The following is a 72,089-nucleotide window of genomic DNA, read 5'->3' as shown; positions in this document are numbered from 1 at the left end:
GTCAAAAAGTAAATTGAGCTGAACAAGTTTTAGGTAAGTCGCACGTTGCGGCGACAAAATTTGGAAAAAAAAAAAAAAAAAAACTCTTTGTGGGTCGAACCCACCACCTTCAACTAACAATGATTCACCCCAAACGACTAAGCAATTAGTGTAGTTGTTATAGAATTAGAATCACACGTATTCATGTACTTAAAAAGACGTTTTTAATTTAAAAAATAACATGGGCACTCGGGAAAACATACATTGGTATTATATTTATATTTATTTTTAAAATTTAACTATTAATTTAAGACATCTCAAAATGAAATAGTGAACTATTAATACAAGATGGGAAAGTATATCGTAGCTTCTTAACTCATCATTTTGAGGTCTTTTTTAACTTATGATTTCATTCAATTAGTAAAATTCACTATTGGGCTGAAAAATTTAAAGGAGATGATAAAAAGAAAGTAGGAGGTGTGAAAATTTTAAAAGGAATGATGGTTTTATTTGTTATTTTGGGGTGAAACAAATTGAGTCAAAAAGTAAATTGAGCTGAACAACTTTTAGGTTAGCTGTATGTTGTGACGATAAAATTTGAATTTTTTTTTTTTTTTTGTTTTTTCTGTGTGGATAGAGTTAAAGGAGAAATAAATATAAGGGTAAAATTGGAAAGTAAACAGACTGTACAGTATTTTTATGACATTTCTTTAAGCTATATGTTTTTTGTCTGTGGATTATTAGTATGTGACAGAAGAAGTATTTGATTTCAAAGTATTGATACGTTTTTTCGTTTCGTTTTCGTAGTGTCTTAGTTAAGTTTTATAGATGTATTTTTTCTTTCGTAGTTTCGCGAGTTGTATGTGCTCGTGTTACAAGGGGTTTAGTATGGTGGTCGTGTTATAGTTATTATTCGTGGTCATTCGGTGTCACTTTTTGTGCTAGCTTATGGCTAGTAATTTTTGCTTATTAATACAATTACTTGCTTTTCAAAAAAAATAAATAATAATAAATAAAAAGATAATTAATTTCAAAGTTAAGAAAAAAAGTAAACTCATGACTACTCCGTATTAAATTAAAGCCAATGGAGTATTAGTTTAAAAGAAAAGTAACAAAAATAGTGGTAGTTTTCATCAAAGAATAGTACAATTTAACATTGTAGGTGTTAGTGTTTTGGTAATAACCTAACTTCTCATAAAAAAAAAGTTAGGGATTTGATTCCAGCAAATTATAAAAAATTTCTTTCAAATTATCCTTTTATTTCTTGGTGAATTCCGACATCGCGTTGGGACCCATCAGCAACTCATAATCGGTATTAAGAAAACATTGTATGTGTCTTATATTTGTGTTCTCTTATTAGGTGTTGAATAGGGATGGCAATGGATCTAAAAAAATCCGAGATTTGCGGGTATCCGCACTCGTGATGGGTGGATAAAATTAAAAAATTTTACCCGCGGGTGGGAGATGGATATAAACGTGTACCCGCTTACGGATCGCGGGTGGGTGATGGATGTAATAGATCCGTTGCGGGTAAAATCCGATCCGAAAATTCTTAATACCCGTTTGAATAATCCGCGGATATACCCGTTCTAAATGTGAAAAACGCCACCTTGAATAAATGGACAATAGGTAATAATTTACTCCGTATAAGTTTTTACATTCCTCATATCATTGTGGTATCGAACTTTTTAGTAACTAGAGCATCCACAACTACACATCACATGTATTATATAATCAAAACATGTTGTTGATTGTTTCGTATATTAGACTATCTTAATAAATCTAATTTTTACCTATCACTTTATAAATTATTCAACCTACTATATGATTAGTTTTAGCTACTAAATTTTGATTTTTACTATTAAACATTGTAGCTTCACATTTATTAGCAAAAAAAGTATAATTAATATATGTTTTCTTATTGTATTATATCATAAACACGGGTATATGATTGAATGATGTTTTTCATGTCACTTTAAATTGCGTAATCATATTTATATTTGTTTTTTGAATACTTTAATTTACATATATACTTCATGAATAAGATCCGTGGGTAAACCCGCGACCCGCGAATATCCGTGGGTACGAGCATGGATCTAAAAGTAAATCTGTTAACCAAGATCCACGAGCTAATGGATCCTCAAAAAATCCACGGGTGCGGGTGATGGATGTAGTGGATCCGCGCCCACGACCCGCGGGTGCCATCCCTAGTGTTGAATTCAATTTTCTTCGTGAAATATTCTTTGATTTTTTCACGAATTTTCTTGTACATTACAATGTCAATTTCGTACTTAAATACGCTACACATTCGTGATAAATTAGGGCATATAATAACAAAAAACCCACAAAACGGAATTACATTACATCGTGACTAAAAACCGTACAAACTATCACCCTTAAGGCCCAAGCAACTCAAAACACTGAAATTACGAAAATACACCCAAGTACCCAACCGTCTTAAATATTTGCACTATCTACCCTAATCCCACCGCTTGTATTTTAATAGAACCTGAAATTCATTTTCACGTGGTCTCTAGAAATTTCATATCAATCGGAAAAAATGGTGGAAGCTGACGAAGATACGGCGGCGGCGACGAAGACATCTAGTGTATTTCCTGTCGTTCTGTTCGACGGCGATCGTGAGATGAACGTCGGAAACTTGATGATATATCAAGATCTTACGTTTAAGGAATTTCAAATGAAATTGGGTCAATTATTAGGTATTTCGTATAATAATTTGACAAACTTACTTAGTTGATAATAAGAAATCGAAGAGATAATTACATGAAAATGATTTTATCAAATTCTAATTCAATATACGGATTTGATCCTGTATCTCCGTTAAATATGAATATGAGCATGAGTATGAATTTACCGGCAATTGATGAAGTGTATAGTAAGGTTAGGGTGTCGAGTAAGGTGAATAGGAATCGAGTGCTGTGTGATCTATGTACAGTAGCGGAAAAACAGGGGAAGAAAGCTGAGTTTCATCATTGTGTTTATGATGAGGTGATTGTAGGTTATTTCCTGTCACCGGCGGGACCGATTGTTCGTCAACGTTGAATTAGATGTTTCTCTAATGTTCGTTTTTTTTCTTTTTCTTTTCACTATTCAAATTGATAAATTCACTAAGATGGTTCTATTGTACGAGTACAATATTTGATAATGCATATATATTATTTGGAATTGGAATTATCAATTTGGTGAAAATATCTAACATCCGTGCAAAAAAGGAGGATTTTTTATTTTATTTATTTAGTAATTTTTTTTTTTTTTTGACAAAATAACGATAACAATAATAACAGATCCGAAGATCAACAAGTACAATCAATACAATGAAATTCAAAACGAGTCTTACCAAACTAAACCACCTAAACTAACGACCTCACCAACATGGTGAAAACTCGCTAACACTAGCTAGTAAATAAAAGCAATGAAAGACGATAAAATATGGACTCAAAAGTACCGACGACACTAAGGCACGACCAACCAAACTAACATCAAACGATGGTCACCGGAAGAACACTGATCAACACCGCAACAGACCAGCTAAAACAAAAAAACATACGAATAAAACCGCCATCCTCCACCGCAACCTGCCGAAAAAGTTACCGGATAAAAAATCTGGTGACTATCCAAAAGAGTTCCACGACCACACCCAAGGCAAGAGAACGTCACCAAGAGGTTTGATCAGAAAAAGACCAAACATAGAACCGACAGTACCTACGACTAAAAAGGTCGGCCGGAAAAAATCGAAAATTACAACCCACCTCGCACCCACAAGCCCGGAGTCAGGAAACAAAAACACCGGCAGCGAACTACCCTCCGAGCCAGAGTGAAATGTCCCGTTCATATAGATTATAAACGTTCCATATTAATTGATTTCGTCGCGAGGTTTTGACCTCTATATGAGACGTTTTTCAAAGACTGCATTCATTATTAAAACAACCATAACTTCTATTTTATCGATAAAGGTTTAAAAAAAAACATTACGTAGATTATCAAATAATAATAATCTAAAATATACCGTTTACACACGACCACTACCTAATGGTTTACAATAAAAATATATTACATCGAAATAAATTTCTTGAATGCAGTTTTTACACAATATCATACAAGCATGGACTCCAAATCCTGTCCTTATTTTAGTATGCAACATCGGAAGCTCTTAATAATCACCTGAGAATAAACATACTTAAAACGTCAACAAAAATGTTGGTGAGTTATAGGTTTAACCTATATATTATCAAATCATAATAATAGACCACAAGATTTCATTTTTATAACACATCTCATATCAGGCATTTCGCAAACTGCATAGAGATAAAAATCATTCATATGGTGAACACCTGGTAACCGACATTAACAAGATGCATATAGAATATCCCAATCATTCCGGGACACCCATCGGACATGATAAACTCGAAGTACTAAAGCATTCCAAATTCCAGAATAGGGGTTGTTAGTTCCCGTAGATCTACCTTTAGGATTCGCGTCAATTAGGGGCCAGTTCCCTAATTCTTAGGCTAACAAGCTAAAAGAGGCATATTCGGTTTAATAATTCAACCATAGAATGTAGTTTCGATTACTTGTGTCTATTGCGTAAAACATTTATAAAACTCTGGCATGTATTCTCATCCCAAAAATATCAGATTTTAAAAGTGGGACTATAACTCACTTTCACAGATTTTTACTTCGTCGGGAAGTAAGACTTGGCCACTGGTCGATTCACGAACCTATAACAAATATGTACTGTGATGACCCGGAAATTTCTGATCAAATTTAAACTTAATCTTTGTATGATTAACATTTCTGACGCGATAAGCAAAGTCTGTAAAACTGAATCTAAAAATTTTTGAACTACTTTCATATATTCAAATACCTTTCGATTGTTTTCGATGATTCGCGAACAATTATATGTAAATAGATACATATATACTATAACTTGAAAAGGTAACAATGTATTAATTGTTTGATACCGTACATTAAACTTATTGGTTTAAATATCTATTTGAATATATATGATAAGTTGAAATATTTATTATTAAAATTTATTTATAAATAACTTCCAATGTGTATTTAAAAACTGATTTATGTATATTAAAAAGATATATACATATATATAATTTCAAGTTATTTAGTAAACGATAGTAACATTCGTTTATTGATTCGTTTGATATTTAGATAAGTTAACTAAAGCATTTAAGATGAACCAGTAAAACACTAATTTGCTACAGTATTTTCAAATTGCTACAGTACCCAAAATGCTACAGTGTTTTCGAAAATCACTATTTGCTACATTGAATTGCTACAGTAAAAATTGCCATTGCTACAGTAAAACACTATTTCAAAATGTAAATGTTTATAATATATATATTAACAAATAGCGAGACGATGATTTATAAAAGTAAATGACCAAAACACTCAAATGTATAAGTTATACCTCGAGTGGTATAGTTTATGGATGATTTAAGACTATATTTTGACAAAGGTACGATTCACGAAACGTAAAGTACAAGTTTTCTCAGTATACGAAAGGACGTTCGAAAAACCGGAACCGGGACATAAGTCGAGTGACGACGTACGACTTATTGGAACGAAAATTACAAGTCAACTATGCACGTGAATTTAATATAATATATAATTAATTATATAAATTATATATATTATATATAAATATAATATTATGTCGACAAAGATAAAAACAAACGAACCAGGCTGGTGACAGTTGGCCATGCGATCGCATGGCCGTATGCCTATGAAACCATGCGATCGCATGGTGGGTGATGGTGGCTCAAATCTATAAATTCGCCCGATTTTGTTTCAGTTCTTCATTTTCTTTTATATTTATCTCTGTATTATTATTATTATTATTATTATTATTATTATTATTATTATTATTATTATTATTATTGTAACAGACTGAAACTCGGGCTAGTTGTAAGTTGCCTATTTTGCCCTTAGGGTTTGTGCTTAGTCTTAAGTGCTTTTATTTTAATTAATTTATTAGTATTTTATTATAATTGTGTTGTGACCAGTTTGTGACAAAGGTCCCAGAACAGGTTGGTTTATTTAATTTGGACTCCGTTAGGACCGCCTAAGGAGATACGAAAGGTTATCAGATAAGATAACTGGTAAATACCCGTGTGTTGTGGGGTATGGGTTTTAATACCCACTTAAGAGTGTAAACTGCTTCTATTTTCTCATTTCTAGACTTTTCTCAAACAAGTACGTACCAAACTTATCTCATCTCAAACCCTAATTGATCTAAGTCTTAAATTGGATTATGAGGCTTTAAGGATTGATTCATATCATCCTTGTGATCATTTATTCAGGTTTGTTAGCTTAAATTTGTGCTTTAATTCATAGAAATTGGGTTTTGGGTGTAAATGGGTTTTTGATGAATTTTGAGCTTGAATCTTCATATTATGTGTTTGTATGTGTTGATTGATGTTAGAAATAGGTTGTATATATGTTTAGTAGCTTCCATGTGCTTAAAAACGGATCAAAAACACTCAAAAATCGAGTTTTGGGCGAAAAATGCTCAAAATCAGCGTAAGAAGTTCGAAACCCAGTTGCTACAGTATTTTGCTACAGTACCCGAACTGCTACAGTGTCACTATTTGCTACAGTACCGAGTTGGTACAGTGCTCGAGTTGCTACAGTGTCACAATTTGCTACAGTACCGAGTTGCTACAGTGTCGCTATTTGCTACAGTACTTTTATGAAATTGAAACGGGCGTAACTTTCAAAACGTAACTCCGTTTTTGATGAATAAACTATCGTTAGAATCGTAATAAAGAATACTTTTTAATGGTGAACTTTTAAGAAACTAGATCAAACTTTTTTTGGGCCGAAAAAGGAGTTTTAGTGTGTATGTCGTGTTTTGCACGCACCTGTATGCTATTATTGAGTGGAGTCATGATGTAGACTCATAAAATTATGAATATATGGTGTTATGACCTAGTTAATCGTATAAAATGATTATATTATTTATTGGATATGTATATTAACTTTGTTTGTGTTGTTCTCAGGTTATAAGGACAAGGAGGAAGCTCAGAAATAATAACTGAGCAGTTGCTGGTAATTGGTGAGTGGGTCTATCTCCGGATAGAGTTTAAGTAGCATATCATGCTACTGTGGTTGACTCTTTTACCATGCATAGTGTAGAAATTGCCATGTTAGAATAATATAGTATGCCTGATGTTGTATGTGATTTATGTGAACACTGTGTGAACGGCACCAGTCGGGCTTAGGGAGACTGGGGACTCGAGACCGTGCCTAGGAGAGGTTAGAGTCCGTATGAGGTCAACCGTGCCTAGGGGAGGTTGGGTCCATAGGCTACTGATTGTGGAGTATAGTGTGAATGATGCATCCCCTGCATCTGGATAACTATACTGTGAATTGAGTAGCAGGGACTATCGGTAGACTCAAGTCCGATCAGCTAGGAGTCGTGTGCTCGTACAAGTCACCGATCCTCGTATTGTCTTATTGTATGCTAGTTGGTAGTTAGCAAGTACTGTTGGTGTATATAGCTTGTGTGTGGCTTAAGCTATATCTGTTAGATAGATTCCATTCACTTAGCGGTGCGCTAATCCCCCACATATTTTCCCCCTTGCAGGTTTAGGTACTGCCAGTTGGGATGGGTTCTATTGCAGAAGACATGTTTGACAATCCAACTCTGATGTTGACTTTTGTATAAATAATATTTTGTAATAACGTAACACCGTTGTGTAAACTTAAACGTAATGACGTGACTTATATTGTGTTTGTTAATAAAGTCTTCCGCTGTGTATTTAAAAAAAAAAAGGCCGGTGTTACAAGTTGGTATCAGAGCATGGTTTGGCAGCAAATACGTGCGCGTATTTTGTTCCCAAACCCTGAGGCAAGTCAAACATGTCTGTGGGAGTGGGGGCTAAGTGAAAATAGGATATACGTGTGTTAGTTGTGATTGAACTAACTGTTATCCACTAAGATTTTGTGTGAGATGTTTTGTAGCACAGGTATGGCTGATAGAAATGCAACTGGCCCCTCCAACCCCGGAACATTCAGAGCACCAGAAGAGGGTGTTGAGTCGGATGATGATCAGAGTAGTTACATCCTTCAGTTAGAAATCAAGCTAAAAGAGGCTGAGGACAAAATTAATGAGCTTGAATTGGCGAGGCATTTTAGAAATGATGATACACCACCTGGATTCCCAACCGCGCAATCCCAAACGATACCTAATGTGCCCCAGAACCAGTTTCAGAATCAAATACCTAACCAATATTATATACCACCACAAAACACCTTTACTTACCAAAATCCCATGATGATGAATCCATACCAAATGCAAATGTTCCAACAACCTTACATGCAACCATCCAAAAGGTGTACTTATAAAAATTTTCGTGATTGCAAACCCTCCGAGTTCTCTGGAAATACTGATCCGACTGTAACTCTCAATTGGTTGCGAGAAGTTGAAAGGGTATTTGAAGCATGTCAGTGTGAACCCGAGCTGAAGGTAACATATGCTAGTAGACTGTTGAAAGGTAGGGCTATGATTTGGTGGGATTCTTTGATTTCCAGTATACCGAAAGAACAAGTGAGTATGATCACATGGGAGCAGTTTTATGGGAAGGTGTGTGAATAGTATTGTAATCCGTTTGATATGAACCGAATCAAGACTGAGTTTCTTGAAATGAAGATGACACCTCAAATGACGATCGATGAGGTAGTAGAGAAGTTTATGGATAAACTGAGGTTTGTACAACAATGGGTGCCAGACGAAGCATCTCGTATTCAGCATTTTGTTAATATTATTCTGCCAGAGTACCGAACTTTTGTTAGAACAGCTACATCGTTGTCTCAAGCTGTTGTGATGGCTAAGATGGTAGAAAGTGATGTTCAGGCCGCCAGAAACAGAATGTTTGGTAATGTGCTACAACAAGGTGGGCAAGTATCTGGTCAATCAGGATTTAAATCCAAGAAGTCTAGTGGGTTTAAATCGAAGGGTAAAATTGGTCAGAGTAGTACTGGATCTGGATCAGGTAAAGGGAATTGGTGTCACACGTGTCGATCTTCTCACAGTGGTCAGTGTTCTGAGGCTACAAGAAGATGCTTAAAGTGTGGTGTTGTTGGGCATGAGTCTTCAGCATGTCCGTATCCAAATAGTGTGTGTTGGACTTGTCACAAACTAGGGCATCGTGCAGTTAGTTGTCCGTCAAAGAGTGGTAGTTCCGGGGCAGGGTCAGGGGCGCGTTCAGCATCAGCTGGAGGGTCAACTGCCTCGAGTGGGCAGAAGAGGAAGAACCCTCCAACAGCAGAGGCTAGAGCTTTTCAGATGTCGGTGGAAAATGCTGTGGCAACCGATGAAGTAATCACCGGTATGTTTCTAATCAACTCAATACCTGCTCGCGTATTGTTTGATTGTGGTGCCAATAGGTGTTTTATGTCCCTAGATTTCTGTGCTAAGTTGAATTTACCAGCTACTGTGTTACCCAAGCCGGTTAGTGTAGAAGTAGCTGATGGTAAGACCACACCCGTCACAACCTATGTGACTGGGGTTTGTATAGAGATCGAAGGGAAGTCTTTCCCGGTGACTTGTTTAGTGTTACGTATTCCTAGCTTTGATGTAGTACTAGGAATGGATTAGTTGAGCTCGCTTAGGGCTAATATTAAGTGTGATAGGAAAATGATTACCTTTCGTTCGACCGATGGAACCCGTGTTGTGGCCCGAGGGGAGCGGGGAGGGTATAATTTTCTGTTGATAACCATGATGAAAGTGAAAAAGTCGATGGCAAAGGGTTGTGAATCATTTCTTGCATATGTGATTGATGCGAAGAAAGAAAAGAAAACAGTGGCCGATATTCGGATAGTATCAGAATTTCCCGAAGTGTTCCCAGATGAGTTACCAGGTCTGCCGCCGGTAAGGGAAGTTGAATATAAGATTGAATTGGTTCCTGGAACAACTCCAGTTGCAAAAGCTCCATACCGATTAGCGCCGTCTGAAATCCGTGAAATGATGTCACAGATTCAAGAACTATTAGATCGTGGGTTTATCCAACCGAGTTCTTCACCTTGGGGTGCTCTGGTATTGTTTGTTAAAAAGAAAGATGGGTCAATGCGTATGTGTATTGATTATCGTGAATTGAACAAAAGAACAGTGAAGAATAAGTATCCGTTACCTCGAATAGACGATTTGTTCGATCAGTTACAGGGTGCTTCATTCTTTTCTAAGATAGACTTACGATCCGGATATCATCAGGTTCGTGTTGCTGAATCAGATATTCCGAAAACAGCGTTCAGAACAAGGTATGGTCATTATGAATTTCTTGTCATGCCGTTTGGGTTGACGAATGCGCCAGCAATCTTCATGGATCTAATGAATAGAGTGTGTCGCCCGTTCTTAGATAAGTTTGTGATTGTGTTTATAGATGATATACTAGTGTATTCAAAGACCGAAAGTAAACATGCTGAACATCTGAGACAGGTTTTGAACATGTTGAAACGTGAACAACTATTTGCAAAATTTTCAAAGTGTAAATTTTGGTTACGTGAAGTGCAGTTTTTAGGTCATGTGATTTGTGCCGAAGGTATAAAAGTTGATCCGACAAAGATAGAAGCGGTAATGAATTGGAATTCTCTGAAGACTCTTACTGAGATTAAGAGTTTTCTGGGATTAGCCGGTTATTATCGCAGATTTATCAAGGATTTCTCGAAAATAGCGGGTCCGTTGACTAAGTTGACTCATAAAGATGTAACCTTTCGATGGACGGATGAACAGGAAAAGGCTTTTCAGATTTTGAAACAGCTACTGTGTCAGGCACCAGTGTTAGCTTTACCAGAAGGTTCAGACGACTTCGTGGTATACTGTGATGCATCATATGCTGGGTTGGGTTGTGTATTAATGCAAAGAGATAAAGTAATCGCCTACGCCTCGCGATAGTTGAAAGTTCATGAGAAGAATTATCCAGTGCATGATCTTGAAATGGCTGCAGTAGTGTTTGCTTTGAAACTGTGGAGACACTATTTGTATGGAACCCATTGTGCTATATGTACAGATCACAAGAGTTTGTAGTATATCTTCTCACAGAAATAATTGAATATGCGTCAGAGACGATGGCAAGAGTTGATCAAAGATTACGATTGTGAAATTAAATACCATCCGGGTAAGGCAAATGTGGTTGCAGATGCGCTAAGTCGTAAAAAGTCAAGTGAAAATGTGAAATTTCTTCGTTTGAATATAACTTCAGATTTGATTAACAGCTTAAAAACCATTCAGGCATGTGCTTTAGAGGACGAACATATTAAATCTGAACAAATGACCAAACGAAAAGTGGACTTAATTGATGACTCACATGGACTAAAGACCTTAAACAATCGTGTTTGGGTGCCTAAGCTTGGAGATTTGAGGGATTTAATCATGACGGAAGCTCACAAATCCAGATTGACAGTACATCCGGGTAGTAATAAGATGTATCATGATTTGAAAACAGTGTATTGGTGGCCAACAATGAAATCAGATATCGCCCGTTATGTCGAAAAGTGTCATATATGTGCTCAAGTGAAGGTAGAACATCAGAAACCTTATGGTTCGTTACGTCAGTTACAGATTCCAGAGTGGAAATGGGAACATATAACGATGGATTTTGTGACTAAATTACCTAGAACTCAGAAAAGACATGATATGATTTGGGTAATAGTGGATCGTCTAACTAAAAGTGCTCATTTTCTTGCTACACGTGAGATAGCTTCGTTAAGTGAGTTAGCCGAATTGTATGTGAAAGAAATAGTTAGTCGTCATGGTGTGCCGTTATCGATCGTTTCAGACAGAGATTCTAGATTTGTGTCAAATTTTTGGAATAGTCTCCAACAGAATCTGGGTACACGTGTGAATTTAAGTACAACTTATCATCCTCAGACAGACGGACAGAGTGAAAGAACGATAGAGACTTTGGAGGATATGTTAAGGGCTTGTGTGTTAGAATACGGTGGTTTGTGGGATACACATTTGCCGTTGGTCGAATTCGCGTATAATAATTCATATCATTCGAGTATAGGGATGCCGCCCTATGAAATGTTATACGGTCGTCGTTGCAGAACTCCGACTTGTTGGTTAGAAGCCGGGGAGAAACAGTTTGCAGGTCCCGAAATTGTTCAAATGACAGCCGAAAAAGTTGCAATTGCGAGAGAAAAGTTGAAAGCCGCTAGAGATAGACAGAAAATGTATGATGATCCGAGTAGACATCCGGTAACCTTTAATGTGGGTGAACGAGTGTATCTGAAAGTTTCGCTGTGGAAAGGGGTTATCAGATTCGGTAAACGTGGTAAGTTAGCACCGAGATTTATTGGTCCGTTTCCAATCAGTGAAGTGTTGAATGATCAAACTGTGGTGTTAGATCTTCCGCCAGAGTTAGCTGGCATTCATAATACATTCAACGTATATTATCTTCGTAAGTGTAAAGTCGACGATGAAACACAACTTCTTCCTTTAGAAGATTTAAGGGTCAATTTGAATAAGAAATTGGTGGAAGAGCCGGTCCGTGTGGTTGACCAAAAGGTAACTAAGCTGAGAAAGAAAGAGATTTCGATGGTGTTGATTGAGTGGAAACACAGTTTGGGATCTAATCTTACGTGGGAAACGGAAGAGTTGATGAGAAAACGCTACCCTCGTTTGTTTGACCAAGACCGGTTTTCGAGGACGAAATCTTCTTAAGGGGGGTGGATTTGTAACAGACTGAAACTCGGGCTAGTTGTAAGTTGCCTATTTTGCCCTTAGGGTTTGTGCTTAGTCTTAAGTGCTTTTATTTTAATTATTTTATTAGTGTTTTCTTATAATTGTGTTGTGACCAGTTTGTGACAAAGGTCCCAGAACAGGTTGGTTTATTTAATTTGGACTCCGTTAGGACCGCCTAAGGAGATACGAAAGGTTATCAGATAAGATAACTGGTAAATACCCGTGTGTTGTGGGGTATGGGTTTTAATACCCACTTAAGAGTGTAAACTGCTTCTATTTTCTCATTTCTAGACTTTTCTCAAACAAGTACGTACCAAACTTATCTCATCTCAAACCCTAATTGATCTAAGTCTTAAATTGGATTATGAGGCTTTAAGGATTGATTCATATCATCCTTGTGATCATTTATTCAGGTTTGTTAGCTTGAATTTGTGCTTTAATTCATAGAAATTGGGTTTTGGGTGTAAATGGGTTTTTGATGAATTTTGAGCTTGAATCTTCATATTATGTGTTTGTATGTGTTAATTGATGTTAGAAATAGGTTGTATATATGTTTAGTAGCTTCCATGTGCTTAAAAACGGATAAAAAACACTCAAAAATCGAGTTTTGGGCGAAAAATGCTCAAAATCAGCGTAAGAAGTTCGAAACCCAGTTGCTACAGTATTTTGCTACAGTACCCGAACTGCTACAGTGTCACTATTTGCTACAGTACCGAGTTGGTACAGTGCTCGAGTTGCTACAGTACACGAGTTGCTACAGTGTCACAATTTGCTACAGTACCGAGTTGCTACAGTGTCACTATTTGCTGCAGTACTTTTATGAAATTGAAACGGGCGTAACTTTCAAAACGTAACTCCGTTTTTGATGAATAAACTATCGTTAGAATCGTAATAAAGAATACTTTTTAATGGTGAACTTTTAAGAAACTAGATCAAACTGTTTTTGGGCCGAAAAAGGAGTTTTAGTGTGTATGTCGTGTTTTGCACGCACCTGTATGCTATTATTGAGTGGAGTCATGATGTAGACTCATAAAATTATGAATATATGGTGTTATGACCTAGTTAATCGTATAAAATGATTATATTATTTATTGGATATGTATATTAACTTTGTTTGTGTTGTTCTCAGGTTATAAGGACAAGGAGGAAGCTCAGAAATAATAACTGAGCAGTTGCTGGTAATTGGTGAGTGGGTCTATCTCTGGATAGAGTTTAAGTAGTATATCATGCTACTGTGGTTGAATCTTTTACCATGCATAGTGTAGAAATTGCCATGTCAGAATAATATAGTATGCCTGATGTTGTATGTGATTTATGTGAACACTGTGTGAACGGCACCAGTCGGGCTTAGGGAGACTGGGGACTCGAGACCGTGCCTAGGAGAGGTTAGAGTCCGTATGAGGTCAACTGTGCCTAGGGGAGGTTGGGTCCATAGGCTACTGATTGTGGAGTATAGTGTGAATGATGCATCCCCTGCATCTGGATAACTATACTGTGAATTGAGTAGCAGGGACTATCGGTAGACTCAAGTCCGATCAGCTAGGAGTCGTGTACTCGTACAAGCCACCGATCCTCGTATTGTCTTATTGTATGCTAGTTGGTAGTTAGCAAGTACTGTTGGTGTATATAGCTTGTGTGTGGCTTAAGCTATATCTGTTAGATAGATTCCATTCACTTAGCGGTGCGCTAATCCCCCACATATTTTCCCCCTTGCAGGTTTAGGTACTGCCAGTTGGGATGGGTGCTATTGCAGAAGACATGTTTGACAATCCAACTCTGATGTTGACTTTTGTATAAATAATGTTTTGTAATAACGTAACACCGTTGTGTAAACTTAAACGTAATGACGTGACTTATATTGTGTTTGTTAATAAAGTCTTCCGCTGTGTATTTAAAAAAAAAATGGCCGGTGTTACAATTATATTATTATTATTATTATTATTATTATTATTATTATTATTATTATTATTATTATTATTATTATTATTATTATTATTATTATTATTATTATTATTATTATTATTATTATTATTATTATTAATCTTAATATTTTTAGTAATATTATACATAAAATATTACGACGAGGTTATGAGCGTGTCACTTTCAAAATGGTTTTCGAGCGGGATAGAGCTAAGGAAATTATGGGTTATTGTCAAGGAGGTTATGGGTAATGTTCGGGGGTATATTTATGAATCAAACATAGTGTTTATCATCTCCGTTGTGTCTACGTACTTTCCTACAATATTGAATCTCAATATTGATACGTTGAGATCTACGGTTATTTGGTAATCCGAGTTTCGATTACATTTTGGTGAACGAATTTATATGCTGCTAAGGTGAGTTTCATATGATCCCTTTTACCCTTTACATTTTTGGGCTGAGAATACATGCAAATGCTTTAATAACTGTTTTACAATAATTAAAAAGTGTGAGTTTCATTTGCTCCCTTTTTAATTGCTTTTGCAATCTATATTTTTGGGCTGAGAATACATGCACTTTATTTTAAACGCAATGGATACAAGTACATACTAAATTCTACACTGAGTTTGAACCGAAAATCCCTTAGCTTTGGTAACTAGTAGCTGCCAGTACATAGGATATGGACTGGTGGGCGCGAATAACAGTATATGGATCCATAGGGCTTGACATCCCCGTCCGAGCTAGAGCGCTAGCCTTTTAACGGACGTGTGTTATTTGAGTTTAGGACACGTTGGTTTGCGTGTATTAAAACGAATGGGGTATTTATCATTATAACGTTAAAGCTTAGTTACCAGGGTGCTCTGTTACGTAGAATCTATTGACAAACTTTTGATAAACGTTTCTGGATGAAACAACTGAAATCTTGTGACCCACCTTTACATACAGATTATGCGAAATATACAAACTATGAACTCACCAACCTTTGTGTTGACACTTGTTAGCATGTTTATTCTCAGGTTTCCTAGAAGTCTTCCGCTGTTTGCTTATATGATAGACAAGCTATGTGCATGGAGTTTTACATGGCATATTTTTCAAGAAAACGTTGCATTCACCAAATCATCACCATGTATCTTATTTTGACTGCATTGTCAACGGAAGTACTGTTGTAAATTATTATTTACAGTGATTGTCTATATGTAGAAATCATCAGATGTCGAAAACCTTTGATTTAAATATTCATATTTGGTTTGCCTTTTCAAAAGAATGCAATGTTTATAAAACATATCATATAGAGGTCAAATACCTCGCAATGAAATCGATGAATGACGTGTTCGTCCATATGGATTTGGAGCGATTGTCACAGTTGGTATCAGAGCGTTGGTCCTAGTGAACCAGGTCTTGCATGAGTGTGTCTAACTGGTTATTGTTAGGATGCATTAGTGAGTCTGGACTATGACCGTATATGTTTTTACCAAGTTTTGCTTACCATTTATCGTCGAAAATTACTTGCCTATCATTCCTAAGTCTAGACATGTCTTATTGCATTTACTGCATAGATAGTGTACCGACAAAATTCATATCTTAGCATATCTGTTACTGTAAACTTTTCCTGACATCTTCTGAAAATTTCTCCGTAATTTACGAGATTTTGGTATTATATATACATATGTAAATTATGTATTGAGGAGTACCAATATAAATTCTATAATCTATCTTATATCAAAAATCAATTCCCTGATTATACAAGATGGATCACGTATCTAGTTCAAATTCCTTAAATTCCGACAGCTATTCCGATATGGATATTCACCTGAACTCCGAAGACAGTGTAACCGGAATGGATCAACCAATTAGCGATCATCTATTCTGGATGAATTGGGGATGGGTTCGTAGCTTACTTAGTCATTGGAGACAAGAAGAAGGCGATCCCTTCCATCCACCACATTGCCCTCTTGGCGAAGAACCTGAAGCACTTACCGACGAACCTGTTCGTAATACCATTTTCTCTCTCATTTCCAGAATATCTAGTCATGATTATATACTATCTCACATTCTAAATCTTATTCGTCCGCTCGTCCGAACCACCGATCATCCCGGTATAATAGAAGAAGTCAACGAGCTTCGCGCTCGGGTAATGGCTTTGGAGAATATGGTGCGAAGGTTACAAACACCAGCAGCAGCACCAGCAGCATAATCAGTACCACCATGATCAACAACAACAGTACCATTACCACCACCAACAACCACATCCGCATCCCACACCTCAATATCACATCTAAAAACTGTACTTCAGATATCAACATCATACGCACCGTAGATACCAAGGAGTGCCAACAACAATAAATGATGAAGTACTGATTCATAACTTCATCAAAGAAATATTCTACGGTGATTATGTAATCTCTAAAATCTTAGAGATTATTTATCCCAGTTCTAACCGTAAATCAGATAAATAGAAGGAAGAATAGAAACCCTGACAAGAATGATGCGTAAGGTACAAGCTAGACTTGTTTTACCAACAGCATCAATAGTACCCTTAGCCTCACCAGCACAGTTAGTGCTGTCAACATCATTAGAATCATCAGCACCTCTAATATCACAAGCTCCGCCAGTTCAAGAAAGCACCGTGGATATTATTACAAGTCAACAACGCGTATATTTGTATCAACGAGTTATGAAATATTAACTCATTCCCTCTGAAGAATTTATATGTATATCTTATATATATTTTAAAACCATCATAAATCTTTTCGTACTAAGCTATTAAGTATGAATTGAAAAAGGGTAAATACTACTCGATTAAATTCATATTACTAATATGCTATGATGTACATCCTTCGTTAACAACTTAACCTTCGTTAACTACAATCTCTGTTTCAATCCAAAGAATTCCGTTTCATAATAAACCAAGTGTATTATTCAATAATATGGTTGATTTTACACTTTCATCTTCGATGCACTCGAAACTTTCTAGAAAACATCATTTGCACCTTGCGAAGTTTGCAAGAATTCCACGAATATCAACACCCTTCACCAAGGAATATCAATAAGAATAAATAATGAAGTATTGATTTCATTAGCGAAATACTCCGCAAAGATTATGTAATCTTTAATATTTTAGAGATTATTCATTTCTAATTCAAGCCGAAAATCAAATGAGCTTAATATGATATTAACTCATTAAATCTGTATTACATCTGAAGAAAATATACATACATATATTTTCATAAAAACGGTAATAAAAATTCTTTTGTACAAAGTATTAATTGTGAAATCTTTAACGGGTAGGTAATACTCGGAAATTATATAAGTTCACAATTAATATGTTATATTGTACATTCTTCAACTTTGATTCAAAAATTATTAACTATACAATCCTTTTCATACAAATTCAATTACATATTCTGATATTAACGGATCAGAATCCAAGTCATAACTCTGAACCGGTGAAATCATTCTTAGATCTCTACATCTTTCAAAGCTATACTTTGACTTCAAAACTGTGAAAGATCCTTTGGTATTGTTTTTACCAAAAATAACCTTGCAATTCCTTTTCAAAGTATCCAGTATTATCAACCATTCAACCAGTCAACGACGACCTTTCAGACTTGTAATTTTGGCATATACATTTTCGTTACTGGGGAACCTTTCATGTTCCACCACATTAGCAGTAAATTTACCAACAACTTCATTGATCTTTGACCTTCCGAAAAATCCTTATACTCATTGAAACTGTATCATGTTCTCATCCACATCTTGTAACGACAATTGCCATACCAACTATCGGTAATTAGCAATCAGTATCTTGAAATTTTGTAGCACGTCTACGCCAACAGTTATATGTGTACATATAACGTCTACCTCCTGGACTTACATACTTCGAATGTGAAGTTTCCGAAAAACACCCCAAACTACGAAACTAGTTCTCCGAATTTTGGAAAAATGTTGAAGAAGCAGCAAAAACTGTAAACGACCTTAACAGTCAAAAGTTTGATGATAAAGAATAGTATGGTGGTAAAGCAGAGAAAAAGAGAAGGTTTGGAATTGAAAAACGGATTGAGCAGACCATGAAGGAGGCTGTGGACAAATCACAAAGACTAAATCTACCTTCAAAGAATCCAAATGATTCAGAGTCTGCTGAAATCATTAGCGAATACCTTGCTCCTTACTCTAAAACCTTTGCGAACAATATTCTTCATCATCATGTTATCTTAAATATTCTAAGATATCATCGTATCTCCCATTATAAATATCCTCCATATTTCAGAAGATATTTTTCGAAACCATTCTTATCTGAAATCATTACCTCTTCGCGCTATCTGTGTTACATCATAAAAGAAACTATTTTAGTTTCTAAAATCTGAAAATTTTGAAAAAATGGATGTTTTGAAGTAATGTTGGGAACTGAAGCATGAGTTAGTATAATATAATGACACTTGATCAACGTGATTATATTATAGTAAGTCATGTTGAGTTTCTAATGGAACGTGACAAAGGTTCACAGATCACACCCTCATCATAAACCATGTTACATAACTCTTTCATTCTATATAATCTCTAAATATATCAAGAAAATATATTTCTTGATGATTCGGTCTTTTTCGGATATTCTGGTAATTTGACAAGTCAGATTGTGCCATTACCGTTTCTTTCTTAGAACATTAATTATGTTTATTCTGAAATTCATACCTACGAATTCTGGACCATTATTCGCTTGACTTAAGGTCAGGAAGAGAAAACGAAAGCATGAAGCTCCGAAATATAATGGAGAACATAAAGCCCGATAACAACCCCGAAATTACAAACCGTGTATATCAATGCGTATAGCAATATAAAGACACGGGAGAATGAAAAACACTATAACCCCAAGGTAATAGTAGAAGAAAATAACCTCCTCTGGTGGCAGATGAAAAAGAAGAATGAATGATATGATAGCCAAGAAAATATCAAGAATCAGAACTGGATGAAGCATTTTCACAAATCTTTTGTAAGTATGAAATAAGAAAGAAGATTATAGGAGTGGTGAAAATAAATGAAACGGAAGAGGTCAATTTATAGCAAAATATCAGACATAGCAATCAAGGCATATTACGCATTTAATCAAAGGAAATCTTAATTTCCTTAAAATCCGAAGAATCAAATCTTATTTAGATTATGAAGATTTTCTATTCCTTAAATTCTGGAAATCAATCGTTATTACGTCAAGAGATAAGACGCATCTCTATTCTCCATTTCACTCGATTACGATAACTTCTCTCATACGCTTCGAGTAATTGGATTGCTTTATCCATATTATTCAACGGTGATAAAACTCTATTTATCGACTCATATACGTCATGAAAACATTTTTATTGTTAGCCATGACGACCTCACTCAAATTTCGGGACAAAATTTCTTTAACGGGTAGGTACTGTGATGACCCGAAAATTTCTGATCAAATTTAAACTTAATCTTTGTATGATTAACATTTCTAACGCGATAAGCAAAGTCTGTAAAACTGAATCTAAAATTTTTTGAACTACTTTCATATATTCAAATACCTTTCGATTGTTTTTGATGATTCGCGAACAATTATATGTAAATAGATACATATATACTATAACTTGAAAAGGTAACAATGTATTAATTGTTTGATACCGTACATTAAACTTATTTGTTTAAATATCTATTTGAATATATATGATAAGTTGAAATATTTATTATTAAAATTTATTTATAAATAACTTCCAATGTGTATTTAAAAACTGATTTATGTATATTAAAAAGATATATACATATATATAATTTCAAGTTATTTAGTAAACGATAGTAACATTCGTTTATTGATTCGTTTGATATTTAGATAAGTTAACTAAAGCATTTAAGATGAACCAGTAAAACACTAATTTGCTACAGTATTTTCAAATTGCTACAGTACCCAAAATGCTACAATGTTTTCAAAAATCACTATTTGCTACATTGAATTGCTACAGTAAAAAATTGACTTTGCTACAGTAACTTTGCTACAGTAAAACACTATTTTAAAATGTAAATGTATATAATATATATATTAACAAATAGCGAGACGATGATTTATAAAATTAAATGACCAAAACACTCAAATGTATAAGTTATACCTCGAGTGGTATAGTTTATGGATGATTTAAGACTATATTTTGACAAAGGTACGATTCACGATACGTAAAGTACAAGTTTTCTCAGTATACGAAAGGACGTTCGAAAAACCGAAACCGGGACATAAGTCGAGTGACGACGTACGACTTATTGGAACGAAAATTACAAGTCAACTATGCACGTGAATTTAATATAATATATAATTAATTATATAAATTATATATATTATATATAAATATAATATTATGTCGACAAAGATAAAAACAAACGAACCAGGCTGGTGACAGTTGGCCATGCGATCGCATGGCCATATGCCTATGAAACCATGCGATCGCATGGTGGGTGATGGTGGCTCAAATCTATAAATTCGCCCGATTTTGTTTCAGTTCTTCATTTTCATTTATATTTATCTCTGTATTATTATTATTATTATTATTATTATTATTATTATTATTATTATTATTGTTATTATTATTATTATTATTATTATTATTATTATTATTATTATTATTATTATTATTATTATTATTATTATTATTATTATTATTAATCTTAATATTTTTAGTAATATTATACATAAAATATTACGACGAGGTTATGAGCGTGTCACTTTCAAAATGGTTTTCGAGCGGGATAGAGCTAAGGAAATTATGGGTTATTGCCAAGGAGGTTATGGGTAATGTTCGGGGGTATATTTATGAATCAAACATAGTGTTTATCATCTCCGTTGTGTCTACGTACTTTTCTACAATATTGAATCTCAATATTGATACGTTGAGATCTACGGTTATTTGGTAATCCGAGTTTCGATCACATTTTGGTGAACGACTTTATATGCTGCTAAGGTGAGTTTCATATGATCCCTTTTACCCTTTACATTTTTGGGCTGAGAATACATGCAAATGCTTTAATAACTGTTTTACAATAATTATAAAGTGTGAGTTTCGTTTGCTCCCTTTTTAATTGCTTTTGCAATCTATATTTTTGGGCTGAGAATACATGCACTTTATTTTAAACGCAATGGATACAAGTACATACTAAATTCTACACTGAGTTTGAACCGAAAATCCCTTAGCTTTGGTAACTAGTAGCTGCCAGTACATAGGATATGTACTGGTGGGCGCGAATAACAGTATATGGATCTATAGGGCTTGACATCCTCGTCCGAGCTAGAGCGCTAGCCTTTTAACGGACGTGTGTTATTTGAGTTTAGGACACGTTGGTTTGCGTGTATTAAAACGAATGGGGTATTTATCATTATAACGTTAAAGCTTAGTTACCAGGGTGCTCTGTTACGTAGAATCTATTGACAAACTTTTGATAAACGTTTCTGGATGAAACAACTGAAATCTTGTGATCCACCTTTATATACAGATTATGCGAAACATACAAACTATGAACTCACCAACCTTTGTGTTGACACTTGTTAGCATGTTTATTCTCAGGTTTCCTAGAAGTCTTCCGCTGTTTGCTTATATGATAGACAAGCTATGTGCATGGAGTCTTACATGGCATATTTTTCAAGAAAACGTTGCATTCACCAAATCATCACCATGTATCTTATTTTGACTGCATTGTCAACGGAAGTACTGTTGTAAATTATTATTTACAGTGATTGTCTATATGTAGAAATCATCAGATGTCGAAAACCTTTGATTTAAATATTCATATTTGGTTTGCCTTTTCAAAAGAATGCAATGTTTATAAAACGTATCATATAGAGGTCAAATACCTCGCAATGAAATCGATGAATGACGTGTTCGTCCATATGGATTTGGAGCGATCGTCACATGTACATATATATCAAAGTATGATCGAAATATATTCACAACATTTTTATTACGTTTTAACGATTTAAGTTTATTAAGTCAGCAGTCCTCGTTAGTAACCTACAACTAGTTGTCCACAGTTAGATGTACAGAAAAAAATCAATATAAATATTATCTCGAATCAATCCACTACCCAGTGTCTACAAGTCTCAGACTCGATCACAACTCAAAGTATATATATTATTTTGGAATCAACCTCAACCCTGTATAGCTAACTCAAACAATATTGCATATAGAGTGTCTATGGTTGTTCCGAAATATATTATATAGATGGGTCGATATGATATGTCAAAACATTGTATACGTGTCTATGGTATCCCAAGATTACATAATATATGTTAGAATACATGTGTAATACAATATAAGTTAGTTAAGTTATGATTTGAATAGATTTGTTACAAATTTCACGTAGCTACAACAAGCAAAATTATCCAAATCTTGTTTTACCCATAACTTCTTCGTTTTAAATCCGTTTTGAGTGATTCAAGTTGCTATGGTTTCATAATGAGCTTAAGTTTATGAATCTAAACAGAAAAAGTATAATTTTGTAGCCAGAAATACAAGTTACAAGTCGTTTTTGTAGAGGTAGTCATTTCAGTCGAAAGAACGACGTCTTGATGACCATTTTGAAAAACATACTTCCACTTTGAGTTTAACCATGATTTTTGGATATAGTTTCATGTTCATAAGAAAAATTATTTTCCCATAAGTATAGCTTTTAAATCAAAGTTTATCATAGTTTTTTATTATCCAAACCAAAACAGCCCCCGGTTTTACTACGACGGCGTATATCCAGTTTTACGGTGTTCATCGTGTTTCCAGGTTTTAAATCATTAAGTTAGCATATCATATAGATATAGAACATGTGTTTAGTTGATTTTAAAATTTAAGTTAGAAGGATTAACTTTGTTTGCGAACAAGTTTAGAATATACTAAACTATATTTTAGTGATTACAATTTTAAATCTTCGAATAAGATATATATATATATATATATATATATATATATATATATATATATATATATATATATATATATATATATATATATATATATGAATCGAATGATGTTAAGAACATCATTACTACCTCAAGTTTAGTAGGTAAACCTACTGGAAGTGACAAGAAATGATCTAGCTTCAAAGGATCTTGGATAGCTTAAAAGTTCTTGAAGTAGGATCATGACACAAAAACAAGTTCAAGTAAGATTTTTACTCGAATTAAGATAGTTTATAGTTACAGAAATCGAATCAAAGTTTGAATATGAATATTACCTTGAATAAGAAAGATAACCTACTGTAAATAACAAAGGTTTCTTGATCTTAGATGATTACTTGGAATGGATTAGAAAGCTTGGAAGTAAACTAGTAAACTTGAAAGGATTTTTGAAGTGTTCTTGAAGTGTTCTTCCTATGATGATTAAAGCTTGATTCTTGAAGTAATTTTTGATGAAGATGATGATTAGTTTACTATAAAAATTCGTTCATAAGTGTGTGGAGGTGTTGAGAGAGAATTAGAAAGAGAATTGGAAGTGAAATGGATTGATTGGTGAGTGGTGAATGGTAAGTGGTGAATGGTGAGTGGTGAGTGGGGTTAAAAGGAGTTCTAGTTAGTTGACTAGTTCATGGTAGAAGTTAAATTTGATTAATCATGCATGACATAATCAAGAGTGAAATCCCATGCTAGTTCCTATTGGTATATACCCATAGTAAGTACGTCTAGAAGCTGTGTATAATACGGGTACGAATACTGAATGACTACGAGTAGAATTGTTGATGAAAATGAATGTAAATATAATTGTAAGCATTTTTGCTAAGTAGAAGTACTTTGATATGTGTCTTGAAGGCTTTCAAAAGTGTACTAATACATCTTAATACACTACATGTATATTCATTTTAACTGAGTCGTTAAGTCATCGTTAGTCGTTACATGTAAGTGTTGTTTTTGAAACCTTTAAGATAACGATCTTATTTAATGTAGTTAACCCATTGTTTATTATATTTAGTGAGATGTTAAATTATAATATTATCATGATAACATGGTGTATGAATATATCTTAATACGATATATATATATATATATATATATATATATATATATATATATATATATATATATATAATATATATATATAAATATATATATATATATATATATATATATATATATATATATATATATATATATTAAAATGTCGTTACAACGATAATCGTTATATATATAACTCGTTTCGAAACTCTTAAGTTAGTAGTCTTATTTTTACATATGTAGTTTATTGTTACTCACTTAAGGATATATTTAATTATCATTTTATCATGTTAAACATAGTATTTTAATATCTTAATATGATACATATGTATTTAGTAAGACGTTGTTATAACGATAATCATTATATATATCGTTTCGAGTTTCTGAATTCACTAGTCTCATTTTTATGTACATAACGCATTGTTAATATACTTAGTGAGATATTTATTTATAATAATCTCATGTTAACTATATATATATATATATATATATATATATATATATATATATATATATATATATATATATATATATATATATATATCATGTAGTTGTTATAAGTTTAAACGTTCGTGAATCGCCGGTCAACTTGGGTGATCAATTGACTACATAAACTCATTTCAATTAATCAAGTCTTAACAAGTTTGATTGCTTAACATGTTGGAAACATTTAATCATGTAAATATCAATTTCATTTAATATATATAAACATGGAAAAGTTCGGGTCACTACAGTACCTACCCGTTAAATAAATTTCGTCCCGAAATTATAAGCTGTTGAAGGTGTTGACGCATCTTCTGGAAATAGGTACGGGTATTTTAGCTTCATTTGATCTTCACACTTCCAGGTGAACTCGGGTCCCCTACGAGCATTCCATCGAACCTTAACGATTGGTATCTTGTTTTGCTTGAGTCTTTTAACCTCATGATCCATTATCTCGAAGGGTTCTTCAACGAATTTTAGTTTTTCGTTGATTTTGATTTCATCTAAAGGAATAGTGAGATCTTCTTTGGCTAAGCATTTCTTCAAATTTGAGACGTGGAAGGTATTATGTACATTGGCGAGTTGTTGAGGTAATTCAAGTCGATAGGCTACTGGTCCGACACGATCTATAATCTTGAATGGTCCAATGTATCTTGGATTTTGTTTTCCCCGTTTACCAAATCGAACAACACCTTTCCAAGGTGAAACCTTAAGCATGACCATCTCCCCAATTTCAAATTTTATATCTTTTCTTTTAAGGTCCGCGTAGCTCTTTTGTCGACTCTGGGCGGTTTTCAACCGTTGTTGAATTTGGATGATTTTCTCGGTAGTTTATCTCTGGACCCGTAATCTGTCTATCCCCTACCTCACTCCAACAAATCGGAGACATGCACTTTCTACCATAAAGTGCTTTGAACGGTGCCATTTCGATACTCGAGTGGTAACTGTTGTTGTAGGAAAATTCTACTAACGGTAGGTGTCGATCCCAACTGTTTCCAAAATCAATAACACATGCTCGTAACATGTCTTCAAGCATCTGTATCGTCCTTTCACTCTGCCCATTAGTTTGTGGATGATAGGCAGTACTCATATCTAGACGAGTTCCCAATGCTTGTTGTAATGTCTGCCAAAACCTTGAAACAAATCTGCCATCTCTATCAAAGATAATAGAGATTGGTATTCCATGTATGGAGACTACTTCCTTCAAGTATAAACGCGCCAACTTTTCCATTTTATCATCTTCTCTCATTGGTAGAAAGTGTGCTGACTTGGTGAGATGAGCGACTATTACCCAAATAGTATCATGACCACTTGCAGTCCTTGGCAATTTAGTAACGAAATCCATGGTAATGTTTTCCCATTTCCATTTCGGGATTTCAGGTTTTTGAAGTAGACCTGATGGTTTCTGATGTTCAGCTTTGACCTTAGAACAAGTTAAATATTCTCCTACGTATTTAGCAATATCGGCTTTCATACCCGGCCATCAAAAGTGTTTCTTGAGATCTTTGTACATCTTTCCTGCTCCAGGATGTATTGAGTATCTGGTTTTATGTGCTTCCTTAAGTACCATTTCTCTCATATCTCTAAACTTTGGTACCCAAATTCTTTCAGCCCTATACCGGGTTCCGTCTTCCCGAATATTAAGATGTTTTTTCGATCCTTTGGGTATTTCATCCTTCAACTTTCCCCCTTTTATAACCTCCTGTTGTGCCTCTTTTATTTGAGTAGTAAGGTTAGTATGAATAATTATATTCATAGCTTTTACTCGTATAGGTTCTCTATCCTTTCTGCTCAAGGTGTCGGCTACCACATTTGCCTTCCCCGGGTGGTAATGAATCTCAAAGTCGTAATCATTCAACAGTTCAATCCACCTACGATGTCTCATGTTCAGTTGTTTCTAATAAAATTAATGTTGGAGACTTTTGTGGTCGGTGTATATAATACTTTTGACCCCATATAATTAGTGTCTCCAAGTCTTTAATGCAAAAATAACCGCGCCTAATTTCAAATCATGTGTCCTATAATTCTGCTCGTGAATTTTCAATTGTCTAGACGCATAAGCAATTACTTTCGTGCGTTGCATTAATACACAATCGAGTCCTTGCTTTGAGGCGTCACAATATATCACAAAATCATCATTCCCTTCAGGCAATGACAATATAGGTGTCGTAGTTAACTTCTTCTTCAACAATTGAAATGCTTTTTCTTGTTCATCCTTCCATTCAAATTTCTTCCCTTTATGCGTTAATGTAGTCAAGGGTTTTGCTATTTTGGAAAAATCTTGGATGAATCTTCTGTAGTAACCAGCTAATCCTAAAAATTTGCGTATGTGTTTCGGAGTTTTCGGGGTTTCCCACTTTTCAACGGTTTCAATCTTTGCCGGATCCACCTGAATACCTTCTTTGTTCACTATGTGACCGAGAAATTGAACTTCTTCCAACCAAAATGCACACTTTGAAAACTTAGCGTACAGTTTTTCTTTCCTTAACAACTCTAGCACTTTTCTCAAATGTTCTTCGTGCTCATGATCATTCTTTGAGTAGATAAGTATGTCATCGATGAAGACAATGACAAACTTGTCAAGATATGGCTCACACACTCGGTTCATGAGGTCCATGAACACAGCTGGTGCGTTAGTTAAACCAAACAGCATAACCATAAACTCGTAATGACCGTAACGTGTCCTAAAAGCAGTCTTCGGAATATCATCCTCCTTCACCCGCATTTGATGATATCTGGAACGTAAATCAATCTTCGAATAAAGTGAAGAACCTTGTAATTGATCAAATAAGTCGTCAATTCTCGGTAGTGGGTAACGGTTCTTGATGGTAAGTTTGTTCAACTCTCGGTAGTCGATACACAACCTGAATGTACCATCTTTCTTCTTGACAAACAAAACAGGGGCTCCCCACGGTGACGTGCTTGGTCGAATGAAACCACGCTCTAAAAGTTCTTGCAATTGGCTCTGGAGTTCCTTCATTTCGCTGGGTGCGAGTCTGTATGGAGCACGAGCTATCGGTGCAGCTCATAGTACAAGATATATTTGAAATTCAACGGATCGGTGTGGAGGTAGTCCCGGTAATTCTTTCGGAAATACATCGGGAAATTCTTTTGCGACGGGAACATCACTGATGTCCTTTTCTTTGGTATTGATTTTCTCGACGTGTGCTAGAACAGAATAGCAACCTTTTCTTATTAGTTTATGCGCCTTCAAATTACTAATAAGATTTAGCTTCGCATTGCTCTTTTCTCCGTACACCATTAAGGATTTTCCTTTTTCTCATACAATGCGAATCGCATTTTTGTAACAAAAAATCTCTACTTTCACCTCTTTCAACCAGTCCATGCCGATTATCACATCAAAACTCCCTAACTCTACTGGTATCAAATCAATCTTAAAAGTTTCGCTAACCAGTTTAATTTCTCGATTCCGACATATATTATCTGCTGAAATTAATTTACCGTTTGCTAATTCAAGTAAAAATTTATTATCCAAAGACGTCAATGGACAACTTAATTTGGCACAAAAATCACTACTCATATAGCTCCTATCCGCACCCGAATCAAATAAAACATAAGCAGATTTATTCTCAATGAGAAACGTACCCATAACAAGCTCCGGGTCTTCCTGCACTTCTGCCGTATTAATATTGAAAACTCTTCCATGACTTTGCCCATTATTTTTCTCTGGGTTCGGGAAATTACTCCTAATGTGGCCCGGTTTTCCACATCCATAACAAACAAAGGCGGCATTACTTGTTCTGACATTATCTGTTCTTTTATTTATGTTATTCATTGGGCCGTAGACCTCACACTTTCTCGCACCATGGCCAGTTCTTTTACACTTTGTGCAAAATGTCGTGCAGAACTCATTCGGGTGGTACTCTTCACACCTTTGGCATGGCTTTTTCTGATTATTATTATTATAGGAATTGTTGTTGTTGCGGTTGTTATTGATGTTGGGACGATTGTTGTGGTGGTTATTGTTGTTAGGATGGTTGTTGTAGTTGTTATTGGAACGATTGTTGTTGCGTTTGTTGTTACGATAATTGGTGCGATTGAAGTTGTGATTGTTGTGTTGATTGTTATAATTGTGACCCTTGTCACTGGTTTCTTCCCACTTTCTTTTGATTTTTTTCGTGTTGGCTTCTTCGACCGTCTGCTCTTTAACTCTTTCCTCAATCTGATTTATGAGTTTATGAGCCATTTAACTCGCCTTTTGTATAGAAGCGGGCTCGTGTGAACTTATATCTTCTTGGATCCTTTCTGGTAACCCTTTTACAAATGCGTCGATTTTCTCCTCTTCATCTTCGAACGCTCTCGGGCACAATAAGCACAACTCCGTGAATCGCCGTTCGTACATGGTAATATCGAATCCTTGTGTTCGTAATCCCTTAAGCTCTACTTTTAGCTTGTTGACCTCGCTTCTGGGACGATACTGCTCAGTCATCATATGTTTGAATGCTAACCACGGTAGTGCGTACGCAGCATCTTGTCCCACTTGTTCTAGATAGGTATTCCACCATGTTAACGCAGTACCTGTGAAGGTATGCGTAGCGTACTTTACTTTGTCATCTTCAGTACACTTACTTATGGCAAACACCGATTCAACCTTTTCGGTCCACCGTTTCAATCCGATTGGACCCTCGGTTCCATCGAATTCCAGAGGTTTACAGGCAATGAATTCTTTGTAGGAGCATCCTACACGATTTCTTGTGGCGTTATTTGCATTGCTAGATTCCGAGTTATTGTTGTTGTTTTGCATTGCAGCCTGTACTGCGGCTATGTTTGCTGCAAGGAAAACACGGAAGTCTTCCTCGCTCATGTTCAAATTCTGACGAGTCGTCTGTGCCATTTCCTTCAAAAATAGCCCAAAAGAATTAAGTTAATCATATAGAATATTAAGAGTAGTTAATAGTATTTCGTAGCATGATATGAACTCATTTATAAAAGCTTTTTCTTCATATTAGCGTTTTATAATTTATAATTCGGGTAGTACCTACCCGTTAAGTTCATACTTAGCAGCTAATATACAATTCAACTACTACAATTCTATATGAAAAAATGATAATAATATTTCGCACTCAAACTTTTATACAATATTTTACAAACGTATAATACCGCAATTTTACATATAGTATGAAATATAGCACACAATAACTTTGATACAAGGTAGTTGCGAAGGCAATTCCAGTTAATATGTGACAACCCAGAAAAATTTTCGAAAAAAAAAGTTTAAACAAAACCTCAACATGATTTCATTTAAATTCGAACGAATTCCGACGGTTCACGAACAAATAAAACTTGAAATATAATACGACTTAATTGTTATAACTAAAACTTTATACAAGATAATATTGTTGTTATATTATTATTTTATTATTATTATTATTATTAATACCAATATCAGTATTAGTTATATATTACTTGAAATATATAATGAAATGAGATACATTTAAATTGTAATATTATTATTATTACTAATATTATTGTTATACTTATTATTATTATTATTATTATTAATTATCATTATTAATAATATTAAAAGTATTATTATTATTATTAATATAATTATTAATTTGTATTATTATTAATATAATTATTAACTATTAATATTAATTAAAAAAATAAAATAAAAAGTAACATACCTAATTAGGTCATAACACTATCTATCTTTTTTTCCCATCGTGATACCTGCTCCATTTTTTATCTGTGTTTTTTTTATTTATTATTTATTTTTCGGTTCCTGTCTAAATTGATTGATTAATGGATCGACACACATAAATTGTAGTTGATCATCTAAGTGTAATCTAATCATTTTCCATTATCATTATCAATTATCAATTAAAGCAGCTTTTATCTGATAATTTAAAAACAGAAAAATTAGAAAAAAAGCAGCCATTATCTCTGTTCGTGTCCCATTTAATCAAAGTCTCGAATCCGAATTATATTTCAAAATATATAAATACCATGTTGTTAGGAATAATTTACTCAATCTATCTGCAAGGTTTCAATTTTTAATTTGCAGAATCAAGAACGAATTTTAGAGTCAAAGTTTAAATTGAAAAAGTCAACATTTTTGTTCGTCGTGAATTTCGAGTTCGTTTAGATGTTTTAGGATCAATTGATGTTTTGAAAAGATTCTAGGAATGATTTAAAACCTTTTTCATTTAGAAATTGGGAGCTAAAACGTTTTCAAAATCAAAAATCAAATATATTTTTTTTATCTATATGCGACGAACAGCAGGCCTTTATATTTTTTTTTTTGTGTTTAATTGATCAAATATACCCATCACTAAGTCGTTTCTGTTTCGTTTATCAATCCCAAAACCAATTCAAAACCTTGTTGTTGATCCTCTGGTCGATTGTTCATGTGAAGAAGAAGGGAGACTAGAGAAAACAGATATACAGGATATATATATTTAGAGGTGATTTAAAATAGAAATAATTGAGCAGAGCAGTTGGTTAAGGTGTTGTTCGGGTTAGCGTGAGGTCGTGGGTTCGAGTCCCGTCTTGGGCATATTCTTTTTAGAAAAACTTCAAAGGTAGTTTCCAACTCTATTTTCATTATTATAATTACTAATTATTATTATTATTATTATTATTATTATTATTATTATTATTATTATTATTATTATTATTATTATTATTATTATTATTATTATTATTATTATTATTATTATTAAAGGTATCACTATTTTTTTTAAAACTCATCATTTTTATTATAATTATTATCATTAACATAATTACACTACAATTGTTATTAAAGTTATTAATATGAATACTAATATTATTATCTTCAAGATTATTATTAGTAATACTAAGATATTTTAATTTAAACACATTAACATTGATAATTTACCTTTTTAAATTACTATTGAGTAATTATTTCAAATATTGAAAATAAATATATTTAAATTATAATGAGTTATTAATCATTATTATTATCACTGTTATTAGTATTAGTACAAATAAATATTGCAATTATATATATATATATATATATATATATATATATATATATATATATATATATATATATATATATATATATATATATATATATATATATATATATATATATATATATATATATATATATATATATATATATATATATATATATAGACACACACACATATATATTAAGTTTTAATACATGATATAAAATTCCTAAACATCAATATATGATATTGACATATCATATACTTTAAATCTGATAGATATATAAACATTAAATATTTATATATAAAATGAATATAGCTAAATAATTAATTATTTATTTAAGAAGTATATTAATAAAATTAAAATATATAAACTGATTAATTGTTATTATATGTTTTAATATATACATAACTGATATAGGTTCGTGAATCCGAGGACAATACTGCACTTGTTTAGTACCGCTCATAAGCTTAATTATTACGAAATACGAAATACAGTATCGTGAGTTTCATATAATCCCTTTTACTCTTTACATTTTTGGGCTGAGAATACATGCGCAACTTTTATAATTGTTTTACACCTATCAACTATTAAACAGTGATATGTTGGGCTATGACCAGCAAGTCCCCAACCGACAAGTATAAACGATAACTTGTTACGCGGCAAACTTGAAAGTCTAGTCTAAATACAAGTACCAACTATTAAACTATGATATGTTGGGCTATGACCAGCAAGTCCCCAACCGACAAGTATAAACGATAACTTGTTACGGGGCAAACTTGAAAGTCTAGTCTAAATATCAGTACCAACTGTTAAAACTATGCTATACCCGGCTATGTCCGACTAAGTCTCTACAGTGATATTTTTAATTGCTGCGGCATTCTTAATTATTGGGGATAGGCCTATCGGGAGTAACGTCCCCGATACATTTGACTAAGTCGTTGTATTACTTGATAATGAAATTAAAACGACAAGGACAGAACAACTTGTCACGGGGCAAACAATGTTTAGTCTAAATATCACGCACTGGCATAACTTTTGATCCTGCGGGAGATCAACTTTACAAACTAAATCTTGTGGTCTAACACTATTACTGAAATCATTATTTATGACAAACCTATGAACTCACTCAATCTCGTGTTGACTTTTTAAGCATATTTATTCTCAGGTACTTAAATATTGCTTCCGCTGTATATCTACTGCTTTGATGATGATTGCTTGCTATACTTGGAGTCTTCATTACATATCATATCAATTAAAGACATATTTATCTTCCGCTGCAAAACTCAACAAAACGTCTCATGTAGAGTCGTTGTCGTTTATACAACTGTGATTTGATATAATTAGTCACAAATACCCCAGGCCCTATTTGGGGGTGTGATATAATACGCAAGTCATTCAGCAAAGGCAATAAAAACACGTAATTCATAGGTCCAGAAACAGGTCATACATTCTGGTTTTACTAATATTATTTCCCATCCTTGGTCTTGTGGAAAATAACTGTTGTGGCCGTTGGCTAGGCAGCATGTTGTAACGTCTTCACAAGGACGAGGGTTACGTAATGCCCAACAGCCTCGTAATAATCTAAAAACCTTGTTTCTCATCCCAACTACTGAATCTGTCACTTGTGGGAAGGTTTTATTTAAAAGTTGTAATCGGATGTTCTTTTTCTCACTTTGGTGAGAAGCGAACATCACTAACCCGTAAGCATAACATGCTTCTTTATGTTGCATGTTAGAAGCTCTTTCTAACTCACGAAGTCCTACGTTGGGATATGTTAAGTCAAAATAGGTTCTTAACCCGTAGCATAAAATTACATTTGGGTTCCCCGCATTTAACGCTTTAAAGAAAACACGGCGTAACTTACGGTGTCCCCAATGTGATATACCCCATCTTTCAAATGAAAGCCTTTTATAAACTAAGGCATGCCTGGATCGTTCTTCAAATGTTCTACAAACTAATTTTACCGTAAATAATGGTGCCGACGAATTCTGACCGACTTTAGACAAGATTTCATCAATCATGTCCCCGGATAGGTCTTCTAAAATTTTTGGTTGTCTATCCTTAACATCCATTTTTTGTTTTTATACTGTAAAAATAGACGAGAGTTAGATTCGTAAAAGATAATTATCAAATAATACAAGCAATTTTCACATACAACAAGAAAAATATAAGCACACTTATTTTACATTTTTTATACCTCATGATTACAACTCTTTATTCCGACTCACTAGTTTCTTCTTCTTCGGACCTGTTTCGTTTTGCTAATTTTCTAGGGATATATGATGTTCCTCTAATATGAGCCGTTGTCTCACAAGTGGTTTAGAAAAACCTGGTGGCTTAGAGGTTCCCGGGTTATTGTTACAACTTAAGAAATACGGGTGTTGACGATACATATAAAGTTCATCGGGGTTGGAATCAGGTTTCTCTATTTTGATGCCCTTTCCCTTATTATTTTCTTTTGCTTTTTCAAATTGGGTCGAGGTAATTTCTATAACATCATCGAAATCCTCATCGGGATCTGATTCATCAGAAAATTGGTAATCTTCCCAATATTTTGCTTCCTCGGTGGAAACACCATTGACCATTATTAAATTTGGTCCATTGATTGAAGGTTTTCTTTTATTTATCTGTTTTTCTGTGGTTCCTAATATTTCCTCCTCCGGAACCTCTTCTTCCGATTCCTCTTCTTCTGGTTCCTCCTATTCCGGTTCCTCTTCTTTCGGTTCCTCTTCGGGAATTTGTGAATCTTCCCAAAATATATTCGACTCTTCATTATTATTTGGTGAGTTGATGAGATTTGTACTAGAGGTAGACATCTATCACACAATATCAAACACGTTAAGAGATTAATATATCACATAATATTTACATATTAATAATATATAGTTTCCAACAAAAAGTGTTAAGCAATCGTTTTTAAAGAAAACACGGTCGAAGTCCAGACTCACTAATGCATCCTAACAAACTCGGTTAGACACACACTAATGCAATTTTTGGTTCTCTAAGACCAACGCTCGGAAACCAACTGAAATGTCCCGTTCATATAGATTGTAAACGTTCCATATTAATTAATTTCGTCGCGAGGTTTTGACCTCTATATGAGACGTTTTTCAAAGACTGCATTCATTATTAAAAAAACCATAACTTCTATTTTATCGATAAAGATTTTAAAAAAAAAACAATACGTAGATTATCAAATAATGATAATCTAAAATATATCGTTTACACACGAACACTACATAATGGTTTACAATAAAAATATATTACAGTGAAATAAATTTCTTGAATGCAGTTTTTACACAATATCATACAAGCATGGACTCCAAATCCTGTCCTTATTTTAGTATGCAACAGCGGAAGCTCTTAATAATCACATGAGAATAAACATGCTTAAAACGTCAACAAAAATGTTGGTGAGTTATAGGTTTAACCTCTATATTATCAAATCATAATAATAGATCACAAGATTTCATTTTTATAACACATCTCATATCAGGCATTTCGCAAACTGCATAGAGATAAAAATCATTCATATGGTGAACACCTGGTAACCGATATTAACAAGATGCATATAGAATATCCCCATCATTTCGGGACACCCATCGAACATGATAAACTCGAAGTACTAAAGCATTCCAAATTCCAGAATGGGGGTTGTAAGTTCCCGTAGATCTACCTTTAGAATTCGCGTCAATTAGGGGTCAGTTCCCTAATTCTTAGGCTACCAAGCTAAAAGGGGCATATTCGGTTTAATAATTCAACCATAGAATGTAGTTTCTATTACTTGTGTCTATTTCGTAAAACATTTATAAAACTGCATGTATTCTCATCCCAAAAATATCAGATTTTAAAAGTGGGACTATAACTCACTTTCACAGATTTTTACTTCGTCGGGAAGTAAGACTTGGCCACTGGTCGATTCACGAACCTATAACAAATATGTACATATATATCAAAGTATGATCGAAATATATTAACAATATTTTTATTACATTTTAACGATTTAAGTTTATTAAGTCAGCAGTCCTCGTTAGTAACCTACAACTAGTTGTCCACAGTTAGATGTACAGAAAAAAATCAATATAAATATTATCTCGAATCAATCCACGACCCAGTGTCTACAAGTCTTAGACTCGATCACAACTCAAAGTATATATATTATTTTGGAATCAACCTCAACCCTGTATAGCTAACTCAAACATTACTGCATATAGAGTGTCTATGGTTGTTTCGAAATATATCATATAGATGGGTCGATATGATATGTCAAAACAATGTATACGTGTCTATGGTATCCCAAGATTACATAATATATGTTAGAATACATGTGTAATACAATATAAGTTAGTTATGATTTGAATAGATTTGTTACAAATTTCACGTAGCTACAACAAGCAAAATTATCCAATCTTGTTTTACCCATAACTTCTTCGTTTTAAATCCGTTTTGAGTGATTCAAGTTGCTATGGTTTCATAATGAACTTAAGTTTATGAATCTAAACAGAAAAAGTATAAGTTTATAGTCGGAAATACAAGTTACAAGTCGTTTTTGTAGAGGTAGTCATTTCAGTCGAAAGAACGACGTCTTGATGACCATTTTGAAAAACATACTTCCACTATGAGTTTAATCATGATTTTTGTATATAGTTTTATGTTCATAAAAAAAATCATTTTCCCAGAAGTATAGCTTTTAAATCAAAGTTTATCATAGTTTTTAATTATCCAAACCAAAACAGCCCCCGATTTTACTACGACGGCGTATATCCGGTTTTACGGTGTTCATCGTGTTTCCAGGTTTTAAATCATTAAGTTAGCATATAATATAGATATATAACATGTGTTTAGTTGATTTTAAATGTTAAATTAGAAGGATTAACTTTATTTGCAAACAAGTTTAGAATATACTAAACTATGTTCTAGTGATTACAAGTTTAAATCTTCGAATAAGATAGCTATATATATATATATATATATATATATATATATATATATATATATATATATAAATCGAATGATGTTAAGAGCATAATTACTACCTCAAGTTTAGTAGGTAAACCTACTGGAAGTGATAAGAAATGATCTAGCTTCAAAGGATCTTGGATGGCTTGAAAGTTCTTGAAGTAGGATCATGACACAAAAACAAGTTCAAGTAAGATTTTTACTCAAATTAAGATAGTTTATAGTTATAGAAATCGAATCAAAGTTTGAATATGAATATTACCTTGAATAATAAAGATAACCTACTGTAAATAACAAAGGTTTCTTGATCTTAGATGATTACTTGGAATAGATTAGAAAGCTTGGAAGTAAACTAGTAAACTTGAAAGGATTTTTGAAGTGTTCTTCCTATGATGATTAAAGCTTGATTCTTGAAGTAATTTTTGATGAAGATGATGAAGTTTACTAGAAAAATTCGTTCATAAGTGTGTGTAGGTGTTGAGAGAGAATTAGAAAGAGAATTGGAAGTGAAATGGATTGATTGGTGAGTGGTGAATGGTGAGTGGTGAGTGGGGTTAAAAGGAGTTCTAGTTAGTTGACTAGTTCATGGTAGAAGTTAAATTTGATTAGTCATGCATGACATAATCAAGAGTGGAATCTCATGCTAGTTCCTATTGGTATATACCCATAGTAAGTACGTCTAGAAGCTGTGTATAATACGGGTATGAATACTGAATGACTACGAGTAGAATTGTTGATGAAAATGAATGTAAATGTAATTGTAAGCATTTTTGCTAAGTAGAAGTACTTTGATATGTGTTTTGAAGTCTTTCAAAAGTGTACTAATACATCTTAATACACTACATGTATATTCATTTTAACTGAGTCGTTAAGTCATCGTTAGTCGTTACATGTAAGTGTTGTTTTTGAAACCTTTAAGATAACGATCTTATTTAATGTAGTTAACCCATTGTTTATTATATTTAGTGAGATGTTAAATTATCATATTATCATGATAACATGGTGTATGAATATATCTTAATACGATATATATATTAAAATGTCGTTACAATGATAATCGTTATATATATAACTCGTTTCAAAACTCTTAAGTTAGTAGTCTTGTTTTTACATATGTAGTTTATTGTTACTCACTTAAGGATATATTTAATTATCATTTTATCATGTTAAACATAGTATATTAATATCTTAATATGATACATATTTATTTAGTAAGACGTTGTTATAACGATAATCGTTATATATATCGTTTCGAGTTTCTGAATTCACTAGTCTCATTTTTATGTACATAACTCATTGTTAATATACTTAGTGAGATATTTACTTATAATAATCTCATGTTAACTATATATATATATATATATATATATATATATATATATATATATATATATATATATATATATATCATCATGTAGTTGTTACAAGTTTAAACGTTCGTGAATCGCCAGTCAACTTGCGTGATCAATTGACTACATAAACTCATTTCAATTAATCAAGTCTTAACAAGTTTGATTGCTTAACATGTTGGAAACATTTAATCATGTAAATATCAATTTCATTTAATATATATAAACATGGAAAAGTTCGGGTCACTACACAGAGTACCAACGGCACTCGTCGGCTGGCCAAAAAAGCTGAATGTAGCCGGAAAACCAAAACTCCGATGATGAAAAACAAATTCGGCGAAGGATCAACTCAACCAGATCCACTAACAACCCAAACCCACGACGAGAAAAACCAAATAAACATAGGAGGACGAGAAAATGTCACCCTACCGGTGCTCGGGAGAGAAAATCTGGCGAGATTCGGGCAAGACAAATAGAAACGAAGAGGATACAAGGGAAGCAATGGCCGTAACAAAAACAAAGTAGGCGATCATCTTGGCTCTCGGCCAACCTTCAGAACCTGTCACGAAAACGGCAGCAAGGAAAAGAAAAGTCAACCGGAAAAACACTCCGATCGCCGGAAAAAAGAAGAAGAAAAAGGTCGGACCACCGGCGAGGTGCCGGTGGCTGGAGAGGGGATAGATACCGAAGATCTACAAAACAAAGCTTGGTTGAAAAGATATAGAGAAAGAAGATGAAGTTGGATCATTTATATTAGCCATTATTATATGTATTACCTCATAGTGTTTTACGGCTTGGCCCAATATGGGTGATTTCTTTTATTATATATTTATAGCTTGATCTATCAATGGAAAACTTGGGACAACAAATTGATTCATCATATCATATGTTTCAATCAAATGGAATACATATTCGTTTATCCTGCACTCAAACATCTCAATAAAACAATAAATCAGAACGCATGATACGAACCATGAAGAACTTAATTCGCACCATTCTCTTTCAAGCACACTTACCACCTCAATTCTGGATTGAGGCTCTTCACATGATAACTTACCTACTCAACATCATACCGTCATCTTCCATTGATCATGACAATTCCCACGTTCGTCTATATAACTTCAAACATAACTATGTCTTTTTTTGGGTTTTTGGTTGTCTGTGTTACCCTTACCTTAACACCACTAATAAACTCGCTCCCAATTCTATACCGTGTATCTTCTTCTGTTATCCTTCCAATCAACGTAGATATCATTGCTCTAAGTTCTATACCGTACCATCACGGATATCGTTGTCTTGACCTTGACACACATAAAAAAATCATTTCATGACATGTCACATTCAATGAAAATATGTTTCCTTATGGCACCGTGACTCCCAACCGACCTCATCCTAATCCTTCTAGAATTCTATTACCACCCTAATAGCCCAATCTACCAATAAACAACAAATGATCTAACCCAACCCCACACCTCGTCCACGACCATACCTATCCCCTCAACCTAAACTGAATCCACATAGCCTTCCAACCCTCTAAGTGAGCCTCAACCATCCTCGAATCAACCTACAACCGAAATACAACACACTTCACCTACTCTTCGCACCCAAAACACTCCACCCACTGCCCACACATCTTATTATGCGCCCACAGTTCCCATCTTGGAATCACCAAACCTGTCTAACGTTTAAACCTACACATATTACATGTCTTACCCTTTCAGAATCCCTATTCATGGGCTCTTACTAATCCTAACTGGCAAAATGCTATACAAGATGAATATAATGCTTTGCTTAAAAATAATACTTGGACACTTGTTCCAAGAACTACAGACGCAAACATAGTTCGTTCTATGTGGCTCTTCTAGCACATGTATAATGCAGATGGATCCCTAGGTCGCTACACAGCTCGCCTTGTTGCTAATGGTCGCAGTCAGCAGATGGGGATTAATTATGGTGACACTTTCAGTCCGGTTGTTAAGCCAACAAATATTCATACAGTACTCAGCCTCGCGCTCTCTCGACATTGTTTCGTTCATCAGCTTGATGTCAAGAATGCATTTATTAGCGACAATCTTATTGACACTGTATATATGCATCAGCATCCCGGTGAAGCCTTCCCCTTTTCAATATGCCCTCTTCTTCTACTCTACCTGATGTCTCTCATCATTCATATTTCACCGATTGATGTGTGTTTGTGTTTGTGCATGTTCCTGCTAACCATTCATTTATCAACCGGTCCACAGAGTTAATCTATGTCACATTCGACATCAACTTACTTTGCATGATGAATATGATGACTCACATTCATCATGAAGTGGGGGTGGGGGGTTGGGGGGGGGGGGAATTTCTGTAATATTACTGCTGATAAAGTACGAGATCATTTATTCTTCACATTTTCTGCTGCTCGCTCAATCCGGTGTTAGTATGTGCCTGGTCCAACATTCAAATGCGTTCTTTTGATAACTTCATGCAATGGGAACATTGGTTTCATGTGACGACCCGGAAATCTCCGACCAAATTTAAACTTAATCATTATATGATTTCGACACGATAAGCAAAATCTGTAATGTTGAGTCTTAAAATTTTTGAACTGCTTAGATAGATTCATTTGACCTTTGAGTATTCCCGACGATTCACGAACCATGGTTGAAAATAAAGACGTATATATATATATATATATATATATATATATATATATATATATATATATATATATATATATATATATATATATATATATATATATATATATATATATATAAATTTGAAGATAAGTATATATATATATATAAAATACAAATTTAATCACTAGAATTAAAAATGTAAAATAATATATAAAATAGTTAAGTTTCTATTAGAATGAATATATATATATATATATGAATGATTTCTATATAATTAATAATATATATATTGTATATATAGTCATGTGAATATACATGATTTCTATACACAATTATTGATTATATATATATATATATATATATATATATATATATATATATATATATATATATATATATATAAATTAAAACGTATAGGTATTAGATAAGCAAATACATAGTATATATTATATAATCATCAGGTATTACATAAATAATAAAATGTAATACTACAAAGTAAATTTGATTACAAATCAAAATATAGTTGTTGAAATAATATAATTATTATTTTCATTATCATTATTATTACGAATATCAATATTTGTGTTATTATTATTTTTATAGTTGTAAACATTAAAAGTCTAATGAATTTAAGGTTAGGATTCTCAAAATAAAGGTTTTGAAAATAAATATTAGTATAAGAATGATTAAAATTGTAATTTAAATGTAATTCAAATATTATTAGTTATTATTATTAATTCTATTATACTTAATAATATTATTACTTTTATAATTGTCATTAACAATAAAAATCATTGTGATAATTATAAGTTATCATTGTTATTATAAAGATTTATCAATTACAATACTATTATCATTTTGGGTTGATATCATTATTATTATTAGTATTATTATTATTAACATACTTATTTATTCATTAATACTATATATGTTATGAAATCAGATATATATAAATATTTACATATAAAATTCAGTTACATATTTATATATAAAAATAGATATACAGATAAATATATATACTACAATTATTATTATTATTATTAATAAATTTAATTGTTATTAATATTAAGTTATACAGAATATAATTACACATATATATTACGCATTCTGTTTTCCCATTGCCATCAACGACTTTTATTTTTCTGGCCTGCTAAATGAATCTGTCCACTTCAATCTACATTCCATATCCAAAATCTGTTATATATCGATATCTATCATTGTACGAATCAGTTTTTAATTCACTATATGTTTATTATTTTTCTCTGATTAAGATTTCTTTGTCGACCCTATTGTCACAAGAAAACAAGATTAATCAAGTCAAATTCTGCTTCAATTATTCAATTACGATCCATATTATCATACATATAATGATTAACCGTCTGCTAGGGAGAATTAAAAACTCAAAAAAACTCAAGAACAACAATAACACCTCTGTTCGTGCTATTTTTTTATAACTCGAATTCGATTCAAATTTCAAAATTCTGTTAACGTGATGTTGTTAAGAACCCTTCACTTAAACTATCGGTAAGTTTTCATTCTCTAATTCCTCAAATTATGTATGAATTTTGAAGTCAAAGTTTTTGGAGTAAAAAGTCAAATATTGTTCTTTGTATTGAATTCGTGAAATCTGTTATGATTTAAATGAAATTGAGGATTTAGAAAGATTTTAAAAAGGTTTTATAACTTATTTCATGTTGTGATTTTTAGCTAAAACGATCTAGAATTCAAAAATGGGATTTAGGTTCTTTAGTTTTTTTTTTTTTTTTTTTTTTTTATATCGAACAACAGCTACTGCTGTTTGATTTTATTTTTTTTGCTGTTAATTCGATTCTACAGAAATCTGAAACATATCGATTTCTATTATAATACCTAAACCCAACAAATAAATTCACAATTATGATTATGGTGACTAGGATTGAACTATCGTGTGAAGAAGAGGAAATAGATTATAACGAGTTTAAATAAATGTAGAACGGGTATTAATCAAGAAAACATAATAGCTTGGATGGTCTTGGGTGTTAGTGTGCGAGCGAGGGGTCTCGGGTTCGATCCCCGGCTGAGGCATTTTTTTTATCCGATTATTTTGAGGTAGTTTCTAATTATTATTATTATTATTATTATTATTATTATTATTATTATTATTATTATTATTATTATTATTATTATTATTATTATTATTATTATTATTATTATTATTATTATTATTATTATTATTATTATTATTATTATTATTATTATTATTATTATTATTGTTGTTGTTGTTATTAATAATTATTGTTATTAGTACTAAATATCATGGCAATTATTATTATTATTATTATTATTATTATTATTATTATTATTATTATTATTATTATTATTATTATTATTATTATTATTATTTTTATTATTATTATTATTAAGTATTAGTTATCATTTGTCATTGTTATTATTATGATTATAGATATAATTAAGAACAGTGTTATTATTATTATTATTATCATTATTATTATTATCATTATTATTATTATTATTATATTTACTACTAATATATGTATTATTATTATTATATTAACATAAATATTATGATTAATATTATTATCATTTTGATATTAAATAACATCATTAGGTATTATTATTGTTATTATTAGTATTATTAATATTGATATAAGTATCATTATGATTAGAATTATTATTATTGTTGTTATTATGAAACTAATACAAACCATTATTATTAACATTAAAATTAATATTAGTATCATTTTAGACTTATTATTATTACTAACAAAAGTATTTTTATTAAGATTACTATTAATAATAAGATTGTTATAATTATAGTTATCATGTGATAAGTAACAATATCAAAAAAAAATTAATATTTTCAGTATCATTATTATTAAATTATTATTTTTATTACAACTACTGATACAATCATGATTATGAGATTTATGGTTAAAAATTATCATTTATAATCTTATTAATAGAATTATAAATAATATTATCCTAGTTATTTTAATACAACTTAGTATTTCTATAATTATTAATATCATTAATGACATTATTATTATCACTTTTATCAATATTATTATAAAATATCATGATTTTTATTAACTTTAGTATTATCAAAATTAATAATAATTTCATAAATAAATGATCTTCATATAAAAAGATATATATTTAATATACATGACTTAACTATATTAATATTACGTTATATAAAATGAAAATATATAAATAAATAAGGAAACTTATAAATTATTAGATATAACAATTTCATCAATAATAATAATAATATATAGATTTACTCAATTACAAGTATATGTTTTAATATATATACACAAATGATATAGGTTCGTGAATTCGAGGCCAGCCCTGCATTGTTCAGTTGTTCAATATCGTTATATGTATTTTTACTACAAAATACAGTATTGTGAGTTTCATTTGCTCCCTTTTTAAATGCTTTTGCAATATATATTTTTGGGACTGAGAATACATGCGCTGCTTTTATAAATGCTTTACGAAATAGACACAAGTGATCGAAACTACATTCTATGGTTGGATTATCGAACCGAATATGCCCCTTTTTAGTTTGGTAGCCTAAGAATTGGTGTTTATTATAATTGCCACCAATTGACGCGAATTCTAAAGATAGATCTATGGGCACTAACAAGCCCCAGTCAGAGAGTTTGAACTGCTTTAGTACTTCGATTTATCATGTTCGATGAGAGTCCCGGAATGATGGGGATATTCTATATGCATCATGTTAAGGTCGGTTACCAGGTGTTCACCATATGAATGAATTTTAATTCGCGAGTTACGCGTGACAATATATGAAATCTTGTGGTCTATTAAAATGATGAAAATGAATGATTATGATAAACTAATGAATTCACCAACCTTTTGGTTGACACTTGAAAGCATGTTTATTCTCAGGTATGAAAGAAATCTTCCGCTGTGAATTTGCTCATATTAGAGATATTACTTGGAGTCATTCATGACATATTTCAAAAGACGTTGCATTCGAGTCGTTGAGTTCATCAAGATTATTATTAAGTCAATTATAGTTGGATATATTATGAAATGGTATGCATGCTGTCAACTTTCGATGTAATGAAAGATTGTCTTCTCAAAAACGAATGCAATGTTTGTAAAATGTATCATATAGAGGTCAAGTACCTCGCGATGTAACCAAATGTAATGTATTCGTCCAGATGGATTCGGACGGATCCTTTCATTTCAAAGCTGTAGTGATTTGCACAACAACAAAGATAGAGTCTATACAATTATAGCTACTACTCTTTGGCTTGTTTGGCGTCTTAAAAATAACATTATTATTTTTTGTACTCGTCTTATGAAAAAGGGTGACATTTTTTATTCCATTCGTTTATTTTCGTTTAGATGGTTAAGTGATACAGGTAAGAAGATCTGTTATTGGAACTCTTGGTTAATAAAACTAGAGTAATTCTTTGTCTTTTAGCTTCCTACTAAAGGTTTTTGTCGTTTTTTATAAATTGATGTTCCAAAAAAAGAAGTGATACAAAGTGATACATGATTGATACAAAGTTGTTACGAAAGAGAAGAAATGATGCATGGTTGATTTAAAGGGGAAAATAATGATATATGGTTGATAGAGCTTTCGTAAATTCATATTCTAGCAAATTCAAGGTTGATCCAATGATCCACAACATGTGATTTGAACAATCAATGTCTAATTATAAGAAACTCAAGAGTCAAAGAAAGATCATACATTTGAAAGGAACTTTACAAAGTAAAAGATACTTTTCGAACTGTCACTAACAACCCTCTCAAATCCGTACAACTGTTCTCACACTCAAGACATACAAAGAAAAGATTCTTCTTCAACAAATGCATACATCCTTCTAACATAACCCATGAAACCATCATTTGATATCGCCATTAATGCTACATCAAGTTGAAGAGAATCAAAGTCTTTCGTCAAAGATCAAGGAAGAATTCAAAGAGATTATTACATATTCTGGAGACATAATTATCTTTTTGGAGTTTACACACCATACCTTCATAGACCATCGTGCAGTCTTCTAAGATTTAAACTAGAACCACACTTAAAAAGGATAGATGATCATGAGAACCTTCGGACCGCTTTTTCGGTGGTAGTATTCTCACAGTGAATACTAGAAACTTTGAGGATGACGAAGACAAAGAAATGCTCAAGGATTAAAAAAATTATACAAGAGGAAGTTTCGAAAATTAATCGTTGTGGATTCAAATGATGAGGAGGAATAGTTTTAGTATTTTTATATTTATGTATTTTTTAAAAAGAATTTTTTAGTTATTTTTTTTATTAATTTTATGAATTAATAATTAATGTATTTTTATATGACTTGAATAATAATGCTAGGTATTAATTATATACTTAGTATTGTTTTAATTTAATTAAAATTTTTTTTTTAAAAGGTGAAACTTACATAAATCTGACACCAATATTTGACACCCATAATAATACACCTTTCAAATTTGACATTGTCACGTAATCATCATCAAATTTCTATCTTTTCTCTAAAGAGTGCATATTTTTTTCTCACATCACAGGCAGAAAAATGGGGAGGTAATTAACGTAATAACGTGTGTCTACGTGACCATGGTTGTGATATATTTTAGGCCAAATATATACTTTTAATAATAAATAATTAATAGCCGATAGATAATATAATTTTTATTAAGAGCTTTTTGTAATTGTATATGGAACGTAGGTTTCCTATTAATAATAAACAAGTCTATCGACTCCAATTCGCCTACAATTCTTATACACATAGGAGTCCAAATCACAAATGCCAACCGTACAATTACCTTAATGCGTACATAAAATCTATAAGAAGGATCAGATTCATTCATGCTGTTCATGCATAATAATCAATCTTTATCTACCTAATAAACTTCAACGTACATTAAAGCCCCATAAACCTACCATTCGCATCTCTATCCCAATTCCGATTATAACCATGTACTCCATGTTAATTTCATATATAATGATAACTATGTTTATATCATGCTTGATTATCTATGTCACTTACACGGGCATCCCAAGTGATATTGTCCCCCGAGTTCAAGTTGCTAATGTGACGTTTCGAAACCCTTACAGCCGAGTTGGGATACATGTTTATAAAATTGACGCCAACTTAATGTATCAAGGTCAGCGATTTGGGACGACAGCAGTTGACGGGTTTTATTTACGTCATAAGAAGGAGAAAAGTAATGTGAATGTGGTGTTAAGTGGTGAACAAGTGTTACAGTTGATTAATGGTAATGAGATGTTGGTTTATGCGTCGGAGACTAAGAATGGTGTTTATAACATTGGTGTGAAGGTGAGACTTGCGATGAGGTCTAGAGCGATGTGGTCCGATAATTACGAACAAAAATTCGAGTTTATGTGTGATAAAATATAGGTTCCATTGAAAATTTCCTCTCTGAAATTTGGTAGTACCAAGTGTTCTTATAAGGCTTTACAACACTACTAAGATGCTTTCTATATTAGTTGTGTTTCAAATTAGTTTTTGATGCTAACTCTTAATAATTAGATTTAGAATACATATTGTTTAGTTATTATTTTGTTTTTTGTGGTGTTTAATTTCGATTTGTATATTGGATATATATATGAATTCTTATTCATACTTAAGAAGAGTAGCTATGAAGTCGATGATTATGAAGATGCTTTTTATTAGCTATATTTAATTTAATACTCCATTAGATTTAAATGCCAACTCTTAATGAGATTTAGGATACACTTTGTTTAGTTACTTATAGTTATGTTTTCTCTTTTCAATTTGGATTTATTTTTCTTGGATATATGATTTGATGTATTTACCTCCTCCTTCAAATTTGATGATAGTATGACTTTGGGTTTTATATCATTCAGCTAATTAATAAACACAAATAGGTTCATAAATTAACACTTATAATCCCTTAACTAGTACTCGACACCTTATATTTCGATTTGATGATATATGTCATTTGTTTTATTTTATTTTTTTGAACTGCAAAATGTCATTTGTTTTATAGTTCTTTTTTTTCAAAAAAAAAAAAAATAATAATAGTAATAATAAAAATAAAAAATCTTTTAATTTGTGCAAGTAATTATGTTAAGTAACTAAAATAAAGTATTAATTCTCCTGACAATTCTAGAATCAAAATTCAAAGGATCTTAAAGTGGGCTAATTATATTTTGTAGTTGTTTACTTCCAAACAATAGATTTTAAAAATATATGGTATCGTTTATTTGAATTTTGTAAAGTCATATGCAATTTGAAAAGTAATTTTTTTTCTTTGAAAACATAGTAGTATTGCCTTACACTCTCCAAAAAATTACTCCTACAAAGTATAAATATCTATGTAGCACAAATTCTTAATACGTAATTATACTAGATTTTAGAACTTGTGTGTTGCACGGTCGAGTATAAAACCGTGCAAAAACATAAGTTGTGAGTATCCAATAAAATAGTGTTGATTAATTAATCATCGCAAGTACCAATACCAATCTAAATAAAATAGTATATACAATATTTGTTAATCCTAAATCCACAATCACATCTTTATTCGTTTGTGTCTACGACCCAAGCATGTAATATTCTGAAGATTTAGATCTCTTGTACCTCTTTCTTTTTCTCTTTCTTCGGCACTTGCTTCTTCATCTCCTTCTTAGAAACTTGCTCTATTGCCTCCTTCCGCCTGAAAAGGTTACCTGCACTAACATCACGCAAACAATCATTATTACCTTGGTTCGGGTTCGTCACCTCCTCATACTCAACTTCTTTCCTCGGAAATGGGATGGGTGGTCTATATGGTGGAACCACCAGTTTCACACACTCAATCTCAGGTGGTGGCTCATCTTCATCCTTTTTATTCCAAATTGAAGTCTTCCCATCTTTTGACTTTTCTCCCGAACTGCATGTAACCATGTTCACATTATCACTCCTCGGGTTAACTCTGGTATTACTCGACAACTCCTCCTTTTTCCTCTCATTCAACATGACAGCCAGAATTCACACTTGCTTCTCCAACAACTGAATAACAGCTTTTTGGTTCCTAAACGTATTATCATTCTTTTCGTTAGTTTGGAGTTGATGAGTAACCAGCTTCTCCATCATACCATCCAAATCAAGCCTCTTTTCTTCAGCCTAGGCCTTCTGAAAATATCTCGGAGCTTGTTGTTGATAACTTCCACCCGATCCCACATAATTTGTATTTTGATTCTGACCCTGTAAGCGGTAAGCCTTTAAGGACTATTGAAGTTCCGGTTATACTGGGCTCTCTCTTGGAACTGATTGTTTTTCCTTTGACTGATGTAAGAAATCTCCTCTTTTTGAGCCATAGTTAAAGTTGTATCACAGTCCTTAGCTAAAATTAGTCCCCCACAATACTCACACCCAACTTTCATACCATGGATGTCTTTATTCATCTCTTCCATTTGCCTCGCAATACCATCAATTTTCACATTTAACGAACCATAATCATCGTAAGCACCGGCGCTTGCGACTATAGAAGAATGGGTCACCTCTATTTCCTGATGGCACTCATGAAAATAAGTGGCTTGCTTGTCAATGATATCATACGCTTGTTTCTCGTTTTATCCATAATTGAACCTCCCGCGGCTTGGTCCATCTGAATTCGGGTGCCCACGTCACACCCCTTATGGAAAATCTGGACCCTTTGGAAGGTGTCTAGCCCGTGGTGTGGATACCCTCTCAACATTTTACAAAAGCTGTTCCAAGCTTCATAAAGTGTTTCCATCGACTTTTGACAAAATTAAGTAATCTCTTGCTGAAGCCTCGCGGCTTTGGATGCCGGGAAAAACTTCCAAGAAACCTATCTACCAAACTAACCCAAGTGGAAATCGTACCCTTAGGCAAGGAATCTAACTAATCTCTTGCATCTCCCTTGAGCGTCCAAGAAATAGATCACTTGGTCTTGAACCTCTTTCAGCTTAAAAAGGTCGTAAATTTCCTTAAAAGTGCGAAGATGCTCATTAGCATCTTCCTTGATGTCTCCAATGAACTGACACGGATTACTTATCAATTGGAAAATATGCCCTTCAATTTCAAACTCTTCCTAAACAGCAGGTTGAGAAATAGCACTTCCTTGGCCGGTTTGGGTGGCCCTCATATTTGTTATCATAGATTGTTATTGATTTGAAATCTTACTAGTAGGTAAATCTCTCGTTGAACCAAAATCCACTGCAACAAGGCGTTCACTGTTCACACTCCCAAATTATCTCTGTAGTTCTGAAAATGGTGTAAGTAGTGGAGAATCATAGGAATGATGTGTGGCATACACTACCTGTAATCTGTCAAAACACAAACACTAAACCGATTACAAGCACCAACAGTGAAAAGAAAAATAACTAAAAAAATAATTAACAAAAATACATAAGACTCAAACAAAGCACAACTAGCAAACAATCTCAAACTGACACAACTGTCCCCAACAGGAGCGCAATAAACTTGATATGTAAAATCAAGTATATAATTAATGAATGTAAAATACTCAAATAAAGACTGTTGGTACTACTTTTCGTCTAGCGGCCAAAAGGTACCAGCACAATACTAGAACTGCTCAGCGTGGTGAGATGTGTTGTCGACTGATGTTTGCCCTCGGGATAAGATCCGTGCAGACCCGGATCACGAACGAGATCTCCGTGGGGTGGACTTATCAGTCTTTTGGGACCAAACTGTAAATTGGTCCGTCTAGCGTGTTGTTGATAAGTGGTGGAGTTCTAGAGTGAGAAAGTACTGTGTGAGAGAGACAATGTGCTCTCTGCCACAAGTTACTGAACTGTTAAATGTGGTGACTGATAATGCTAAAAATGAACATATATTTCATAGCATTATCCTTCAAGAAAGACAAGCTTTTGGTTGCAATTGTTCTATTTACAAATGATATTCGTTTAAATATTAAAATATGAAGACAAAAGACAGATTCGACGATTTGAAGATATAAACGACCAAAAAGCTAAAAAGTACAAAGTACAATCAAAGTGGTTCAAATTATTGATGAGAAACGTCTAGAAATTACAAGAGTACGAGCCGCAAAACGCAAAGTACAAGATATTAAATTGTACGCAAGGACGTTCGAAAATCTGGAACCGGGACCAGAGTCAACTTTCAACGCGCGACGCAACGGACTAAAAATTACAAGTCAACTATGCACATGAATATAATATAATATATAATTAATTCTTAAAATTATATATATATATATATATATATATATATATATATATATATATATATATATATATATATATATTATATTATATATTAAAACCGTCGGCAAATAAAAAAACAAAAGATCCTGAACTGTAAAATGGTGCCATGCGATCGCATGGCCAGAAGGCACAAGATCCATGCGGTCACATGGATCACTGTAGCAGGCCACATTCTTTAAATAGCACGATTTCTGGCCGAATTTTACACTCCATCATCAATCTCTCTTACTCTCAAATATATATAAATTTTAATTTTAATTTTAAATTAATAATAATAAGATTATAGTGGCGAATGTTGTAAGTGTGTAAGTCGAAATTCTGTCCGTGTAACGCTACGCTATTATTAATCATTGTAAGTTATGTTCAACCTTTTTAAATTAATGTCTCGTAGCTAAGTTATTATTATGCTTATTTAAGCCGAAGTAATCGTGATGTTGGGCTAAATATTAAAGACGGGGTAATTGGGCTATGGACCATAATTGGGGTTTGAACAAAAGACCGACACTTGTGAAAATTAGACTATGGGATATTAATGGGCTTTATATTTGTTTAATTGAATGATAGTTCGTTAATTTAATATAAAGATTTACAATTGGACGTACCTATAAATAACCATATAAACTCGATCGGATACGATGGGCAGGATATTTATAAGTACTAATAATCGTTCATTTAACCGGACACGGGAATGGATTAATAGTCAATGGACTCATTAAAACAGGGGTGAATTATGTACAAGGAAACTTGGCGTAATTATTAACAAAGTATTAAAACCTTGGGTTACACGCAGTCGATATCCTGGTGTAATTATTAAATAAAGTATTAAGACCTTGTTAAAGTTGAAGTCCCCAATTAGTTGGAATATTTGACTTCGGATATAAGGATAAATTGACGAGGACACTCGCACTTTATATTTATCACTGATGGACTGTTATGGACAAAAACCAGATGGACATATTGAATAATCCAGGACAAAGGACAATTAACCCATGGTAATAAACTAAAATCAACACGTCAAATATCATGATTACGGAAGTTTAAATAAGCATAATTCCTTTATTTCATATTTCATCGCACTTTTATTTACTGTCATTTTATTTATTGCATTTTTATTTATCGCACTTTTTAATTATCGCAATTTTATTTACTGTCATTTTATTTATCGCACTTTAATTTATCACATTTTATTTATCGTTATTTACTTTACGCTTTAAATTAAGTTATATTTATTTTTAATATTTTACATTAGGTTTTAATTGTGACTTAAGACATAAAATCGACAAACCGGTCATTAAACGGTAAAACCCCCTTTTTATAATAATAATACTACTTATATATATATTTATATACAAATATAGTTTAAAATAAAATATAGCGTTAAACTTGGCTAGCTTCCTGTGGAACGAACCGGACTTACTAAAAACTACACTACTGTACGATTAGGTACACTGCCTATAAGTGTTGTAGCAAGGTTTAGGTATATCCACTCTATAAATAAATAAATAACTTGTGTAAAATTGTATCATATTTAATAGTATTTCGTAATAAAAATATAACTATTTCGTACCCCTCTGCTTTAACATCAAGTATTTTTGGCGCCGCTGCCGGGGAAAATTAAGCGAAACGCTATATAAATTTTTTTTTATCAAGTCTTAATTTACTTTTATAAAAATACGTTTTAAATATCAAAAATATAAAAACAAGAAAAAGAAAAATAAATAAATAAATAAATATATATATATATATATATATATATATATATATATATATATATATATATATATATATATATATATATATATATATATATATATATATATATATATATATATATATATATATTACTATATATTTTTACGTTTTTTTTAAAATAAAAATTTGTATTTTTTTTAGTTACAAAAACTAATAGGTAGTTTTTAAAATATAAGTTTTTATTTATATAAATATTTTATATAAATTAAAAACAGAAGAAAAAAATATATATAAAATATAAGTTTAATTTACTAAATATTACTTATATATTAAAATTAAATAAATATTAATAATTAAAATTAAATTGGGCTGAAGCCTGATCTGTAGTGACCCGAACTTTTCCATGTTTATATATATATTAAATGAAATTTTTATTTACATGATTAAGTGTTTCCAACATGTTAAACAATCAAACTTGTTAAGACTTGATTAATTGAAATATGTTTCATATAGACAATTGACCACCCAAGTTGACCGGTGATTCACGAACGTTAAAACTTGTAAAAACTATATGATGACATATATATGGATATATAAATATATAGTTAACATGATATTATGATAAGTAAACATATCATTAAGTATATTAACAATGAAATACATATGTAAAAACAAGACTACTAACTTAATGATTTTGAAACGAGACATATATGTAACGATTATCGTTGTAACGATATTTAATGTATATATATCATATTAAGATATATTCATACATCATAATATCATGATAATATAATAATTTAAAATCTCATTTGATATTATAAACATTGGGTTAACAACATTTAACAAGATCGTTAACCTAAAGGTTTCAAAACAACACTTTCATGTAACGACTAACGATGACTTAACGACTCAGTTAAAATGTATATACATGTAGTGTTTTAATATGTATTCATACACTTTTGAAAGACTTCAAGACACTTATCAAAATACTTCTACTTAACAAAAATGCTTACAATTACATCATTGTTCAGTTTCATCAACAATTCTACTCGTATGCACCCGTATTCGTACTCGTACAATACACAGCTTTTAGATGTATGTACTATTGGTATATACACTCCAATGATCAGCTCTTAGCAGCCCATGTGAGTCACCTAACACATGTGGGAACCATCATTTGGCAACTAGCATGAAATATCTCATAAAATTACAAAAATATGAGTAATCATTCATGACTTATTTACATGAAAACAAAATTACATATCCTTTATATCTAATCCATACACCAACGACCAAAAACACCTACAAATACTTTCATTCTTCAATTTTCTTCATCTAATTGATCTCTATCAAGTTCTATCTTCAAGTTCTAAGTGTTCTTCATAAATTCTACAAGTTCTAGTTTCATAAAATCAAGAATACTTCCAAGTTTGCTAGCTTACTTCCAATCTTATAGAGTGATCATCCAACCGAGAGAAATCTTTCTTATTTACAGTAAGATATCTTTCTAATACAAGGTAATACTCATATTCAAACTTTGATTCAATTTCTATAACTATAACAATCTTATTTCGAGTGGAAATCTTACTTGAACTTGTTTTCGTGTCATGATTCTACTTCAAGAACTTTCAAGCCATCCAAGATCCTTTGAAGCTAGATCAATTTGTCTATTTTCCAGTAGGTTTATCCACAAAACTTGAGGTAGTAATGATGTTCATAACATCATTCGATTCATACATATAAAGCTATCTTATTCGAAGGTTTAAACTTGAAATCACTAGAACATAGTTTAGTTAATTCTAAACTTGTTCGCAAACAAAAGTTAATCCTTCTAAATTGACTTTTAAAATCAACTAAACACATGTTCTATATCTATATGATATTCTAACTTAATGATTTAAAACCTGGAAACACGAAAAACACCGTAAAACTGGACATACGCCGTCGTAGTAACACCGCGGGCTGTTTTGGGTTTGATAATTAAAAACTATGATAAACTTTGATTTAAAGGTTGTTCTTATGTAAAAATGATTTTTCTTATGAACATGAAACTATATCCAAAAATCATGGTTAAACTCAAAGTGGAAGTATGTTTTTCAAAATGGTCATCAAGACGTCATTCTTTCGACTGAAATGACTACCTCTTACAAAAATGACTTGTAAATTATATATGACTATAAACCTATACTTTTTCTGTTTAGATTCATAAAATAGAGTTCAATATGAAACCATAGCAATTTGATTCACTCAAAACGGATTTAAAATGAAGAAGTTATGGGTAAAACAAGATTGGATATTTTTTGATTTTTGTAGCTACGGGAAATATTAACAATTCTATACAAATCATATTCTAGCTAACTTATATTGTATTATACATGTATTCTAATATATTATGTAATCTTGGGATACCATAGACACGTATGCAAATGTTTTGACATATCATATCGACCCATGTATATATATTATTTGGAACAACCATAGACACTCTATATGCAGTAATGTTGGAGTTAGCTATACAGGGTTGAGGTTGATTCCAAAAATATATATACTTTGAGTTGTGATCTAGCCTGAGACATGTATACACTGGGTCGTAGATTGATTCAAGATAATATATATCGATTTATTTCCGTACATCTAACTGTGGACAACTAGTTGTAGGTTACTAACGAGGACAACTGACTTAATAAACTTAAAACATCAAAATGTATTAAAAGTGTTGTAAATATATTTTGAACATACTTTGATATATATGTACATATTTGTTATAGGTTCATGAATCGACCAGTGGCCAAGTCTTACTTCCCGACGAAGTAAAAATCCGTGAAAGTGAGCTATAGTCCCACTTTTAAAATCTAATATTTTGGGATGAGAATACATGCAGTTTTATAAATGTTTTACGAAATAGACACAAGTAATTGAAACTACATTATATGGGTGAATGATCGAAGCCGAATATGCCCCTTTTGCTTGGTAGCCTAAGAATTAGTAAACCGATCTACTAATTGACGCGAATCCTAAAGATAGATCTATTGGGCCTAACGAACCCCATCTAAAGTACCGGATGCTTTAGTACTTCGAATTCATTTTTATCATGTCCGAAGGATTTCCCGGAATGATAGGGGATATTCTTATATGCATCTTGTTAGTGTCGGTTACCAGGTGTTCACCATATGAATGAATTTTATCTCTATGTATGGGATGTATATTGAAATATGAAATCTTGTAGTCTATTATTATGATTTGATAATATATAGGTTAAACCTATAACTCACCAACATTTTTGTTGACGTTTTAAGCATGTTTATTCTCAGGTGATTATTAAGAGCTTCCGTTGTTGCATACTAAAATAAGGACAAGATTTGGAGTCCATGCTTGTATGATATTATGTAAAAACTGCATTCAAGAAACTTATTTTTGATGTAATATATTCTTATTGTAAACCATTATGTAATGGTCGTGTGTAAACGGTATATTTTAGATTATCATTATTTGATAATCTACGTAATGCTTTTTAAACCTTTATCGATAAAATAAAGGTTATGGTTGTTTTAAAAATGAATACAGTCTTTGAAAAACGTCTCATATAGAGGTCAAAACCTCGCGACAAAATTAATTAATATGGAACATTTATAATCAATATGAACGGGACATTTCAGTTGGTATCCGAGCGTTGGTCTTAGAGAACCAGAAAATTTGCATTAGTGTGTCTTATCGAGTTTGTTAGGATGCATTAGTGAGTCTGGACTTCGACCGTATTTTCTTTAAAAATGATTGGTTAACATTTTTGTTGGAAACTATATATTATTAACATGTAAATATTATGTGATATATTAATCTCTTAACATATTTGATATTGTGTGATAGATGTCTACCTCTAGCACAAATCCCATTGACTCACCTAATAATAACAAAGAGTCGAATATATATTGGCAAGATTCACCAGTTCCCAAAGAACTGGAAGAAGAGGAAACGGAACCGGAAGAAGAGGAACCGGAAGAAGAGGAACCAGAAGAAGAGGAACCGGAAGAAGAAGAGGTTCCAGAGGGGGGAATAGTAGGAACCACAGAAAACCGGTCAAATAAAAGAAAATCCTCAACCAATGGACCAAAGTTAATAATGGTCAATGGTGTTTCCGCTAAGGAAGCAAAATATTGGGATAATTACCAATTTTCCGATGAATCGGATCCTGATGAAGATTCTGATGATGTTATAGAAATTACCCCGACCCAATTTAATGAGGCAAAAGAAAATAATAAGGGATAAGGCATCAAAATAGAGAAATCTGATTCCGACCCCGATGAACTTTATATGTACCGTCAACACCCGTATTTTCAATATCGTGACAATAACCCGGGAACCTCTAAACCACCAGGTTTTTCTAAACCAATGTGGAAAACGACGACTCGTATTAGAGGAACATCATTTATCCCTAGAAGATTAGGAAAAAGAACCAATTTCGAAGAAGAAGAAACCAGTGATTCAGATTAAAGGGGCGTGAGCATGTCGTGTAATAAATGTATTGTAGTGTGCTTGTACTTTTATGTTCTATGTAAAAATTGCTTGTATTATTTGTTATTACGAATCTAATACTTGTCTATTTTACAGTATAAAACAAAATGGACATTAAGGGTAGACAACCGAATATTTTAGAAGACCTACTAGAGGATATGATTGAGGAAATCTTGTCTAGAGTCGGTCAGAATTCATCAGAACATTTAGTTATGGCAAAATTAACTTGTCAAACATTTGAAAGACTTTCTGGAAATGCCTTAGTTTATAAAAGGCTTTCCTTTGATAGGTGGGGTATATCACATTGGGGAGACCGTAAGTTACGCCGTGTTTTCTTAAAAGCATTAAATGCGGGGAACCCAAATGCAATTTTACGCTACGGGTTAAGAACCTATTTTGACTCAACATATCTCAACATAGGATTTCGTGAATTAGAAAGAGCTTCTAACATGCAACATAAAGAAGCATGTTATGCTTACGGGTTAGTGATGTTCGCTTCTTACCAAAGTGAGAAAAAGAATATCGGATTGCAACTTTTAAATAAAACCTTCCCACAAGTGACGGATTCAGTAGTTGGGGTGAGAAACAAGGTTCTTAGATTATTACGGGGCTGTTGGACATTACGAAACCCTCGTCTTTTTGAAGACGTTACAACATGCTGCCTAGCCAATGGTCAAAACGGTTATTTTTCACAAGACCAAGGATGGGAAGTCGTCTTAGCAAAACCAGAATGCATGACTTGTTTCTGGACTTATGAATTACGTGTCTTTATTTTCTTTGCTGAACAACTTGAGTATTAACTAGATTTATCTTCAAAACTGTCCTGTATCATAGTGTACTATATTTCATGTTATATGTAATATAGCGAAGTTGTAAGTTTGAAAAATATTTGTACGTGATATATTATTATAATCAGTTTTTCATATGGAATTGTAGTAGTTGAATTGTATATTAGCTAATAAGTATGAACTTAACGGGTAGGTAGTACCCGAATTTAAACTTATAAAACACTAATATGAAGAAAAAGCTTTTATAAATGAGTTCATATTATGCTACGAAATACTATTGACTACTCTTAATATTCTGTATGATTAACTCGATTCAGTTGTAGTGACCCGAACTTTTCCATGTTTATATATATTAATTGAGATTGATATTTACATGATTAAATGTTTCCAACATGTTAAGCAATCAAACTTGTTAAGACTTGATTAATTGAAATAGGTTTCATATAGACAATTGACCACCCAAGTTGACCGGTGATTCACGAACGTTAAAACTTGTAAAAACTATATGATGACATATATATGGTTATATATATAGTTAACATGATATTATGATATGTAAACATATCATTAAGTATATTAACAATGAACTACATATGTAAAAACAAGACTACTAACTTAATGATTTTGAAACGAGACATATATGTAACGATTATCGTTGTAACGACATATAATGTATATATATTCTAATAACCCGAACTAATCCATCCGGACAATGTCCATATTGATTATAAACGAATTACAAAAATTGATAACATTGCGAGGTACTTGACCTCTATATGATACATTTTACAAATGTTACATTTATTCTTAAAAGGCAATCTATCATTACATCGAGAATTGACGTATTCACCTAACATTTCATAATAACCAATTGACCTAATCTGTCGTTTACTTAACAATAGTTTCTAATATACTTCAATGACTCGAATGCAACGTCCTTGTATCATGTCTTAAAGGGTCCCAAGTAGTATCCTTAACATGAGCTAATGCACAGCGGAAGTTTTAATTCAAACCTGAGAATAACATGCTTTAAAATGTCAACATAAAGTTGGTGAGATATATAGGTTTCATGCTAGTAGCGATATAACAATGGACCACAAGATTTCATATATAAACATGTTAATAAAAATATTCTAAGTGGTTGAGCACTTGGTAACCATACTTAACATTTAATCACGTCGCATATTCCCTTTATTATGAAATCTTACTACACCGTACCAAGTGTAGTCACAAAACGAAGTACTGTGCAACCGTTGAATACTGGTCGTCCAGTCCGGTTGGGGTTGTCAGGCCCGATAGATCTATCAACAGGATTCGCGTTTACAATACCGCTGTAAATATTAGTTACCAAGCTACAGGGAAGTATGCCAGTGGTACAACTCAACGTAGAATATATTTTTCAGTTACTTGTGTCCATAACGTAAAACATAAAATACATGTATTCTCATCCCGAAATATTTAGAGTTTAAAAGTGGGACTATATACTCACCTAATGTATTTTGTAGTAAAAATACATATAACACCATTGGTAACTTATAAGGTTGGCCTTCGATTCACGAACCTAATTAATTATATATTTATATATAGATTAATATCTATATAACAAATAAAGTCAATTTATAGTGTACCAATCCTAATGCTCGAGACTAATATGTAAAAGTTAACAGAAATTCATTTGACTCAAAATGATTTTCCAAAAATTTATACCTGAATAAATATAGTCATTTTATATTTTTAAATATTTAACAAAATTTATTTATAGTAAATAACAATATAATTCACTTGTTAATAAATAATATTTTATACACAAAAATATATTAAAACAATGAATTATTATTTTCTAATAATAATTTTTCCCTTAAGGATAATATATTTATTTAAAATGATAAATTTTACATAATAATAATTTAATATTAATGATAATAACAAAAATGATAAATTAATAGTTATAATAATCAAAATAATATTTTGATAGTTTTTAACAAAAATATTAACTGTTTTCAGTTATTAACATACTTAATCATGATAATAATAATCATAATGACAAAAATAATATCTTTAATAAAGATAGTAATTAATAGTTTTAATAATAATAACCATTAAAATAATAATTTTACATTTGTTGGTAAAAATATTAGTTACTAATAATTATAATAACATTAATGATAATAATTATAATTATAATGATTTTAACGACGACGTAAAAATAAAAATATTCAATTTTTAACAATTTGTACAAAAGTTCAATTGATTATAACTTCAAATCCATCCGTCGAATCCATTCGACATCTAAATGAAAAGTTTATAATTTTTCGCCACCTTTCCAAAAACATATAAATCATATAGCTTATCTTAGCCGCAAGAGTAACTAATTCAGATTCTGTCCTAAAACATATTTTGTCAAAAATAGATAAAATAGCATGCATGATCCTAATTTCTCGAGCACTAGTCAGGGGCACACTAAAAGTAAATAAAAGTCAAGTTTTGAGTGCTCACGTATCAATATTGAGATTCAATATTGCAGGAAGATATAAAAACACAACGGAGATGACAAACACTAGTTTGTCTTACGAGCAAAATCCCCGATCCATACCCATAACTTTCATAGATTTGACCCATAATCTCCTTAGTTCAATCCCATTCATAAAACCAGTTTTGGAACATTTGGACAGAACCCCGTCATAAAGTTTTATGATTTCATAATACTAATAATACTCCTAATTTTGAGATTAATATTATTAATCTTTATCTTAGTCCTTAATAATAATAATAATAACAATATTTATAATAAATATTGATATGTGTTACGGAGTATATAATATATGTGTGTGATATGGTTTTGAAAAGAAAAAAAATAAGTTTTACGGAGTAAAAGTAATATAGGCGTAGTGGTGGTGTGTGCCGTGTGTGTGTGATAATTATCATAAAACTCGAAAACTGAATCAGTATTTAAAGGCCCACAGTGACAGCTGGCCTCCGCGACTTGCGGAGGTCTTTAGTTTATTCTGGCGCGACTCGCGGTGATGGTACAGACACGTGTCCCAGATAATTTGGCTGCCGACATCCGTTTTCTATATATATTTATATTTAATTTAAATATTTAAATTATATAATTAATTAAATATTATATTTTATTTACATTAATGGTAAAAATATAATTTCTACAAAAATTACTTTTACTTTGTCACACAACTAATGTCCCGGTTCCGGTTTTCCAGATAAAGTTTCGTACACGAAGAAAATTAGCCTTTAACGTTTTGAGACTCGTACCTTTATCAAAATAAAGGTTTTTAATTTATAACAACAATCCCACTAAAAATATAACTTAATCTTTTAAATATTGTGGTCATTTACTCGTATAAATCAAAGTTTAATTATTTGTCAAAATATCTTTTTAAATTGAAAACGTTTAATATTGTTTTGTAAAATACATATATATATATTTAATGACCACGTTTTATTAAATATTTGTTTTTATAAAATCACGGACCGTTACATTTATCGTTTAACAAAAGGTTTCTAGAAAAGTTACGACTTTTTAAAATAACGTTAAAACCTTTATTTTATTAAAACGACTCGTTAATATTTTGACAAAGACAGATTCAGATATTTGTAAAATCTTATTATCTTTTACTCTCACCGTTAAATATAATATTCTTATATCGAGACCTAGTGTTATATATCTAATACTTTGTTATTGTTAACTATAAATCAATATATAACACATATACACATAAACGTTCGTGAATCGTCAGGCTTGATCACGAGGGTAACTAATCATCCGAATATAGATTTCAAACTTTCTAGACTCAACAATGGGGTTTTTGCTTATCGTGTCGGAAACATATAGAGGTTAGGGTTTAAATTTGGTTGGAAATTTCCGGGTCGTTACAGTACCCACCCGTTAAAGAAATTTCGTCCCCGAAATTTGGTAGAGGTTGTCATAGATAACAATGGGAATGTTTTTATGATGAATATGAGGTAATAACGGAGTTTTATCATTATTGATAGATATAGATAAAACATTTCGATCATATGAAGTGTACGAGCGAAGCTATCACAAAAGAGAGTGAAATGAGTAATATAGTATCGTTTTGACTGATGACGTAGTTATGATTTATTTCCGGAATTTACGAGATTTAAAGAAAATCTTTCATAATAAGATTTGGTTCTTCGGCGATTTAGGAAACAGGATCTCCTTTGATTTAATGCGACAAATCTGTTGTGATTTCTTTGTCGGATATTTTACTTATAAAACTACCCCCATCGTTTCCTTATTTCCATATCCTATATCTCCTACTTTTCCTCCTCTAATTCATACCCTAAGACATTCTTTAAAATGCTTCATCCCGTTTTGGTTTTTGTTATACTTCTAACTTTCATATCTTTCATTCTTCTCTTTCATCTGCCGCCAGAGGAATCTATTCACTTTTATGATTTTCTTGGAATTATATTGTTTCTAATTCTCCCGTGTCTTTACGTTGCAATACGTATTGATATACACGGTTTGTAATTTTTGAGTGGTTGTTGAGTTTTATATCTTCCTTTATATTTGGATGTTCATGCTTCTGTTTTCTATAATCATTGTCATCCATAGTTAATACTTTCTTCTATTTGCTGCGATTTATACTCAAATTCCTATTTCAGGGCTTTGTCCCTTCGTTTCTTCTTCCCGTTCTTGAGTCAAGCGAGCAATGGTCCGAAATTCGTAGATATAAGATTTGGAATGAACATAGCTAATGTTCTAAGAAAGAAAGGTATTAGCACGATTTTGATTGGTCAAATTACCAGAATATTCCAGAAAATAGAACTATCAGGGTGATATGTTCTGATATGTTTGAAGATTGAATAGAATGTAAGAGCCGTGTAACATGGCACGTGATGACGGTACTGTGAATCATCACATTCCATTAGGAACTTAACATGTATTACTGTAATATAATGAAGTTGATCAAGTTTCATTATATTATACTAATTCATGCATCAATTCCCAACACTGCTTCAGAACATTCCTATTTTAAACTTGAAGGTTTTAGAACTTAGAAACTAACACAGTTTCTTTTATATTGTAACACAGATATTACGGAGAAATAAATGATTTCAGATAAGGATAGCTGTGAAAACATCTTCAGAAATATTGAGGATATTTATAATGAAAGATATGATAATATCCTGGAATTTCTAATGTCGAAGGATGATAATGAAGATTGACCCGTAAGGGTTTAGATTCAGAAGCAAGGTGTTTGCTACAGAATTATCATGATTCTTTATGTACAAGTTTAGTCCCTGAAATTTGTTCAGAGTTTCCTTCACGGTGTGCTCAATCCGGTTTTCAGTACCAAATTTTCTATCGAGCGTTCCTAACACTTCCTCCTTTTATTATCAACTTTTGGTCATTAAGACCGTATACAACATGCTGCTTCATCAGCATTTCAAGAACTACTTCATAGTTCAAGACGTTTTTCATAAACTTCACATTCGAGGTATGAAATTCTTAGAGGTAATATCATAAGTATAGCTGGAGAAGTTCTGCAAGATTTTCAAAATACGAGTTGCGGATTCCACCCAAAGGAATGCCGAGCTGCTGGTACATCTGCTGATGACGTTATGGAATATAAAAGGTTCTCCAGTGGTAACGGCGAAAGAACAAGGTATAAATTTCGAGGTTATAGTAGGAGTAGTCTTACTGAGAAGTCAAAGTGGAGCTGTGACAAAATTGACTACTTTGAAAAGGAATCGTATGGTTGTTTTTGCTAATGGATGATAAGGAATTTGACGTGGATATAATTTAACTATAACTTCGGTTTCGAAAGTTTTTCAGGTGCATAACTGTATGCATGAATCTTTCTTCCATGGATGAGGTGCAGCGGTTTCTACTTCTCGAAAGATTTGAACGCGAATTGTAATCGTCAAGATACGAATGAGGTTTAAAATAGATTCAAGTGGCAAACTTGAAGAATTGTTTAGTTTCATATGTTATAATCAGCATTTTAACTCATTTTAATTGTCCAAAGTTAGCAGTCCAATAGTTCGATTGTCCAATGGTTCAATAGATTCATATATAAATTAGATATATATATATATAATATTTGAATTAAATAATACGTATCGTGACCCATGTACCGGTCTCAGTGTCGATCACAACACAAAGTATATATATATTTTGGAATCAACTCCGACCCTGTATAGCCAACTCCCACCTTCACATATAGAGTGTATACGGTTGTTCCGAAATATATATATATAGATGGGTCGATATGATAAGTCGAAACCTTGTATACGTGTCCCGTTATTTAAAGTGCGTGAAATAAATAAATATATATCATGACCCATGCACCGTGTTGTCTCAGAATTAATCTGACGTATTGCGTACATGTGTCCCGACAGTATGTACAGTGCGGAAATTAAATGACAATAAATAAAATTGCGAGAATGTAAATTGCAATAAATTAAATGTTAGCCGGGAACAGTTAGCTAGGAACAGTTAGCGTGGATTCCTAACAATATTTCAATTAGTTAATTCGTCTGTTTCTAACAAATTTTATTATATCCAATGTTTTCTTTGATATGCCACTTGTTGGATTCTGATAGGTAAAAATCCAAATATGAAATTTGAATGAAAATGGTTATTCTAAGGTGAGCGGATACGAATATCGGTGATTGTAAGTAGGATAATAGATAATCGTTGAGTCAGATTCAAAGGATGTACAGTGTAACTTATTAATGTGAATTCTAAATATTCCTCGGGTACTACCCACCCGTTAAAATATTTTCATCATTAACAGTTTGTACGAGAGAATTTTTAATTACATTCTTTATGAAAATATACTTGCATATATATTTTCATCGGATGTAATCATGGATTTAATGAGTCAATAAGATATTAAACTCATTTGATTTATTGTTAGCACCGGATTACATGATCTCTAAAACATTAGAGATTACATGATTGCCATGTCGAATGAAGATATATGAGGTAAAACGTAAAGCGAAGGTAATTGATATAGAACGATATGTCGGACGAAAATTTAGTAGATAGAACGATACGTAGAACGGTGACTATACTCAAGGTATAGTTTATGACGTTGAGGTTTACGACGCGGTTGTGGCTGCTAATGGTGTTTGTAACCGTCGCACCATATTTTACGAGCGCGAAGTTTGTTAACTTATGCTTGTATACCGGAGTGATTGGCGATTGAAGCGAGCGGATGTATAAAATTCGGAATATGAGATGGTATGTAATTATGATGAGATATCCGTAAAAAGGGGAAAAGAAATGGTTTCTCGAACAGGTTCGTCGGTAAGTGTTTCAGGTTTATCGCCAAAAGGATAATTTAGTGGATGGAAAGGTTCCTCGATGTGAAATGATTTTCGGATGTCGTATGATATTCTAACTATATAGAATATCTATATATATTACCAAAGATTTCATAGACTTCAAAGGAATTTACGGCATATGGCAGGCAAATCTAGGATGCGCTAAGATATGAATTTTTGTCTATACACTATCGATGCACTAAATGCAGTAAGACGTGTCTAGACTAAAGAATGATAAGCAGGAAATTTTCTAAGGATGATAAACAGATGATTTCCGACTAGAAATGATAAGCAAAAACTTTTGACAGGCCGACACGGTCAAAGTCCAGACTCACTAATGTATCCTAACAATTACCAGTTAGACACACTAATGGGAGACCTGGTTCGCTAAGATCAACGCTCTGATACCAACTCTAATAACCCGAACTAATCCATCCGGACAATGTCCATATTGATTATAAACGAATTACAAAAATTGATAACATTGCGAGGTACTTGACCTCTATATGATACATTTTACAAATGTTACATTTATTCTTAAAAGGCAATCTATCATTACATCGAGAATTGACGTATTCACCTAACATTTCATAATAACCAATTGACCTAATCTGTCGTTTACTTAACAATAGTTTCTAATATACTTCAATGACTCGAATGCAACGTCCTTGTATCATGTCTTAAAGGGTCCCAAGTAGTATCCTTAACATGAGCTAATGCACAGCGGAAGTTTTAATTCAAACCTGAGAATAACATGCTTTAAAATGTCAACATAAAGTTGGTGAGATATATAGGTTTGATGCTAGTAGCGATATAACAATGGACCACAAGATTTCATATATAAACATGTTAATAAAAATATTCTAAGTGGTTGAGCACTTGGTAACCATACTTAACATTTAATCACGTCGCATATTCCCTTTATTATGAAATCTTACTACACCGTACCAAGTGTAGTCACAAAACGAAGTACTGTGCAACCGTTGAATACTGGTCGTCCAGTCCGGTTGGGGTTGTCAGGCCCGATAGATCTATCAACAGGATTCGCGTTTACAATACCGCTGTAAATATTAGTTACCAAGCTACAGGGAAGTATGCCAGTGGTACAACTCAACGTAGAATATATTTTTCAGTTACTTGTGTCCATAACGTAAAACATAAAATACATGTATTCTCATCCCGAAATATTTAGAGTTTAAAAGTGGGACTATATACTCACCTAATGTATTTTGTAGTAAAAATACATATAACACCATTGGTAACTTATAAGGTTGGCCTTCGATTCACGAACCTAATTAATTATATATTTATATATAGATTAATATCTATATAACAAATAAAGTCAATTTATAGTGTACCAATCCTAATGCTCGAGACTAATATGTAAAAGTTAACAGAAATTCATTTGACTCAAAATGATTTTCCAAAAATTTATACCTGAATAAATATAGTCATTTTATATTTTTAAATATTTAACAAAATTTATTTATAGTAAATAACAATATAATTCACTTGTTAATAAATAATATTTTATACACAAAAATATATTAAAACAATGAATTATTATTTTCTAATAATAATTTTTCCCTTAAGGATAATATATTTATTTAAAATGATAAATTTTACATAATAATAATTTAATATTAATGATAATAACAAAAATGATAAATTAATAGTTATAATAATCAAAATAATATTTTGATAGTTTTTAACAAAAATATTAACTGTTTTCAGTTATTAACATACTTAATCATGATAATAATAATCATAATGACAAAAATAATATCTTTAATAAAGATAGTAATTAATAGTTTTAATAATAATAACCATTAAAATAATAATTTTACATTTGTTGGTAAAAATATTAGTTACTAATAATTATAATAACATTAATGATAATAATTATAATTATAATGATTTTAACGACGACGTAAAAATAAAAATATTCAATTTTTAACAATTTGTACAAAAGTTCAATTGATTATAACTTCAAATCCATCCGTCGAATCCATTCGACATCTAAATGAAAAGTTTATAATTTTTCGCCACCTTTCCAAAAACATATAAATCATATAGCTTATCTTAGCCGCAAGAGTAACTAATTCAGATTCTGTCCTAAAACATATTTTGTCAAAAATAGATAAAATAGCATGCATGATCCTAATTTCTCGAGCACTAGTCAGGGGCACACTAAAAGTAAATAAAGTCAAGTTTTGAGTGCTCACGTATCAATATTGAGATTCAATATTGCAGGAAGATATAAAAACACAACGGAGATGACAAACACTAGTTTGTCTTACGAGCAAAATCCCCGATCCATACCCATAACTTTCATAGATTTGACCCATAATCTCCTTAGTTCAATCCCATTCATAAAACCAGTTTTGGAACATTTGGACAGAACCCCGTCATAAAGTTTTATGATTTCATAATACTAATAATACTCCTAATTTTGAGATTAATATTATTAATCTTTATCTTAGTCCTTAATAATAATAATAATAACAATATTTATAATAAATATTGATATGTGTTACGGAGTATATAATATATGTGTGTGATATGGTTTTGAAAAGAAAAAAAATAAGTTTTACGGAGTAAAAGTAATATAGGCGTAGTGGTGGTGTGTGCCGTGTGTGTGTGATAATTATCATAAAACTCGAAAACTGAATCAGTATTTAAAGGCCCACAGTGACAGCTGGCCTCCGCGACTTGCGGAGGTCTTTAGTTTATTCTGGCGCGACTCGCGGTGATGGTACAGACACGTGTCCCAGATAATTTGGCTGCCGACATCCGTTTTCTATATATATTTATATTTAATTTAAATATTTAAATTATATAAGTAATTAAATATTATATTTTATTTACATTAATGGTAAAAATATAATTTCTACAAAAATTACTTTTACTTTGTCACACAACTAATGTCCCGGTTCCGGTTTTCCAGATAAAGTTTCGTACACGAAGAAAATTAGCCTTTAACGTTTTGAGACTCGTACCTTTATCAAAATAAAGGTTTTTAATTTATAACAACAATCCCACTAAAAATATAACTTAATCTTTTAAATATTGTGGTCATTTACTCGTATAAATCAAAGTTTAATTATTTGTCAAAATATCTTTTTAAATTGAAAACGTTTAATATTGTTTTGTAAAATACATATATATATATATTTAATGAACACGTTTTATTAAATATTTGTTTTTATAAAATCACGGACCGTTACATTTATCGTTTAACAAAAGGTTTCTAGAAAAGTTACGACTTTTTAAAATAACGTTAAAACCTTTATTTTATTAAAATGACTCGTTAATATTTTGACAAAGACAGATTCAGATATTTGTAAAATCTTATTATCTTTTACTCTCACCGTTAAATATAATATTCTTATATCGAGACCTAGTGTTATATATCTAATACTTTGTTATTGTTAACTATAAATCAATATATAACACATATACACATAAACGTTCGTGAATCGTCAGGCTTGATCACGAGGGTAACTAATCATCCGAATATAGATTTCAAACTTTCTAGACTCAACAATGGGGTTTTTGCTTATCGTGTCGGAAACATATAGAGGTTAGGGTTTAAATTTGGTTGGAAATTTCCGGGTCGTTACATATATCATATTAAGAGATATTCGTACATCATAATATCATGATAATATAATAATTTAAAATCTATTTTGATATTATAAACATTTGGTTAACAACATTTAACAAGATCGTTAACCTAAAGGTTTCAAAACAACATTTACATGTAACGACTAACGATGACTTAATGACTCAGTTAAAATGTATATACATGTAGTGTTTTAATATGTATTCATACACTTTTGAAAGACTTCAAGACACTTATCAAAATACTTCTACTTAACAAAAATGCTTACAATTACATCCTCGTTCAGTTTCATCAACAATTCTACTCGTATGCACCCGTATTCGTACTCGTACAATACACAGCTTTTAGATGTATGTACTATTGGTATATACACTCCAATGATCAGCTCTTAGCAGCCCATGTGAGTCACCTAACACATGTGGGAACCATCATTTGGCAACTAGCATGAAATATCTCATAAAATTACAAAAATATGAGTAATCATTCATGACTTATTTACATGAAAACAAAATTACATATCCTTTATATCTAATCCATACACCAACGACCAAAAACACCTACAAACACTTTCATTCTTCAATTTTCTTCATCTAATTGATCTCTCTCAAGTTCTATCTTCAAGTTCTAAGTGTTCTTCATAAATTCCAAAAGTTCTAGTTTAATAAAATCAAGAATACTTTCAAGTTTGCTAGCTCACTTTCAATCTTGTAAGGTGATCATCCAACCTCAAGAAATCTTTATTTCTTACAGTAGGTTATCATTCTAATACAAGGTAATAATCATATTCAAACTTTGGTTCAATTTCTATAACTATAACAATCTTATTTCAAGTGATGATCTTACTTGAACTTGTTTTCGTGTCATGATTTTGCTTCAAGAACTTTGAGCCATCCAAGGATCCATTGAAGCTAGATCAATTTTTCTCTTTTCCAGTAGGTTCACCCAAGGAACTTAAGGTAGTAATGATGTTCATAACATCATTCGATTCATACAGATAAAGCTATCGTATTCGAAGGTTTAAACTTGTAATCACTAGAACATAGTTTAGTTAATTCTAAACTTGTTCGCAAACAAAAGTTAATCCTTCTAACTTGACTTTTAAAATCAACTAAACACATGTTCTATATCTATATGATATGCTAACTTAATGATTTAAAACCTGGAAACACGAAAAACACCGTAAAACCGGATTTACGCCGTCGTAGTAACACCGCGGGCTGTTTTGGGTTAGTTAATTAAAAACTATGATAAACTTTGATTTAAAAGTTGTTATTCTGAGAAAATGATTTTTATTATGAACATGAAACTATATCCAAAAATTATGGTTAAACTCAAAGTGGAAGTATGTTTTCTAAAATGGTCATCTAGACGTCGTTCTTTCGACTGAAATGACTACCTTTACAAAAACGACTTGTAACTTATTTTTCCGACTATGAACCTATACTTTTCTGTTTAGATTCATAAAATAGAGTTCAATATGAAACCATAGCAATTTGATTCACTCAAAACGGATTTAAAATGAAGAAGTTATGGGTAAAACAAGATTGGACAATTTTTCTCATTTTAGCTACGTGAAAATTGGTAACAAATCTATTCCAACCATAACTTAATCAACTTGTATTGTATATTATGTAATCTTGAGATACCATAGACACGTATACAATGTTTCGACCTATCATGTCGACACATCTATATATATTTCGGAACAACCATAGACACTCTATATGTGAATGTTGGAGTTAGCTATACAGGGTTGAGGTTGATTCCAAAATATATATATTTTGAGTTGTGATCAATACTGAGATACGTATACACTGGGTCGTGGATTGATTCAAGATAATATTTATCGATTTATTTCTGTACATCTAACTGTGGACAACTAGTTGTAGGTTACTAACGAGGACAACTGACTTAATAAACTTAAAATATCAAAATATATTAAAAGTGTTGTAAATATATTTTGAACATACTTTGATATATATATGTATATATTGTTATAGGTTCGTGAATCAACCAGTGGCCAAGTCTTACTTCCCGACGAAGTAAAAATCTGTGAAAGTGAGTTATAGTCCCACTTTTAAAATCTAATATTTTTGGGATGAGAATACATGCAGGTTTTATAAATGATTTACAAAATAGACACAAGTACGTGAAACTACATTCTATGGTTGAATTATCGAAATCGAATATGCCCCTTTTTATTAAGTCTGGTAATCTAAGAATTAGGGAACAGACACCCTAATTGACGCGAATCCTAAAGATAGATCTATCGGGCCTAACAAACCCCATCCAAAGTACCGGATGCTTTAGTACTTCGAAATTTATATCATATCCGAAGGGTGTCCCGGAATGATGGGGATATTCTTATATATGCATCTTGTTAATGTCGGTTACCAGGTGTTCACCATATGAATGATTTTTATCTCTATGTATGGGATGTGTATTGAAATATGAAATCTTGTGGTCTATTGTTACGATTTGATATATATAGGTTAAACCTATAACTCACCAACATTTTTGTTGACGTTTAAAGCATGTTTATTCTCAGGTGAATATTAAGAGCTTCCGCTGTTGCATACTAAAATAAGGACAAGATTTGGCGTCCATGTTTGTATGATATTGTGTAAAAACTGCATTCAAGAAACTGATTTCGATGTAACATATTTGTATTGTAAACCATTATGTAATGGTCGTTTGTAAACAGGATATTTTAGATTATCATTATTTGATAATCTACGTAAAGCTTTTTAAACCTTTATTTATGAAATAAAGGTTATGGTTTGTTTTAAAAATGAATGCAGTCTTTGAAAAACGTCTCATATAGAGGTCAAAAACCTCGCAACGAAATCAATTAATATGGAACGTTTTTAATCAATAAGAACGGGACATTTCAGTTGGTATCCGAGCGTTGGTCTTAGAGAACCAGAAAATTTGCATTAGTGTGTCTTATCGAGTTTGTTAGGATGCATTAGTGAGTCTGGAC

General features: G+C 32.1%; 1 protein-coding gene across 1 annotated transcript; it reads left to right on the top strand.

Annotated features, from left to right (window-relative positions):
- Positions 1-46,949: 46,949 nt before the first annotated feature.
- Positions 46,950-47,357, top strand: LOC139875907 (NDR1/HIN1-like protein 2). Its single transcript, XM_071863205.1, has one exon. It carries the CDS (start codon positions 46,950-46,952, stop codon positions 47,355-47,357), a length of 408 nt encoding a protein of 135 aa, XP_071719306.1.
- The last annotated feature ends 24,732 nt before the right edge of the window (positions 47,358-72,089 follow it).

The sequence above is a fragment of the Rutidosis leptorrhynchoides genome, chromosome 11 (genome assembly GCF_046630445.1).
Source record: "Rutidosis leptorrhynchoides isolate AG116_Rl617_1_P2 chromosome 11, CSIRO_AGI_Rlap_v1, whole genome shotgun sequence".
Taxonomy (NCBI): Eukaryota; Viridiplantae; Streptophyta; class Magnoliopsida; order Asterales; family Asteraceae; genus Rutidosis; species Rutidosis leptorrhynchoides.
The sequence above is the reverse complement of the archived record's forward strand: the minus strand, read 5'-3'. Positions and strand labels throughout refer to the sequence as shown.

What these genes read in the sequence shown, in the direction of transcription:
- LOC139875907 (XM_071863205.1), top strand. Translation starts at nt 46,950, where the DNA reads ATGTTTATATCATGCTTGATTATCTATGTCACTTACACGGGCATCCCA.